At 35.7% G+C, this 68,407-nt stretch overlaps 1 protein-coding gene across 1 annotated transcript; it reads left to right on the top strand.

Annotated features, from left to right (window-relative positions):
• The first annotated feature begins 18,979 nt into the window (after positions 1-18,979).
• On the top strand, positions 18,980-33,412 carry LOC133328445 (uncharacterized). Its single transcript, XM_061537013.1, has 3 exons — positions 18,980-19,351; positions 19,416-19,697; positions 33,377-33,412. The coding sequence occupies exons 1-3, from the start codon at positions 18,980-18,982 to the stop codon at positions 33,410-33,412; spliced, it is 690 nt and encodes a 229-aa protein (XP_061392997.1).
• The last annotated feature ends 34,995 nt before the right edge of the window (positions 33,413-68,407 follow it).

Raw genomic sequence — 68,407 nt, 5'->3', positions numbered from 1 at the left:
ATTAAGGAACACTTAATACGGATTACGTATTACGGAACACTTAATCCCTTAATCCGGATTAAGTGTCCCATAATCCGGTTTAGGGTCCTTGACCCAGGATTAAGGCTTAATCCGGATTAAGTGTCCTTGACCCAGGATTAAGGCTACTCCGGCTTAAGGGTCCTTGAACCCGGATTGAGAGTCCTTGAACCCGGATTGAGAGTCCTTGACCCTGGATTAAGGCTTAATCCGGGTTAAGGGTCATTTTATCCCGTATTAAAGCTTTCTCCAAATTTATGGTCATTGACCCCGGATTAAGGCCGTCATTTAACCCTAATTAAAGGTCATTGACCCCGAATTAAGGGTAGACAAAGGGGAAGAGCCAGAATTCTGAACATTTGGATGTGGTTCACTGATGGAAAGTTAGGAGGATGTAGATGCTCCATTTTAGATTGAGATTGAATACTTAAAAATAGGAATTAGGATTACTGTTAAGTCCGCACTATAGGGACTTGGGTGGTTGGCAGGTACAGTGCAATCGAGGTTCTCCCAATAGAGCCAGTACGCCCAATGCGTACTCGCGAGCAATAAAGAAATAGAAATAATAACACAATAGTTTTATTAATATAAGGTTCGACCAATGCCGATATATATATTTATTGGTAAACAATATTACCTTTATTGTACAACAATATGTACGATGGCTTACTATTTAAGCGCAACGAGAGTTCAAGTAATAAAAATGTTTGTTTACACAAAGATGCCTAAAAGGTGGCGCAAAAGTGTAAACAAAAGTCCGTTGAAATCTGTCAGCCTCACACTATTACAAGGGTGTAATAAAAAGGAGTAGACAGATTTCAACGGCTACGGCCTTTCAAATTAAAGGCTAACTATTTAACCATTTTAAATAGCATTCTCGCTTAAACAATTACTATTAAATGTCCCTTAATCCGGATTAAGCCTTAATCCAGGATCAAAGACCCTCAATTTAGGGTCATTGACCCCGGATTAAAGGTCATCATTTAAACCGAATTAAAGGTCATTGACCCCGAATTAAGGGTAGACATAGGGTAAGAGCTAGAATTCTGAAATTTTGGATGTGGTTCACTGATGGAAAGTTAGAAGGATGTAGATGCTCCATTTTAGAAATTCGTACTTATGTGTATGAAAAGTACTAAATTTTGTACAATTTGCCTTTAGTTGAGCGTAAAGTGATTGAATACTTAAAAATAGGAATTAGGATTACTATTGGAGTACAGGATTGAGGTACTTATGTGTACTAAATGGCCATCATTTAACCCGAATTAAAGGTCATTGACCCCGAATTAAGGGTAGACAAAGGGGAAGAGCTAGAATTCTAAAATTCCGGATTAAAGGACACCTAATCCGGAGTAAGGGACATTTATTCCGGATTAAGGGTCACTTAATCCGGATTAAATGTCCCTTAATCCGGATAAAGCCTTAATCCTGGGTGAAGGACCCTTTATCCGGATTAAGGGCCACTTAAAATCCGGATTAAGTGGCCCTTACGCTGAACTTAATGCAAATAGTACCAATCCGATTAATCCTTAATCCGGATTAAGTGTCCCTTAATCCGGATTAAGCCGGGGTCAATGACCCTTAAATCGGATTAAGCCTTAATCCGGATTAAGCCTTAATCCTGGGTCCAGGAACGTTAATCCGGATTAAGTGGACCTTAAGGGTCCTTCACCCAGGATTAAGGCTTTATCCGGATTACGGGACATTTAATCCGGATTAAGTGCCCCTTCAATTAACCGTTCAATTAACCGAGGAACCAATTATCCGAACCCGCTTAATTGAATAGTTTGTTCAATTACAGTAATCGCGTATAATTGGAACTGCTAATGATTTAAAAAAAATCCAATGTCAAATACAAATTACGCTTTCTCGAAGTTTTTCATTAGCAATAAACATATGTTTTGAATTAGAAAAGATGCCACCTAGTCTTTTTCACAAATTATGTCAAATATGTATGTAAAAAAATTGCAGATTATTTTTCAATTATTATTGTGCAATTAACCGGTGAAAAGTAAAAGGAAATTTATTTTTGATGACATGAATTTTGAACCAATTAAGCAGGAAAATCAATTAACAGGGTTTAATTATCCGAGAAGATTTACATGTATTTTCCTACGAAATATTTTTTGCCCCATCATGTGGTTCAATTAAGCGTGGAAATCAATTAACCGTAGGGTCAATTAACCGAAAAATACTGTATATAATTTTGCGGACGCTGATAACGATTCTGCAGAAAAGTAAACAATTCAAAAATCTATATGTGAAAATCAAACAAAGCCAACTATGTGATACCCTTTACCACATTGGGTACATACAAAAGATGCTCATATTTACAATATCCTGTAGATAGAACAGACATAACATCTATGGGTGACCATAGATATTTTAATTAATTTAAAACAATCCATATACATACCATTCCATATATGAGCAGTACGCCGTCCAAAATTTATCTCAATCGGAGAAACGTTTATTATTTGGTGCACAATTTGCATGATATATATGAATATATTTTACAAAATTCATTGAAGATTATTCTAGGTTCCATGTGGTAGGTTGCGCACAAATGCGAACCAATCGGACAAATTTTTAGTTAGTTGGTGGTTATACCTATGGAAATTATATCTAAACCGTTTTCAATCCTCGATGCACCATTTGCAGAAAATCCGACGAAAATATATATGAGAGCAATTTCAACAAAACCTAACAAATGTCAGTCAAGACTAAATTCCATACCCGATTCCAAATTTCGTGTATACGGAACAACCGTATACATTTCAATACCCTCTGCCAAATTTTGTGTAAATCGAACAAACATAGGCTCTTTGGTGCACCGTTTACATCAAATCGGACGAAACTATATATGGGAGCCAGGGCCGCACGGAGTTTTTTGTTTCATTAAGTACATTTAGTTTTGCAACACAAAAGTTTAATTCCACTACAGTTCTCAAAATGTCTACCTACACAAGAGCAATGTAACAAAATCTCAGATAAAATCATTAAAAAAGTTGTCAAATTACATTAAAAGTGTAAAGAAGAGAATAGATTGTGCATAATATATTAAAAATGTCTTAATATTTTGAAGTGCAAAATTGTTTGAATTGTGTTGTTTTGCATTTTAATTACACTTGGCCCTGCCCTAGAGTTTCTTATATCGCATATTCAGATTAAGCAAAAGGTGCTTTTTGCGGAAAGGGGAATCACCAAGCTCCTAAAATCACTTTTGTCGCTCCCTTTTACAAATTTGGACGATGCTATTGCATGCTTACCACCCACGAAAAACAGAATACCACAAAACGCGTTGATGAGGACTCAGGATTTTATATCGAGAATGAAAGATGTTTCAAAACTTATGGAACATATTATGGACCAAAAAGCTTTACAAGGCATTGCCTTGAGGGAAAGTAAAGCCTCCTGAATATTGTCATTAGACGTAAACTTAGAAAATGTTTGAAGGGTACGCCCAAAAATACAACATACCTAAGCCCCAGAATGCAGAACGAGTTAATAGAACTAATTGGATAATACATCCAGAAGTCTATGTCGACGAAGTGAGACTATTTATATATTTATATACAGTGGTGGTAACGTAATAAAGTACATTTATTGTCGTAAACATTTTTTGATCAGCCGAGGGCTGATCAAAAAATTGTATTGTAGAAAATTTGTATTGTAGAAAATTTGTTAATTCAGAACACTCGTCAATATAGGCGTTGATCTCTGTTCGCTCTGTTGTGACTGATACATTTTTGATCAAATATATTCTGTACTACTCGAACAATCGATTTGATATAATAAATGCCAATATCAATCGATATTTTCTCACATACTGCAAAAATATACCGACCTTCTTCAATAAATACTATCGAAATTTAAACGTTCCTTTAAGTTAATTCCCATTTTTTGAGTTTTTATTTCAAATATATATTTTATATTTTGAGAATTATTTATTGTTTTCTAATTCAAGCAATTTCTGGTGCATTCGGGCCTTTGTTTTCCATAATAAGGGAGATTTTCTGTACTGTACAAATTGTTGGCAATTTTGAAAAGTTTTACAGATTTTTTTCAAAAAATTTTATCTGTAAATTATATTATACTAAATTAAAGAGCTTTTTTAAAAATATTTAAAAAATCAAACAATGTTTTAATTATGTGGCCACTTCAAAGTCGATGTTTTTTAATAAAAACCGCTATTTATGGAAAAATTTCATCTAATAATTTTCTATTTTCACACAAAATCTCTTAAGCGCAGTATATCGAAGTGTTCTGAATTGAAAAATTTCAAAAATACTTCAAAAGAATCGGGGGCTGATGATTTAATTACGTGACCACCACAGTATATATATATATATATATATAAGATTTTTGATAAGGTATCTAAAAGAGTCAAAAGCTGAGTCAAAAAATTAACAGGAAAAGTAATCAGTTTGAGTTCCGATCGATCGGCCAAATTTCTTGAGTAAAAAATTACATATGGGAGCTATATCTAAATCTGAACCGATTTCAACGAAATTTCCACACGTTACGTTACACAAACTTGAGTACGTTGTGCTTTGGTGGACCTTTTATTCAAAATCAGACGAAGCTATATATGGGAGCTTTAGGTAAATCTGAACAGATTTTTCCCAATTTCAATAGAGCAAATAAATGAAAATTTCATCCAATTCGGATCATAAATGCGACCTGTACTTGGTTTACAATTTAACCTGTGCATATTACAAACATGTGCATGTTACAAACATGTGCCCATAGACATAATACCCTGTAACACGGTGTGTTGAAGGGTATAATAAAGAAGATCTGCATCGTTTGGTTGATAAGATCTACTGAATAACATGTTAAAATTTTAAACCGATTGAATTGAAAATCGTGATTGCTAGTCGTAAAAAATAAAAAAAACAGTATTTTGATAAAAGTTCTCGTCGCCACCGTTCGCTTACGTTATAAATCGGTTAATTTTAATATTTTTTTGAAATGTTTAAAGACACTTTTTTATGTTCGAATTGAATAAAAACACTCAATTTTTTTAAAACCGAGAATACGAGGATGGGTACCATAAAGTACTCGACATTCTAGCATAGTAATGTCAATATATATATAAAACTATACACATGAAATCAATACTTTCTATAGTTTCATTCTCATAAAAGTTTATATATTGATCCCACTAAACCAGGAGCACTAATTTCCCCCCTCAACAACTTTATCATTTTGATAGCCACTAATATCGTCGATTAACGAGCCTTAAATCTAATCGCTCGACGTATTAATGTATCTGTGTGATTTATTTGGCAAATTTAAGAAGCCAAACAAAGTCAAACGCAACTACTTACCGATAAGAAAGCCAACGTAACCGGAGACCGGCGACTAGAATGTTAATAAAATCCTATCATCCCCCAAAAAAGGTTTATTGCCATAAGTATCCTCATGGATGTTAACTTAACACTTCTGTTGTTAGGCAATAAAATTCTACTTAACGAAGTGTTAACTACGACAGTAGCCAAAGTGGAAACTTGCTCGTTTTGTAACCAAGGCAATGGTGATAGACTTTCTTCGCAGTACAATAGAACTGCACATCTGCGTCGTATATTAGTGATATGGTTTTTAATGATATATTTTTGTTATTTCCACCATACATGGGATGGGTATATTCTGTTTATCAGTGTATTTGCAATTTTCCTTAATTTGAAATTTATGATTAGAAATCGAAACGAGGAACAGTCTAATGTGAAGGTCGATCTAACTTCGTATAACTTGAAAAAATTTAAAGACACTATTGATGAAGCTATAAAAATTTGAGAAAAATACGAAGAGGTGAACAAGTTTGTGTTAATTCGGCCTTGGCCGTAACGCGTAACAAGTATTATTAGACTTGTGTGACGTCCTTATATTCATAATATGCCTCTAAAGCTTACAACGTGGCTCTGTAATATTGTGTTCGAAAAAACTCGAGTGACTACTAACATATATTTGATCTCTAGAGTAACTTCGGGTAATGTGGACCACCATTTTCTTTTTTTGATATTGTGGGCGTAATAACGAAAAAAAAATAAAAACAATTTGTTTCACAACATTGTAGATTTGTTGGCTAAATATATTCCAGGTCAGACATTTTATATATTTGTCTATAAAAATGTTATTGCATTATATTTCAAAAAAAACTCTAAACTGCGAATAAAAATAACTTGATACATTTCAATTTAATGCACTCTTGGGTAACAATGGGATAGCCCCAATTTAAGGGTACCGCCCCATTTGCGGTATTTTGAAGGTCCTTGCTTTATTATCCAACCGAAGCACTTTTAACTTCGCATATAGAGTTTTCAGAGGATAGAATACCTCCTCGCATATTAAATGCGCCCATGTTTCGAACTCGTTCTCATGAAAAGTTCCACTTTTTTATAGTGGTCCACATTACCCGACATTGAATATTTTTATTTAAAAATAATTATTGGATTCAAAAATGAATAAAAATTAAAAATCACCGATTGTAATTACAGCGTATATTTTTGTTAAAGAAAACAAGAAAACCACATAACTTCTTTATATTTGAGAAAAACAAAGTGTTGGACTATTTTGCAAAAACGTTCGACTATAAAATTATAGCCTCTTCTGTCGGAAAATCGGCTTTCGTTAGAAAGCTATACCAAATTATTATAAAATATTTTTACTTAAGAACTACCTAAACTAATCTAACTTAGCTTAATATTATATTATTTTGCATAACGTATTGAATTGAGTATAGAATCAGTTCATTTTTATTTCATAGCTAAAAATCCAATCATTAAGCTCGACTAGAAATAAAACCAGTAAGGAAAGTAGTAAAGTCGGACGTGGCTGACTATATGATACCCTTCACCACTTTGGGTATATCCAACAGATGAATCCTAACAGACGTCGAATTTTTGAAGGACCTATATATATCGAAATCTAAACCGATTTCAACTAAACTTGCCAAACATTATGTTATAGTAATTTCAGTACGTAGTGCAAAATGTTGTACCGATTGGACCCACCTTGGTAAAGCATTTATATCCAACTTCTAGGTTATACTAACTCTAGTACGTTGTGCAAAAATTGTGTCAATTTTGTGTAAAATCGAACGAAAATATATATGTAGAAGCTATATCAAAATCTGAACCGATTTAAATGAGTCTTGCCAGAAACTAACTTATATTAACTACTAAAACGTTGGGTCTTTAGGCACAATTTACATAAAATCGGAAGAAACAAGTAAGGAAAGTAGTAAAGTCGGACTGGGCCGACTATAAGATACCCTTCATCACTTTGGGTACATATGTATCCGAAAAAACGTCGCCTTTTTGAAGGAATTTTGACATGAAATTTAACGAATTTAAATATGTGATTTTTATGTCTTTCTGGAACCTATGCTAAATTTCATTTCATTTGGGCAAGTTTAGAGTCGTTTGCGCACAGTGGGACAGATTTGTGTAAATCGATTCAGAGCAAACTTGGCACACGCTATTCGGTATGCTGCACTGTTTAAAATTTATTCGCAATAAATAAGTCGAAATTATATATAGAGCTACGAGATATCTATATATGAACCGATTTGAAGCAAACTTGCCAGAGATTAATTTATATTAATTTCAATACGTTGTGTCAATCGGCCTAACTGTGGATCTTTCGTGCACAATTTACTTAAAATCTGACGAAAATATATATAGGAGGTGTACACATCATTCCAGACATAATTCAATGCGCTATGCAAAAATTCGCGCAAATCGAATGATTTGTAGAGACTTTGGTGTACCATTTACCTAAAATCTGTCGAAACTATGTATGGAAGTTATATCTAAATATGAACCCATTTTCACGAAACTTAGAACACACCATTCCAGACTTAATTTAGTACGCTATACCAAAACTCATGACAATCAAAAGATTAGCAGGGACTTTGGTGCATCATTTACCAAAAATCGGGCGAAACTATATATGGAAGATTTTTTTACAGATTTTTACGAAACTTAGCACACATCATTCTAGACCTAATTCAGTAGGCTATACCAAATTTCGTGCAAATCGAAAGATATATAGGGAATTTGGTACACCATTTACTTTAAATCGGGCGAAAATATATATATGGGAGATATATCTAAATCTGAACCGATTTTCACGAAACTTAGCACACGTCATTCTAGACTTAATTCAATACGCTATGCCAAAATTCGTGTAAATCAAATGATTTTCAGGGACTTTAGTGCACCATTTACCTAAAATCGGGGAAACATATATATGGGAGCTATATCTAAATTTGAACCGATTTTCATGAAACTCGGCACACATCATTCTAGGCTTAATTCAGTACGCTGTGCCAAATTTCGTGCAAATCGAAAGATATTTAGGGACTTTGGTACCCCATTTACCTAAAATCGGACGAAAATATAGATGGGAGCTATATCTAAATCTGAACCGATTTTTCCCAATTCAGTAGGGTTCGTCCTTGGGCCAAACAAATGAGCTGTGCCAAATTTCATCCAATTCGGATAATAAATGCGACCTGTACTTTGTTTACAATTTAACATGGACAGACGTACAGACGGAAGGACGGCATGCATAAATCGACTCAGATAGTGATTCTATGCACATTCTCAAAAGGAACCATGAGTGTATCTCGATTTTATTTTTGCCTGTTACAATCATATGCACAAAGACATAATACCCTGTACCACAGTGTGTTGAAGGGTATAAAAATATATAAGAGCCATATCTAATTCTGAACCGATTTTCACGAAACTTAACACACATCATTCTAGACTTAATTCATTACGCTATGCCAAATTTCGTGCAAATCAAATGATATATAGGGACTTTGGTACACCATTTACATTAAATCGTCGAAAATATATATGGGAGCTAAATCTAAATTAATAGGGTTCGTCCTTGGGCCAAATATGCCTATGCCAAATTTCATCCAATTTGGATCATAAATGCGACCTGTACTTTGTTTACAATTTAAGATGGACAGACAGACGGACGGACATGCATAAATCGACATAAAAAGTGATTCTATGCATATTCTCAAAAGAAACCATGTGTCTGTCTCGTTTCCTTTTGCCTGTTACAAACATATGCACAAAGACATAATACCCTGTACCACAGACATAATACCCTGTACCACAGACATAATACCCTGTACCACAGGGTATAAAAAGTGACTTAAAATGGTCGCCTTAAATGGTGCATCAAAGAGCTTATGTTTTTTTCTATTTACACGGAATTTGGCAGAGGGAATTGAATGTAGTTTAGTGTAATGTGTATTAAGTTTTATAAAAATCGTCAGATTTTATTGTAATGATGCACCATAGATCCTGTTCGATTTGCACGATATTCGATTAAGCATTTCGAATTGAGAATAGAACGATGTGTGTTTAGATAAGTCTCCCATGCAAATTGTGCACCAAATAGTAAGCGTTTTTCCGATCGAGATAAATTTTGGACAGCGTACTGTGTTGCATTTGGACGTTGTTCAAATACGCACAGATTTAAATATAATTTTGCTGAATTTCATACAAATGGTACACCAAAAAACCCAAGTTGACATGCAATTTTTCCTAGTTTTCCGAATTGTATGTGTATAAGTTGTTTTAAATTAGTTGAAATATCTATCTAGTTCACACATTTAATTTCGTCCGATTCCATTCTATTTAATGGATATTTCACGTATGAGCATCTCTTATATGTACCCAAAGTGGTGAAGGATACCCGTCCCATGTTTGAACTTTCTTTAATGGTTCTGCATAAAAATGTTGGGAAATATGGTAAAAAAAACTTCAAAATACCAAATATGGAAGAACCGTGATATTGAAATCATATTGAAAAATTAATTATTCCATTTGCAATATTAAACATTCTTAGAGTAATAGCAATGTGTATGTAAGATTTCGAAACTCTATCATAACTATTACGGTGGGCATAGTTGACCCAATTAAAAGCAAACTTGACACACGTTATTCTAGACTCAATTCAGTACGCTATGCTCAATCAATCGGACAAACCTTAAGACTTTGGTTCATCATTAGCATGAAATCGCCGAACTTTTACATTTAATTGGGCTAAGTTGTCATAAAACCGGATAAGACAACTAAATATTACTTAAGGGACCCCCCCCCCTTCTCGGGGTCAAAATTTTTGTTGATATAATTCGATTCTACACTAATTAAAGAATGTCCCTACAACATTTCAAATGAAAATCCCAAGAAGTCTTGCAGATATAGCCGATGTATTGTGTCAGCATAAAGTGACGGCTGAAGGGCTTCTCGAACGTTAAACGCGTTTTTCTCTAAACATTTTTTTGCGAATGGCGGGCACGATAACTCAAAAACTAATAACCCAATCGACTTCAAATTTTTACACGTTTCTCTGTTAGTGTGTAGCTATCGTATGAACTAGGATAAAGCCAATCGGTGAAGATCTTCCATATTTTTTGACTTGGGTTTTGGTAAAAATTCGGCGATTTTCCAAAAATATTTTTTCAAAGGTCCACCATTTTGGTAATTTTAGAGCGAAGTCAATAATCCTAGTTCATACGAGAGCCAGACATGTACTCTTTCTAACACCGTTGGAATTTTCGGATTCCGATGTTCCAGTGAGGAGTTATCATGCCCGCCATCGAAAATAAGGGCTTTTCTTTAATTACAAAAAACAACAACAAAATTGTTTTTAAATTATTTTTCTTCCTTTTTAAATCTTCAATTACATATGTGCAAAGTTACAAACCTTAACAATCATTGGTATTGATTTACCAGCCCATTGAAAATCTTGAAAAATTAATATCGAGAATGGGTGGGGTTCCCTTAAAGTTTCTTAACCAATCTGATAAATATCTGGTGCTGTTAATTTTGAGAGAAATCAATTATTATATAGGGTTCCATAAATAAGTCTATTCCATATTAACCCCTACACAAGTTATTGACTAAAAATAAATATTGTGTGTTGGATGCATTCCTAGGCGCTAAATTCTAAAATAAATAGTTTCACATTTTTTAAGTTATTGAGAGGGGCACAATTATAGACGTATCGATGTTTGTATGTAGATCTGTGTATACTTTCCTTATTGTTAAGTAAGATTAGTTTTATTATTGTTTACCTCCTTCCTTCTAACACAATTTTCTAGTTTCGTAATTTTCCAATCGCCATTATATACCTTTTAGATGAAGTGTGGATGCCTGTGTGTGTGTTAGAGTGCGTTTTACTATTTATTCTTTATCCACTCCCATCCATTCGGAAATGCGTTCACTTTACACAGTTATCGCATGTGTCACTTGTGCGACACTCATGTTCACTCACCGTATAAAAAAGGTTAAAAATACCTCCATCAATTGGTTGCCTTAGATATTGGCAGTTGCCACAATCGACATCCACATCCTCTCTATTCGACTAGCCATTCACCATAGTTATCGCTTCAGTGGATATGAATGTGTATTTCATCGGATGGTATGTGGTGGCATATATGTTTGTGTGTAGAGATGATGGGGAGTGAACGAACGAAAGGTTGCCGTCCACACAGCCTTTCATTGTTCATGGAGGTCGATTGGTGTGCCTCAGTTTGCGAGTAAATATGGGCATAACAAATATGTTTTGTATGAATTGGAGTTTGCCGGTTGTTGATTCGTTGTATTCGGTACGGTATTTGTGAAAGCTAACAATCCTGCCTGCCAGTCTGCCGCATGCTTGCCAGCCGGATTGTTTGCCACCATCCACATCCACTGTGGCAGCGGTGGCAACCATGCAAGCCAGTATATTTTATCAGCACTTAACCACATTGATGCCTGTGTGCGTAAAGATTATGTGATTTACTTTAAATACGTTTGTGCGGTACGTTCGTACTCCTTGTCGGTATATATTTATGGCAAAACGTGTTTTCGAATACGACGCTACGGTGTACGTACACTACTGGAAAAAATAATAGTTGCAAAAAATATTTTTTATTATAGACTAAATGACATCTGTAAAAATTTCGTTAAGTTCTGCCGGCACTATGAACTTTTTAGACCCTTCATCGTAGGATGGATATTCAAAATACATAAAATAGAGCCGGACTTTAAAATTAATAAATGGCTTACATAATACCAAAGTACAGATACTCTGGTTGGGCAAGGATCTTGAACATACCGTAAATGACACGCGACGATTGAAAACACGTCTAAAATCCTCAAAATACCAAATCGTTATATGGGTGGCTATATTAAATGCGGGTCAATATTAATAATTTTAGCCCAAAATTTCGAATAATAATGCGCATTGTTACATGGGATCTTCCATGAAACATCGGCTAATATTAAATATTTTTGGTAGTGAGATAAATTGCAATCCAAAATATCAAACTAGTGCCAATTCGATTGAAAAACGTACCCAGCATTTGGCACAGAGTGAAAATATGATCAATGGTGGATTTGCCAGGCCTGAAGCAGCATTGGAATGATCCAATAATGTAATTGACCATTGGTTTCAGTCGTTCACACAATACGTTGGATAGCACTTTATATGCGTAGGAAGGAGACTTATTCCAATATATAAAACTTGATTTGAACGAAGTTAACGATGTTTCATTTTTCTATTTTTTACTTTTGTTTTACGTCCACTCTCTTGCATTGATCTGCAGACAGATTATTTTTCTATGTTGTGAGTTTAGCCAAATCTTTATTCTTTCATTACGATCTGCCTCGTCACACATCTATGCAGTAATATCGGTTGTACTTCAGTTTCTAACTCGAAATTAGAGTCCACGCCTTTCAATGAAGATTGGTTATAGATTTTACTTTACGTGTGGACCTTAAATAAGTTTTGCCTATTCACTTAAAATATATGTCGACAATATATGCTAAGTCTCTCACATCTGCAGGAGATTGTTGATCATGATTGTGGGTAAGGAATGAGGGTGATTTGAAAGCATATCAACGCCGGTACTAGGGTATTAAAGATCTGTACAGTAAGTTAATTTATCTTCAAATTTATGGCTTCAAATCTGGCCCTGTTACTTCCCATTTACCTGGTTATATTAGAAAAGTATCATCATATGCAATATGAAGATGCTCCCGGTTGTAAACTCATTATAGAGCATAGGCGGGAAAATTAAATTTGGTCTCAATCAGCAAACATCTTTAAAACTCCAATGGACTCGAAGGATGGCTCTTCTGAATGAAAGGAACAAAAGTATAAGAAGACATTACAACAACTTTGAAATTACACCACTTTTCGATTCGATAAAAATGCATATTCTTTCATTATTTGTAACAAATATCACAATATAATTCTAGAAGGAATTATTTTGTGATATTTCAGGATTCTTGAGCAAAATATATATTTTTGCATTTCTTGCTTCCATTGTACTTATCATAGTATCCCGCAGTGTATACGACATAAATTTTTGTCTATGCTTATCTCAAATGTATTTTTGTTTGTAGGCGTGCAGCAATAGTACATGTAGAAGTGGTTTATTTTCATTGAAGCTTAAATATTGCCGTATGTATCATTTATTGGTAAATTGCATATTATTTCAATGTATCGCCCCAAAAACCTATATTAAGTGCGTAATTTTATTAGTATGTGACTTTGAACACATAAAAAGGCACACATTCACAAGGCCGTATCAATATATATGTTGTTTATCTCATTTTTTTATCTTAGACGAGAAGCTATTTTCTTTATATGAATGTGACTTAAGGTAAATGCTGTACTATTAAAATGAACACGAATTGCCTCGAAACTGCAAATCTACTTACTAATGGCTTTAAATAAATTTTATAAAGCAACATTCAATACAATAAACATATTTGTCACAAAATAATTATTTATATGTTTCAAATTAAAAAATATATAAAACTAGCAGACCCGGCAAACGTTGTTTTGCCTTATCAGAATTGCATCAGTATGAGAAACTATTTACCAAAAATGTACGTCAAATTTCCACAATAAAATATTCATAATATTTTCCTCATGACGGTAAACCTTCATTTACTAATACTCTAGTATATTAAGTAATATTGTTATTGTTAAATATTAAATTACGTCAGTATGTGTGGTATTTCAGTTTATATTTAGGTGTAACTCCCACATCCGAACATTTAATTCAGTTTAGAAGGTCAAGTTTTGATCTAACTTCTCTTATCTCAAAGATAATTACTATTCCTATTTTGATCACATCAAAACTGGCATGCATAAGTTCTATAAAAGGTGTGTTGTGTTCAATTACTCCAATCTCTGAACTTTTTATGTTTTTCTCAAAAATTTCTTTGGTAAAACTCTTCTCACTGCATTTAGAAACAATCGAAGGAAAATTTGAGTCAAATTTGTGCAGTCGTTCTCAATGGAAACATTTTTCACATCATGAAAAATATACTTGAGGAACCATAAAGGCACATATAAGTCAGACACCTGAGCACCTTATGCGCAATTGTCTCCATGTAGGATTCAAATGTATATACATATATACTTCCCGAATATAATACAATTTTCAATAATACTTTCCATAGCTAGCTAAATTGTTAAGGTATTTGTAATGGACATTTTGGTATATCCTATGTATATGTATTGACATTTTTCACAAATAAAGCTATTAGTTCCTATTTAGAATACGTTCAAGTTTCAGCCAATGATTCAGATATAGTGTGGGATAGATGCCATGTGTTGGTTTTATAATGTATTATTGCACGTTTTTACGCCTTTTATATTTGGTCCATATTTTGGTATTGTACGATTTTATGTACTTTGAAAGTATATATTGCCTCTAATTCGGTATTTCATGCAGGATAAGGAAATTCTCCTTAAATTATCGGTATAGTATCACTTTATGGTATAATTGTAGGCAAGTTTTGCAAGATTTTCGCGTATTTTTCTAAAAATGTTCTTTCATAAAAGCCTTCCCACTTCAATTACAGACAACTGAAAGATTGATGAGTTACTATACATTTTACATCATTTTTTATAAATAGGTTTAAATTAATTTTAATTCAATTTGATAAGTTATTCTTTTTTCGTTTGACTCCCACGCGCTTTTCACAAAAACAGGTTATATTTTAGTCGGTGTCTGAATACTTAACGTCGGCACACGCCGATTAAGCACCCAATATTTAATCGGGCAAAACACAAATAAGCTATATATCGCGCCATCTGTCGGACGATCTTAAAATTAAACACAAAAACACTACTCACGCCTCATAGAGCATATACGTAAAGTTTGGTTAAATTTGGTGCAATAGTTCTTGAATTATGGTGAAAAAACACAAAAAACTAAATATTGCACCATCTGTCGGATGAACTTCAAACTACACAGAAACACTCCTCAGGCATCATAGAACATGTATATAAAATTTGGTCCCAATCGGTGCAGTAGTTTTTGAGTTTAGCGATCACGAACATACATGTAATTTTTATATATATAGAGATAGAGATATTAATTTCATTGTCAAATATAGAGGGATTGAGGGTTTCCGTTCTATAGGAGCTATAACTAAAAGTGCATCCATATTTTTGGAATTCGGTTTCAATGTCATAGCCATACACCCATGATCGTCACAAGTTATGAATTTTTTTAGGATATTTTTACAGTTATTGACGATTTTTAACAGCTCGATGTCACATTATTTATTAACGTCTCATTACTTATTTTTGGTATCGATATTTTGTATTCATCGAAAACACAAAATACTGGAAAAGAAAAATCATTGTTTAGTTCATCCGAAACGATTTTTTATATCCTTCACCATATGGAGTGTCTTCACAATTTCTTTAATCGTCCGGGCGGGACATGGAGACTATGACAAACCATGAATCTACATTTTAAAAATTTGAAATTCCAAATTACAGTCCTTTTCGGTTGCTTATCTCAACCATTATATGGAAGCTACATCAAAACTTGGACCGATGAATCCCATGCCAATACCATGCTAAATTTTAAAAACTCTAGGTGGGAAATGCGACTGAAACCTTCAGAATAAAGTATTTTCAATACTAAACATGTATGACAAAATTTATGCCTGACTGGTCATAGAATTTACCGATGTGATGGCAAACTTTTGCAACTAATTAATGTATTGGTCTAAATAAACACCAAGTTTTCATTTGGCATGTAGTGATACGCCACGTATCACTACATGCCATGCTATGTTAAAATCTACAGGATGTCACATCGAATGAATGTACTTTCTCTTAAAAACATCACTCTTGCTTTTTGCTTTTTTTCACTTCACTATCAACCTGAAAAGCCCATACAGACGATGTCCTATAAAAACCTGCAAATCAAATTAGCCCCATTTACTCGGCTAATGTGTGCAATGATAAATTACTGATTCTGGGCAATTTATCCGATATCAAAAACACTCACACTTGATATCCCTGGGAGTGGAGTGGACAAGTCCGAAAGGATACTTAATCCGAATTCGTTTGTATTGCACAGGCATACACATACACCCAGATAGACACAGATAACAGGACCAATATGTTTGAGCGACGATGACGACGACACATATACAAAATGAATGTCGGAAACATACGTTGAAAGATTAATTGGTAACGAAATTAAAATTTTCTGGCCACATTGGAAATGAATTGCAGATGCATGTGATGATACACACACACAAACATATCTATGTACATATGGCATAAAGGTGCAAGGATTGAAATGATTGCCATGAACGGACCAGCGGACATAAGGAACTATAGTAAGCCATAGTAATTTGAATTGAGTACACATACATTAACATTTTTTTTTAATTTGGTATTCAATGTCAGTGTGTTATAGATTCGGTGCTCTATAGCAAAATGTACATTTACTAAAGACTTATAAAATTTTAAAATGTAAAAAAAATTAAAATATGTTTATGTTTTTAGTATTGCGAACAAACTTTTCTCTTGCTGATTGATCAAAATACCATTTGGGTCAACCCAATAAATATATGATAATGATCGCATTTAAATTGTATTTAATTACATGCCAAAACTTACAAATGCCTGTAATAGACCTACATAATTTGAAACTATATAATATCGGTTACCATTATTGTGTAGATGGCTTAAAAATGAAAATGTGAATATTTATCTTCAAAACTGTTTTATTGTTTTCCAAAGTTCACAATATTGCTATGTTGTAGAAGCACTTATTCCACTCCGATTGGGATATCTCTAAAACATGCATTTTTGGAGTCAGACTGCGGGAACAAAATTAAGTCATTGGGTGGGGTGATTGCTATACTGTAGATGACCCATCAGAAGACGTCCTGCAGGCAAATTGTGGTGTACCAATGCGTTGTTCAAGCAAAACAGTCGCCACATGTCCACTTTTGGTGATGAAACGATCGACTATTTGCTTCAAAGAGTTTATCTCAGTGACAACATTCTTCAAAGACTCGTTGGATCGTTTTGTTTCAGGTCTGTCAAAATCGCGATAGAGCTCGCAATATTGAAGAAAAAGCTTTGACAATTTTCGCATACATTGGTACTAGCCCCAAGATGGTATTAAAATATGGGTCCTTGTTGTAACGTGACCGTTTCATACATTATGCACTACCCAAGTTAATGTCAATCCACCTTAATATCTCGTAATAAGAAACGTCTCAAAGTAAACCTAAGCCGGCATAATTACCTGTTTTGTTCATACTCAATGCATTAATCGACAGACACTTTTCTTGAAGTACACAATAATTCTCATTCACTTCGTAGTACCATACGGATATATGTTCCACTTTTCCATGCCGAAGGGGTCGATCTCGGACGTAAACGAACTCCGAGTGACGAAGATGTGTGGCTCGTCCACAGACTCGTGTACTGGTAAATGCCAAAAAGGTTTCGGCCTCGCTTTGCCAGCTCCTCGCTCATAGCCAGCTCCCCGCTCATTGCCAGCTCCCCGCTCATATCCAGCTCCCCGCTCTTTGCCAGCTCCTCGCTCATAGCCAGATCCACGCTCTTTGCCAGCTCCCTGGTCGTTGAAAGCTTCTCGCTCATAGCCAGCTCCCCGCTCATAGCTAGCTCCCCAGACGTAGCCACCAGGGCTGCCAGATTTGACGATTTATCGTCATTTTGACGATTTTTTAGTCAAAAATTGAAAAATGACGATTTGACGATTTTTGCCCAGAAAATGACGATTTTTGGTCATTTTACTAATATGGCAATATTTGGGTTCTTTTTGTTATGGCAACAACAAAAATGTATAAAGCGAAAGAAAAAAGTAAAAAGAAGATGAATATTTGGCATATGTGTGTTTGCGTGTGAGGTATACTTTTTATTGTCACAAAGCCAACAACAGTTTATGTTTGGATGAAAATACCAATCAGCTGTGCTGTTCTCTGGATAGACAGCAACAAAACAAACGAAAGTTAACGGTTTTTGTTTTATGACACGGGCAAATGAAATAAAATTGGTGAACGGAAAAGTTGAGTACAAAGTTATTACAAGTTCTTAATAATTGCTGGTTTTAAAGGAATTATGGACAAATTTTTAAACAGAGACGGTGGTAAGTGTCGGCTTTGGCAGATATCAGGAGAAATATTATATGGTTTTATAAAACATTTCAGCAAGAAACTCTGACCCTGGTGATGAAGATGTTGGTACATCGAATAGTTCGACATTGGTAAAATTTAATAAATGCATTTATGAAAACAAAGCATTCAAATCCTAATATTTACTTTAGGATTGCAGAAAAAGGCGCAAGTTAAAGAATGATTGGATGGAACATCCAGACATTAAAAATTGGGCGCAGAAAAAAAACAACCATATTTTTTGTGGATTCTGTAATTGTGACCTTAAAGTTTCATCTGGAATAGCTGACCTTTTAGCTCATTCGCACACAAAAAAACATCAAGCTGCGGCCAGTTCTATTACACTAAATCAGAAAAAAATAGATGAAGTGTTTGTTCCCAATCAAAACGTTGGTATCAAGAAGGCAGAAATACGATTGTGCCTCTTTATTGTGGAGCACAACCTTCCATTTCTAGTTGCTGACCACATGACCAACGTTTGTCAAAGCTCATTTACGGACTCCGATATAGCTAAAAATATGACACTTGGTCGGACCAAAGCTACTTCGATTATAAAAAACGTAACTGGTAAGAAACAACATGCGATTGTTTGTGAGCTTTTAAAGAACAACACATTTTCCTTGTGCGTGGACGAGTCCACGGATCTTTCAAATATGAAATCGTTATGTTTGGTTGTTCGAGTTTTTGTTGATTATCAAATACATGATCTTTTCTTTGGATTACTTAATGTTGATCAGTGTGATGCTAAAAGTTTATATAATTTAGTAGTTGATCAATTTAATAGAAATAGTATAGATTACAAAAGAAACATGATTGGATTTGCCGCCGATGGAGCATCTGTAATGACTGGCAAAAATCATTCAGTTGCGACGCTTTTGAAGAATTATATTCCTCACTTGATTGTATATGTATAAATGTATATGTCATTCTTTGGCTTTATGCTCTTCATATGCATGTCTGCAACTACCTTCAGCAGTTGAGACATTGGCAAGGAATATTTTTAATTACATTTCTAACAGTCCTAAAAGATGCAACCTATATAAAGAAATCCAAAAACTGTTGGACATTCGTCCAAAAAAAATGTTGCATCCAAGTCAAACAAGGTGGTTGTCTTTAGAATCGGTTGTTATCCGGATTTTGGAACTTTATGAACCCTTAAAAATTTACTTTCCATTTGCGGCCAATGTCGACAAAATTGATACTGCTAATATTATATTTGAAAACTTAAATGATACTAATGAAATTTACTTGTCATTTTTAAAATATATTCTAGCAATTATTACTAATATAAACAAAATGTTTCAAAGTGAAACAACGGAAATACATAATCTATATTCTCAAATGGAAATACTTTTCAAGACTGTTATAAGTAATTTTGTAAAACATGAATTTTTAAAGACTGATCAGATATATTTAGTTGATTTTAATAATAGAAACAATTTCTTAGACAATGATCACATATATTTGGGCATACATGCAAAGGAATTGTTAACAAAAAAAAACTTAATTCAAGTGAAACGAGTAAAATATATAATAACTGTATAAATTTTTATATTGAACTTTGTACACAAATTTTAAAAAGATTCGATTTTGAAAGCATTTTTAAAAGTTTATCTATGATAAGTCCCACGTATATTAGAAATGAAAAAAAAAATTCATTTTTCGATATCCTTAAAGAATTTCCACATTTTGTAAACGAAGATGAAAAACAAAAATTGGATTCAGAATTTCGCGAACTAAGGTTGTTTGATTTTAATAACATTTGTGAAAATAATGAAACGGATTTATTTCGCTTTTAGAATGCAATATTTGATTTGAAACGTGGCGATGGTTCATATGTTTTTCCTATAATAACTAAATTTGTTCGGAAGATAATGGTATTACCCCATTCCTCAACAAATGTTGAGCGTGTTTTCAGTCAAGTAAACCTTAATAAAACGAAAAGTCGAAATTCCCTCAATAAGGATTCAATGGAGGGTATACTTTATACCAAAGATTATTTGAAAATTAACAAAACAAATTGTTATGATACATTAATTAAAACCGACATGTTGAAAATGATTAACTCAAATATTTATTTACAAAATGAATGACTTCATAAAAGTCGAAATGCCTATTCAAATATTTATTTATAAAATAAATTAATTTCTTGATTAGCTTTAAGTACAAACGTGTTTAATAAATTGAATACCTATTTTATGTTCCTTTTAATAAAAAGAATATATTTAAATATATCTAAATGTTAATTTAGAAAAATTTCAATTTTTGACGATTTTATAAAATGGGTTTGACGATTTGTGCTCAAAAAATCGTCATTTTGACGATTTTCCAAAAAACAAATCTGGCAGCCCTGGTAGCCACACTAACACCCACTAACTACTAACCGAGTCCTGACCAATCCGAACCAGCCGACCAACAATCAGTTAGCCGAGTAGCCAGTCGATCACTAACGAGCCGAGTATCTTCGAGCCGACTGTAGCCAGCCGGCTATTAACGAGCCACCCAGCCACCAATACCACGATTAAAAGATTTCAACCATCAACACATAAATGTTTACCTCAAATCCAAACTATTATTCATATTGTAAACACCAGAGTATTATAATAAATATTGAAATTGTAATCACTGGTGTTTTTGTGGATCGTTAGGTACACCCTGACAGCGACTGAGCTTACTTCAGCCTTAGTTAAAACCACTCGATATAATGTTTTAGTAATGATCCCATACAACGGTAGCTCTCACCGATATTCGATATTTCGGCAATGTTTTTCAACCTAGTTAGCTGCAAATTAGTTTTTAGCTTCTCTAATTATTCCCTCCACCATAAGGATGGCATTCAAAATATCTCCTAGGAGAAAACTAATGTTATGATAGGACCTTGAACATGCCGAACAATACGTGAGAAAAACTATTAATTCTCAAACATTAATTAATTAATTCTCAAAGCATCTAATAGTGAGGCTGTCGTGATATGGAGCTACAATAAAACAGATGCCCATATTTATAATATGGGATATGGGGACTTCCCTGAAACTTGGATCATTATTAATAATTTTTTGTACGGAGATATGTTACACAATGGGAACCGAAAATACGAAATTACAGCTAAATTAATTGAAAACGCGTGCAAAATCCCCAAAATGCCGAATATTGGAGGGTACAGTTATATGGCGGCTACCCCAAAACGTGGACCGATATACCCCATTTGTAATACCAAACATTCTAGGAGTAATAGCAATGTATGTGAAAAATTTCAGAGTTCTATCTTAAATATTGCGACTTTGTGCTGGTCGTTGCTTTAATTATACCCTACACAACTATGTTGTCAGGGTATTATAGCTTTGTGCAGCCCCAAGAGTTTGTCCGTCCGTCTGTCAATTATATTTTGTAAACACGATACAGGCCACAGTTATTAACCAATCTTCACGAAATTTTGCATGTAGAATGGGTTCTGGCCAATGAAGACCCCTATTTGGTAAAGATCGGTTAATATTTAGGGGATGAAATGGACCAAATACTTAATTTTTATCGGTTTTTCTGGTCGCTCTAGAGACCGCAATTATGACCCAAACATCGCGAATTTTTACATAGAGAAGGGAATCGGGCCACAGAATAAGCTTGCCTGTTTTGATAAGGATCGGTCAATATTTAGCGGGTCAAATGGACCCTGACTTTTGTGTGAAAAAATGCAAAATTTGTATTCTATAGCGTATAGATTTACCCCTGAAGGACATAGACCCGAAAAGTTGTTGGTATATTCAAGGGCAGTGGTTGACCTTTAAATTAATACCAATTATATGTACTCAGATGTGGGAGTTACATTTAAACATTTACAGGTGCTTATGTATTCAGATATTATTTAGTAACCCTTTACCACACTAGAGGGCGGAAATATAGCGCTGATCGCTTTAAAATGTTCCATGAAGTTCCAATTATGGGCAAGGATAACGCCTAAAATTTTCGGTGATTTCAGATTTGGATATAGCTCCCAAATATATATATATATATATATATATATTCCAAATGGTGCACCAAAGTCCATATATATCTTTCGATTTGCACGAAATTTTGCATAACGTACTGAATTCAGCCAAAAGTGATGTCTGCCAAGTTTAGTGAAAATCGGTTTAGGTATAGCTCCCATATAGTTTGGCCGGTTTTATGTAAATGGTGCACCAAAGTCCCTATATATCTTTAAATTTAAACGAAATAAGGCATAGCGTACTAAATAAAGTCTATAGTGATGTGTATTAAATTTCGTGAAGATCGGTTCAGATTTAGATATAGTTCCCATATAAACTTTCGTCCGATTTTAGGTAAGTAGTGCACCAAAGTCCTTATATATCATTTGATTTGCTCAAAATTTGGCATAGCCTACTGAATTGAATCTGAAGTGATGGTGGTAAGTTTCGGGAAAATCGGTTCAGATTTCTATATAGCTTCCATATATATTTTCGTCCGATATTATGTAAATGGTGCACCAAAGTCTCTATATATATTTCTATTTGCACGAAATTTGACATAGCGTAATGAATTGGGTCTAGAATGATGTGTGGAAAATCGGTTCAGATTTCGATATATCTCCAACATATGCTTATTTATTCGTTCGATTTTACATAATTGATGCACCAAACTCCTAATGTTTGTTCAATTAACAGGAAATTTTGCACAACGTATGACGTTACTGCGTTTTGTTGAAATTGGTGCAGATGCAGCCATAGCTTCCATATGTATTTCGAATGAAATTATATTTTTTGACAGTGCGGCGTATCGAATATATTTTTTTTTTTTTGAAGGACCATTAACATGAAATTGGATGAACCAAAATATGTTGTCTTTATCTAAATATGAACTGACTTAGATCAATCCATTTCAAGCAAAAATCAACCGGACATCCGTTGAGCTATGTGTGTTCTTCTACAAAATGCACCTACGGCATTCTATGCCTAATTTTGTACGTGTTGCAAAATTGCATGTCAATCTGACAAACAGGAGGAGTTTGGTGCACCATTTGCTTATAATATATGCAAGCTATATCCAGATATGAATCGATTTCAAAGAAACTTGTCACAGAATAGGTTATACTAATTTTAGTATATTTTGCTGCTATCGATCATATTTTGGGTCCGAGGTGCATCTTTTGCATAAAATCGGACGATAATATATATGGGAGCTATATCCAAATCTGAACAGATTTCAAGAAGACTTTACACACGCTATGTTATAGTAACTTGAGTACGTTGTGCAAAATTTTGTCCTAATCGGCCTTACTTTGGGTCTTTGGTGGGCTGTATACAAAAAATCTGACGAAACTCTATATGAGAGCTATATCTAAATCTGAACCGATTTTCTCCATTTTCAATTGGGTTCGTCCTAAGGCCAAATAAATGAGCTTTGCCTAATTTTATATAATTCGGATCATAAATGCGACTTGTACTTTGTTTACAATTTAACATGGGCAGACAGACGGACGGGCATACAAAAATCGACTAAGAAAGTGATTATATGCATATTCTCAAAAGGAAACGTGTCTATCTCATTTCTTTTTGCCTGTAACAAAGACATAATACCCTGTACCACAGTGCTATAGATTGCAACAAACGATTGGTAGAATTTTCGTTATAGGTCCATATTTTGATATGTTCCCCATATTTTCATTTCACGTAACTGTCAGTATTCCTATGGTGGAGGGTATCCTCCATAAGTTCGGCCGGGCCGAACTTAAAGCTTTTTCACTTGTTTTTATTAATTTTTGTTGAGTGCTTAAAAACAAAATTCAAATATTAATATGTCAATATCAAACTGCAACAATTTTGTTTGTTGTTGTGACCTTCTACTATTTACCAAATTTCCTCGTATTTAATTTTCATTAAAAATATGACAACATTTTTTTGCTCACTTCTACCACAACACACATGGTTTCCGAAAAATAACAAATTTGGTTTTCGTTTTTTCTGTTTTTTGTCTGAACACCAACAAATAGCACAAAATATGAATGGCAATAATAATTTCAAAGAATTCAAAAAGTAAAGTTAGTAAGTAATTTATATTGTGGTTGAACTATGTGAGGTTAACCACATACACACACATGCTCATTTCAAATGAATTTACCATGTTGGAATCAGGGGAAGCAAAGGATGCAAATGTAAGGGGCCTTTAATTGCGGTAGTGTCTTCGTTAATATTCCTATGTAGAAATTATTCGAATTTATGAATGCATCCAGATTGCAATAACCAAATAGTAAGGAAAGCTCAAAAAGTGAGGGATCTGTATCTAAATTTAGGTTGAGCAATAGAACAAACGTTGGATATAAAGTGCATAATTTAATGAAATCGTACCAGAATAATAACAAATTCGTTTGATAAATGTGTCCAAAATCCTGAAAATGTAGTAGACAGTTATAGCCTATAATTGAAATTAAACGGATTGCAGACAAAATTTTATAAAGGCCTTCGCAATTTGCTTAAAAAAATTAAATCAATACGAAAATACTCGCATGAATATTAAAAAAAAAACCAGTAAGGAAAGTAATAAAGTCGGACGGGGCGGACTATATGATACCCTTCACCACTATGGGTATATTAAACAGCATTATTAACATGAAATTGGATGAAACAAAAGATATGATATTTATCTAAATGTAAATCGGCCTAGATCTATCCATAAACATGTCATTAGTTTGGGACAAAAGTATGAAAATCGACTTCAAACAAATATCAATAGGTCATCCGTTGGACTATGTCTGTACTTCTAGATAACGCAACTACGTTATTCTAGGCTCAATTTTGTACGTTGTGCAAAATTTGATGTCAATCTAAGAAACATGAGGAGTTGGAAGTACAATTTACTTAAAATCGGACTAAAATATATATGAAAGCTATACCCAAATATGAAACGATTTCAACGAAACTTGTCACAGGTTAAGTTATACTAAGTACGGTACGTCTAGTTCCTATCAGCCATATATTGGTTTTTTGGTGCGTCAATTACTTCATATCAGCTATATCTAAATCTCAACCGATGTCACACAAAATTCTGGACTAAATTCAGTACGCTATGCAACATAAGAACTTTGGCACATTATTTAAATTAAATCGGACGAAAAAATATATATCTAGATCTGAACCGATTTTCACGAAACTTGGCAGACATCGCTCTAGGCTCAATTCAATACGTCATTACAAATTTCGTGCAAATGGAAAGATATATAGGGACTTTGGTGCACCATTTACATGAAATCGGACGATTTTCACGAAACTTGGCAGACATCATTCTAGACTTAATTAAGTTCGCTGTGCCAAATTTAATGCAAATCGAAAGAAATAGGGGAACATTGGTGCCCCATTTACCTTAAATCGGACGAAACTATATATGGGAGCTATATCTAAATCTGAACCGATTTTCTCGAAACTTGGCCCACATCATTCTGGACCTAATTCAGTACCCTGTGCCAAATTTCATGCAAATCGAAAGATATAGAGGGACTTTGGTGCCCCAATTACCTTAAATCGGGCAAAAATATATATGGGAGCTATATCTAAATCTGAACCGATTTTTTCCCAATTTCAATAGGGTTCGTCCTTGGGCCAAATAAGTGACTTGTGCCAAATTTCATCCAAATCGGGTTATAAATGCGACCAGTACTTTGTTTACAATTTAACATAGACAGGCAGACGGACGGGCGGACATGCATAAATCGACTCAGAAAGTGATTCCATGCATATTCTCAAAAGGAACCATGTGTCTATCTCGCTTCCTTTTGCCTGTTACAAACATATGCACAAAGAGATAATACCCTGTACCACAGTGTGGTGTAGGGTATAAAAACCACACTGAACACAGATGCAATTGTTCACATACACAGGCATATACATTCGAGCATGTACAATATGAGAATAATTTACATTTAAATAAAATTTCAAAAATATTTTAAGTGGCAACGTTTTATTACTGACAAAAGCAACAACAACAAAATGTCCCTATTTATAACCTCCGAACCTTTTTGGAAATCTAAAGAAAGAAAAAAACACAAACAATGCAGGCCAACAGCACAAGAAAGAACAACAAAACAAATTACAATTTTACGGCACGTGAATTAAAAAAAAAAATCATATAATAACAAAATAGAAACTAAAGCCACTGAGTGGAATACAAAACCATTCCTATCACATGGGACACAAATTGGGAAATTTTACCCCAAAAAATCCCTTAATGGAAAATAAGAAATAGGTTTTGTCTTTCAATGCGGTAAAAAAAAGCATACATGTATGCATGTTTTTTTTTACATACTTACGACAATGCGTATAAAAGTAAGTCTTTTTATTGGCTTTTGTCACGTAGCAGTGTTTCGGGGGCGTATCATAGCATAAAATCAAATTAGCATGTGTATTGGTGTAGAACACGCATCCTTATATGCATATATCCCCCTGTCATATTTATTTTTATTTTGAAACTTTTAGTTATATATCTATCCATGTCAATGGGTCAATTACGCTGAAGACACTAACAGATTTCCAAACCTACCGTCGCACAGTGGGAAAACAAACAGATATAGCGCGCAGAAAACAAAAGTAGATGTTTTACTGTATGTTTATCGATATTTTGGATAAGAATAGATTTAGATGGACAACGCCGAATTTTTTTTAGAAAAAACCTAAATTTTTAGGTGAAAATTACTATTTTGAAGCTTTTTAAAGATTTTTTAATAAGCAACATTTTTCGTTATAAATAATAGTACTCCTAAAATGGGAGCTTCTTTTAAGAATTCCGAAACATTTGGAGGGTAAAAAGGGGGTTTAAGCCAAACACTATTGTTATTATATGTATCTCTATTATTGTTAATATTATATATCGAAAACATTAAACTATATATAAAATTTAGGCATTACTTATTAAATACTAATCACATTCAGAATCCGAGTTTTGATCTGAATTAGTTGGTAGCATTGGATCTACCAATAGTTTAAGGACTTCTTCAGATGGTGGCTCACTATATCGATGGTTAAGAGATGTACTACGAGACAAACTTGATATTTTTGGATCAGAAGAAAATAGCAACCTATTGAAAAGATCCCTCATTGTTTCCTCACGACTCATTTTTCTGGTGTACAGTTCCCTGTAGTTCCGAAAGTCCTTATTTCTGGATTCCATGGCTTCTTCAGACAACATTCCTATGTGCGAAGCTGCACATTTAATTATATCAGCTCCATGCACTAATATTTTGTGTATGCTTGAAGGCATATAGAACCAAGGATATAATTCCACGAAAAGAATAAATGTTTCCGCAGTAAGGCCATGGTTGAAAGGAAAATTTTTAATTAATTTTTCATCAACACCAGTTATCGACTATGCCAAGCCAGGTTGGCTAAAAAAACGCTAAAATTCATTTCTTCATTCAAATTTCTTCGAAAGTGGCCAATCGGAGCTATTATTTTTCCTTGCCGTCTATCATTGTTAAATGTAAGATGTGTTTCACCTCTATGTCTGGATCGTCTGTTTTTGTATTTAGAATATTTCCGATTTGTTCCTTTAAAAGATTCACTTCTGTTTGGATTAAGGACGTGGTCTCCTTTTTTAAACAGAGTTTAATTGGACGACGAAAACGAGTAGATGAAGGCAGCGGATTTTACCAAGCTATTATGCTATCCACTTTTTTTATCACACCCATTTCTCTGAAACCTTAAGACGGGCATTTTGAACTTGTTTTTTCTTTCTTATCTGTTATGCTGTGATCTATTCCAAGTCATATCTATTCCAAGTCATATCACAAAATTCACAAATTTTTAATTTTAATTTTTTTTTGAAAAAATTGCACATAAATCCGAGAGACGCAGAAAGTCGCAGGAAAAAATTTAGTATGATGTTCTAGACAGACACACAAAAAAATAAAAAAATCAACGCTGAACTCGACTGCACTCCTACGAAACAGCTATTTTAATTGAAGGAATTTAAAAAAACGGACCTTACATATATTTAGCCCGAAACACCTAAATTAAAATAACTTATGGGTTATATAACTATTCCATTTAATTAAATTCCAATACTATATATCAAAAATGGACAAAATTCTACAATAATATGTTCACAGAATGTAACATTGGAAAAACTATCTATTTTATGTGTACCGTTATTCCGTTCTAAGTTATTAATTCGGATTATTTTATACACACTTAAGTACACTCAATACTCTACTTTAAAACTGCTTTAATGTTTTAAAGTTTCCTTCAAGTTATTTTTTTTATTTTCTGGACACTAGATCGGTATTTTTCCCCCACCTCATATCGGTGCGTATGATTAATAATAAAATCAAAAGTCGGACTGTGCCGACCTTTACTACTTTTTGTACAAACAGAGATGCTCCTACGTACAATGTGTTGCCGATATAACAGACATGGCATCCTTGAAGGATCATTGCCATGAAATGGAATATATGTGATTCTGAAATCTATACAGAATATCATACCAATAGGACAGACGTTATTATTGGTATAAAATTGAGCAAAATTATGTAAGAGCTGTATGTAAATCTAGACCGCTTTGAAGCAAACTTGAAGCTGAAGCACATATCGGTGTCCCAACTTAATCTCAAACGTTTAGTATTTAGTGCACAATTCCACGAAATCAGACGAAAACATAAGAAATCAGATATATACGTGATATATCTAAAACTGAACCGATGCGCAAAATTGCATCGCAATCAGACAAACCTTGGGAGTTTGGGTCCAAATTTAAATAAAATCGGATAACAATATATATGGGAGTATTTCGAATAGGACACAAATATGAGTTATATATAAATGTGAGTCTATTTCTAAATTTCTCTTTTAATCAGACAAAGATTGGATGTTTAGGACAGTATTTACCTAAAACCGGACGAGCTATATTGAAATCAGAACCGATTTCAACAACCCTTTGCGCACATAGTTAAGGGTGCAAATTTATACGCTATGCACAATTTCGTGTAAATATATTTTTTTATATACTCCACCATATATATATATATATTAATATATATATATATATATTAATTTTGTCATTCCGTTTGTAACACGTCGAAATATTCATTTCCGACCCTATAAAGTATATATATTCTTGATAAGGGTAAAATTCTAAGACGATCTAGCCATGTCCGTCCGTCTGTCCGTCTGTTGTAATCACGCTATCTTCTGAGGGAATTGAAAGCGGGCGCTGAAATTTTGCATAGGTTTGTCTTTTGTCTGCAGGCAGGTCAAGTTCGAAGATGGGATATATCGGTCCACGTTTAGGCATAGCTCCCATATAACGCTAACCCCAATTTTCGGTATTTTGGGGTTCTTGAGCGCGTTTTTCAACCGAATTCGCTGAATTTTGGTACTTTGGTTTTCTATTGGGTACTTAATGTATCCACAAAAAATTATGAATATAGGTCCACTCTTTCTGGTAGCCCCCATATAACGGTACCTCCTAATTTTCTGTATTTTTGGGGGGTTTTGATCGTATTTTTCCACCGAATTGGCTGTAATTTAGTACTTTGAGTTCTTAATAGGTACCAAATCTCTCCATAAAAAAAACTATGAATATAGGGTCATATAAGGGTACCTCCAATTTTCGGTATCTTGCGGTTCTTGAGCGTGTTTTTCTACTTTTTTGGGGTAGTCCCCATAAAACCCCATTTTTTATATTAATATATTTACCTAACTTGTTCCGCGTTTAGGGTTTAGTTCTAAGACTCTGTTGTAATCATTACACCTGCGGAGGATAGAACGTAAGGTTCGATAATGTACTATATATGAACCCGGATTTAGGCCTAGGCCTAGCCCCTGTGTGGGACGTACCAGAAGGATTGGATCGATATTTCCCAACAAAGTTTAGAATAAATAATTATAGGCAAAGTTTGGATGAAATCAAAATTTCACATTTTCAATGTACCAAAGTGTATACACCCTCATTAGCCATAAGGCTGAGGGTATAAATATTCATTAAAAATTGCTGAAATTATCGTTTACATAATCAGTTTGTAGAAAGGTCATTTTTTGGTATGTTCCCTTTAATTTCATTTCATGTACCTGACAATATATCTATGATGGAGGGTATCCAAAGTTCGGCCCGGCCGAACTTAACGCTTTTTCACTTGTTTTATTTTTTTCTTCTACCAATCTTTTAAAAACATTATATTTTTTATTATTTGTAAAAGAATATACATTGTAATTAACTACTTTTTAATTTAGATATAGATCTAGATATAGCTCCCATATATATTTTCGTCCATTTTAATGTAAATGGTCTACCAAAGTCCGTATATATCTTCCAACTTGCACGAAATTTGGTATAGCCTATAGAATTAGGTCTATAATGATGTGTTTTTGTGAAAATCGGTTTAGATTTAGATATAGCTCCCATATATAGTTTCGCCCGATTTTAGATAAATGGTGCACCAAAGTCCCTGAAAATAATTTGATTTGCCTGAATTGTGGCATAGCGTATTAAATAAGGTTTAAAATGATGTCTACACCTTATATATATATATATATATATATATATTCGTCTGATTTCAAGTAAATATACCCAAAGTGGTGAAATGTATCACCGTCCGACTTTACTACTTTCCTTACTGATTTTTTATTCGATGATGAGAGCTTCTTATCGAAAACACGAGCTTCTTACCGAAAAAATTAAACTAAGCGGAGCAGTCAAGTCGGACGGGAATGATCATATTATACCCTACTATATCTGAAAAACTAAATCTCAAGCCTGTTAAATGTGTGAGATCATTGAAACTCTTGTGTGATAATGGTTATATTAAACAACATTACAATAAGTGGGCCACAGGAAAAAATTTAGTATATCTTCCTATCAATTTCATTTATATACATCCCTATTTCATACACTTGTAACTGTTCCATATCATATGTTCCCGGGACTTTCCCGAATGGAGGCAAAATAAAACTGTAAATATTGTAATATTTTAAGAGTATTATCAGTGGTAATATAATTATGAGCCTGAGAGATATAAGCTAAAAAGAGCGTTCAGTCATGCGACTTTAAATATTAAGTTGGGGAAAAAGAAATCCATTATTTTTATATTTTATTATTTTTAGCTCCTGGGCGATGTTACGACTGCCGGTCAACGTCGATCATTTCTCCGATTTTATCGACATTTTCGACGACCGGCCTATCAGTGCGAGGTGCATCTTTAACATCAAAAATTCCTGAACGGCTGTTACAAAATCGGAGCCATAAACACCATTCACAATTTTAGCCGATTGGCTTGGATTTTCGCCCTTGTCAAAGAAAAACTGTCAAATGTGCCAAATTTTCTTTTTGTTCATTTTAATTTTTAACACCCTGTAACTCACAACTGAATGCACCAAACAAAAACACCAATATATTTATAGCAAATAATTTGTTTATTGCGAAATGTAACCCTTCCAACGAGCATAAATCTGAAATTGTTTGATCGATACTTTACGAGAAATCTATCAGTACAGCAATCTGCCGAAAAAATAATGGATTTCTTTTTCCCCAACCTAATATATATGGGAAAACTGAAATTGTGTCAACAATTTTAACTATATATATTATTTATATAAATAAGAAATATCAAGCGTTATTATTGTATTTCCTAAACATTAAAATGTGATCTGACCATTTTTTTAAAATGACACGAATTACAAATCTGTTCTTTTTTTGTACTTTTTGTGGTAAGTTTACAAATCTAACAAGAAATAAAGGAAAAATTGTCGATTTTGATTTACATTTTCCCAGAAAACCAAATATGGACCAGTTATATATGAACCTTTTGGTCCGCTAAATATTTACGTATCCTCATCCGGTTTTTAGTCAATTTCATAACCTAAATATTAAATTTTCGTGACGATTGGCGAACTACAATGGACAGACATTACAATGGCATCAGAAACTCTTAGGACCACACAAAGGGTATACCTATGCATGTTTTTTGTCCCCAAAATCATACGTGTGAACTCAATAAATCAAAGAGTAATTACCAATTTATATATCACATATCTAAATCACTACTTGTATGTGTTATTTTAGTATGTAGCAATAGCAGTGCACTTTCGGTTCAAATCCCAAATGAAATTTTCATTCATATTCAAACATTGTTTTCGTTTCCGTTAGTGATTGTCCTCATCTGCACCCAAATACCACAAAGACTGGTAGCCACAAACAAATAAAATTTTCATTCCAAAAAATTCACAGACATTCTTGCACCACGACCAGCGCACACACATACACACACCCTCAACAAATTGTCAAGGCTATGTGTGGTTTTGGTCGATTCTGTTTTCCTTGTGTGAAAATAAAGCGTAAAAAATATATTTTTGTTTTACAGAAAAATTATTATGAAACATTTAATGAAATTAAGAGCTTCGAAATTTTTGGTGTCTTAAAGAAGTTGATGTATAATCGGCCAGCAATTAATATTAGACAATAAAGTTTGTTATATTGCCATTGATAGTTTGACCGGTTCATTTTTAGAAGAATAATTATATACTGTTCATTCTACCAGTGCAATCTTCTATAAACTCCAAGATACGAGTATTTTCTACAACTTGATGATGTATTGAATTGGAATTCATAATTTGAAATTTGAAATAATATCCTAAATTACCAGTTCTAGGAAAATATTCTATTATCTTCTATATACTGCATCGCATAGAAAAGCCTAATAATTTTCTCATTTTAATGTTATGTTTTCCATAGAATTATTACGAGCGTAATTTCAAATCGATGAGGTCTTCCCACTTTTTGATTTTTTATTCGCAAATTGAAATATAATATTCTGTATAACAATCTGCCGATGTTAAACATAATTTATAAAAATCAATACTAACTTGTTAACTTAAATTTTTTAATTTCTAAAGAATTTCATTTACTACTATGAATACCCAGCTTTTTAATTGTTTGTTCAAATTAATTCTGAACATGTTTCATAACATGCATGTTGCAATATTTGTAATATTATATGTTTGTTAAACAGAACTGAATGCTTTATATGGAAAATACTTTTCCGAAGCATTTATTTATTGTACATATTTTTGTAAAAAAAAAATTTTTGACATTTATTTCTTTACATAGAAAAAGCAGAGAAAATTACAGAGAAAAAGCAGTGAGGGAGCAGTATAGTCGGACGGGGCCGATACGATACCCTACACAACTACCACGAACTCTAACTTTCTGAGGATGTTTATTCCGAGTCTGAGTAATATTTCGTGATATTCGCCCCCTTATGCCCGTTTAGAGGTCAACAACACCTCTTCCTTACTTTTTCGAATATTCAGTACAGTCCTTCTTATTGCTTGTCCATATTACCTTCACGGTGGGTTGTGTTGTGATTTCGGATTATACTTGACTCGAAAACACACAAAAAATTAGGTTTTCGGTCCCTTTCATCCCAAAATTTTAATCTGATCATCACCGAAAATTGTAGGCGTTGTTCTTGACCATAACTGGAACTTCATGAAAAATTTTAAAGCCATCAGCGCGATATTTCCCCATCTATAGTGTGTAATGGGTTACTAAATAATATCTGAAAACGTAAGCACCTGTAAATATTTGATGTAACTCCCACATCTGAGTAGATACATCACTATATTTGGTATCAATTTAAAGGCCAACCACTCATCTTGGATATGCTATGAACTCCTCGGGTCTACATCCTCCAGGAGTAAATATATATGCCATAGAATACAAAATTTTGTAATTTTTCACACAAAAGTCAGGGTCCTTTTGACCGGCTAAATATTGACCGATCTTTATCAAAACATGCATGCTTATTCTCTGGCCCGATTCCCTTCTCCATGCAAAAATTCGGTGTATTTTAGGATAACTTTTTCGGGTATTTTAGGATAACTTTTAAACAAATTAAAAATTTTATCGATGCCTTTGTCAAAGCTAACTATGATTATTTTTTTAAATTCAATATATTTTGACAAAAAATGTAGATATCAGCCTTACTGGTTGACCTAATATATAGACCTTGACTGCAATGTTAAAAATGAATAAAAAAACAGCAAGGAAAGCCCAAAAGTCGGACGGGGCCGACTATATGATACCCATCACCACTTTCGGTACATACAAGAGATGTTAATATCTACAATATCCTGTAGATAGAACAGACATAGAATCTTTGGAGGACTAGATAGATATTTGAACCAAATGAAAAATCCCCATACACATTGCATTCTGACATCAATGAAAAATTACATGTCAAACGGGCAGACTTGGATTCTTTGGTATACCATTTGTATGAAGTGGAGTAAAATTATGTATGGGAGCTATATATAAACCCATGAGCAACCATTTGATTTTTGTTATCACTCTATATTCAATTTACTACCCTTCGGTGCATCATTTACATAAAATCGAATGAAAATATGTATAAGACCTATATTAAAAACTGAACCGATTTCAACAAACCTTATCACACATCATTATACCCTTCACCACACTATGGTACAGGGTATTATGTCTTTGTGCATATGTTTGTAACAAGCAAAAGGAATCAAGATAGACCCATGGTTCCTTTTGAGAATATGCATATAATCACTTTTTAAGTCGATTTATGCATGTCCGTCCGACCGTCTGTCTGGATGAAATTTGGCATACGTCACTTATTTGGCCCAAGGACGAACCCTATTGAAATTGGGAAAAATCGGTTCAGATTTAGATATAGCTCCCATATATATTTTCGTCCGATTTAAGGTAAATGGTGCACCAAAGTCCCTATATATATTTCGATTTGCACGAAATTTGGCACAGCGTACTTAATTAAGCCTAGAATGGTGTGTGCTAAGTTTCATAAAAATCGGTTCAGATTTATATATACCTCCCATATAAATTTTCGTCCGATTTAAGGTAAATGGTGCACCAATGTCCCTATATATCTTTCGATTTGCACGAAATTTGGCACAGCGTACTGAATTAAGCCTAGGATGATGTGTGCTAAGTTTCGTGAAAATCGTCCGATTTAAGGAAAATGGTGTACCAAAGTCTCTGTATACCTTTCGATTTCCACGAAATTTGATACAACATTTTACATAGGGAACTGAATTAGGTCCAGATTGATGTATGCGAAGTTTTGTTAAAATCGGTTCAGATTTAGAGTCAGAGCCAAAGAGTCAAATTTAGGACGATTGGCATAAAATTTTGCACAGCGTACTGAATTATATCCAGATTTATGTATCCGAAGGTTTGTTGGAAGCGGTTTAGATTTATATATAGCTCCCATATATAGTATCGTCCGATTTTATGTAAATGAAGCACCATACTGCCAATTTTTTTCCATTTGAGACTACATTTTAGACAGCGTTCAGAATTAGGTCTGGATTGATATATGCGAAGTTTTGTTGTAATCGGTTCGAATTTAGATATAGCTCCCATATATAGTTTCTTCCGATTTTACGTAAATGGTGCAGTTTACTGTCAATGTATATAGCTCCCTCATAAATTTTCATCCTATTTCATCAAAATGATGCACCAAATAAGTAAGGTTTGTCCGTTTAGGACGAATTAGTGCACAATGTACAAAATAGAACCTATAATAACGTGTATTGGATGTGGCGTCGAGATAAGTTTTGGATAGCAAATTGTTGCAGCATACCAAATGCTTGATGCCACGGTGGCTCAAATACTTCCATTTATATATAGATCTTTTTAATAAATTTTAGATTGGTATGTGTATGGGTTGTTTTAATTTAGTTCAAATATCTATGTACTTCACGCAGTTAATTTCGTATGATTCCCTTTCAATTATCCTCTAAAGATGCTATGCCTATTCTATCTAAAGGATATTGAAGGAGCATCTCTTGTATGTACCCAAAGTAGTGAAGGTTAGCATATAGTCGATCCTGACTTTTAAACTTTACGATATATACTTTTGTCCGATTTTATTTTAATGGTGCTAAATATATTAAGTGAGCTAAATATATCTGTCATATTGACGTTTTGTTGATATGAGAAAAAAAGTTTCAACCAAAATATTTGGAGTGATTTAGATCTGTATACATATATATGTTCGAATCATAGGAACATCTCTTCTTCTCTGCAACAACAACTAATACAAAAATACCTTTTTGGCATTTTCTTAAATCTCGCAATTATTGTAGTTTCACAAACAAATCTTTACCCATTTCAAGAGATAGTATACGAGATGTCATACATCAAATTCCACAATTGCAATAACCTATAGCACATCTTTAAAAATAATACAATTATGGGAAGATCTAACTACCAAAATGTTTTCCTGCATATCTAAGGATTTCAAAAAAGGTTTGTTGTTTGTTTTTGCTCCACATCAAGATTACATACATATTTCATTGTAACTGACATTCGGACATTTAAACAAATTAACAAGCATGTTCACTCCTACACCCGCATATGCCTGTACATAATATGTATGTCGTTAGTTCACCTTTTTTTTTTTTTTTTTGTTTTTCAGGATACCAGTTACTAGCCCATATTGTAAACTAGGCCACTCACTATAAGGGTGTTAACAAATCCTATGGTCGAAAAGTTAAATACAAAAAACGTCTATTCGTAAAAAATGTAAAAGGGAACAACGACCAACAAGCAAACATTCAAATAGGAATATGTGAAAGACTCCTTATATGGTATTCATACAGACCGAGCGAGAGTGAGTTATACGCCAGAGCAAATGAAAATTGTTAAATAAATGGCAACAAAGTTTTTTACTTTCCATTAACCCCATGCTGATGCAAGCTAAAAAAATCGACTATGATAAAAACATTCTGTTTACTGGCAGGTAAGGGCTGTGGATGTAACGACATTTGGAATTTATTCAAACCTGTATAGAAAACGGATACCATGTGCGAGGTTATGAAAAAAGTGTAGAACATACATTTTAAATTGAAGAGACTAGTTCATATAATATTAATAGCCCAACGTGACAAACCATTACGAAACTGGAAGGATGCTTCAGTTCAAAGTAGAGAAATTCAGAGCAGTTGTTTACTGATTTTTTTTTTCAAATAATTTTATCAGTAGTTCTTCTTCAATCAGGAAAAAATCATGTTGTAAAATACGCGGAAAGTATACAGCGACCCATATAAAGGTCCTGCCAATATTCGGAGTTCAAATGTTCAAAATAGGTCGATGTATTGGCGTACCCCACGTACCATTTCCGGAATTTTAAAGATTTTACCATTTTCCAGCCGAGGGGACTGTGATGTAATATTCACGGTTTTTGAAGCATATTTGCATGTAGTATTCATGGAGGAAAACATGTTTGTAGAAAATTTTGGAAATCATATATAGGTTGTTCCGATTTTTGGTATTTTTATGGATTTGTCGCATCTTCTTCTAAAACTCTATAAATCCTGGAATAAGTCAAATCATTTAAAATGTATTCCATATCCGATAACCCTCCACATCAACTCTACCAAAAAAATGGACATTCATTTAGCCTTTAGGCTATGAAACCCGCTCTGTTTGAAACATTGAATAGAAAAAATATATGAATACTCACATGCCATCAAAAGACCAAAATGTGAAATACCAAAAGTTTATTCTCGTTATTGCAAAACATGCACTACACTGGCCAAATGGTAAAATAAAATGTACGTGAAAACCAACAACAACCACCAAACAGGAACCTACACATAGTTAACAATTTGAACGCCTAACTATTCAAATAAATTATCAAAAAATGTTTTAATAAAATCCATAGAAAAGATTCTTTAGCTCAGATGTTATTTTATAAAAAAAAAAGTTAACTTTAAAAATGTTTAAATAACAATATTCAAAAATCAATAAAATAACCTAAGAACTTAATAAAGTTTGCGATTAGAATCCCCTCCTTTCAAGTACTGTAAGGACACTTTTGCCGCCGTTGGCTGAGGTAAGCTCGCGGTGGCCAAGGGTCCGTCACAGAAATTTATAAATTGCGTGACCGGAGTAAAGAAAATATGTGTTTTAGGTTTGTGGCTAGTTTTGTTTATTAGTATCGGTAGACAAGACGGGAAGACTAGTGGTACAGAGGGATTTTAGTTGGAAAATCCGATGGGGATCTTTGGCTGACTCTCACAGTCCAGGCTCGTAAGCGGCGTTGGCAACACGCTTAGCGTCCACAGTTGGCAATCTCCGCAGCGGCGTAGGGAAACTCGCTGTCCGTCCTGCTACTCGCTAGCTGGTCAGCGGCGTTAATGCGCTTATGCGGCTTTGGCAACACGCTTAGCGTCGGCTGTTGGTCGGGAGCGGCGTAGGCAACACGCTCGGCGTCGGATGTTGATCGGAAGCGGCGTAGGCAACACGCTGATTCACAAACGCTTGGTCGAAGAGCGATAAACGGCGTACGAAACACGCTTATTCACGAGCGATTTGTCGAAGCACAATAAGCGGCGTACGAAACACGCTTATTCACGAGCGTTTTGTCGAAGCACAATAAGCGGCGTACGAAACACGCTTATTCACGAGCGTTTTGTCGAAGCACAATAAGCGGCGTACGAAACACGCTTATTCACGAGCGTTTTGTCGAAGCACAATAAGCGGCGTACGAAACACGCTTATTCGCGAGCGTTTAGTCGAAGCACAATAAGCGGCGTACGAAACACGCTTATTCACGAGCGTTTTGTCGAAGCACAATAAGCGGCGTACGAAACACGCTTATTCACGAGCGTTTTGTCGAAGCACAATAAGCGGCGTACGAAACACGCTTATTCACGACCGTTTTGTCGAAGCACAATAAGCGGCGTGCGAAACACGCTTATTCACGAGCGTTTTGTCGAAGCACAATAAGCGGCGTACGAAACACGCTTATAAATGTCCACGAATTTCCCGGGTTATAAGCGGCCTACGAAACACGCTTATAAATTTCACTCTGTTCACGCACTATACTCACCGGTTCTCCTTGAATAGTTCCCGGGCACTTGTGTTTTCGTTGTTCACTTGTAACTCACTGATCCCCTTCTCATCGTTACAACTTCCTTTTATAGTCGAGGTCCCCACGTAGGGCCACTGTCGATAGCCAAAGTCCTGTTATTCCTTGTTGTTCCAATTTGCATTGCCTCGAATTACCATACGCATGTTGTTGCTGCTTGTTTACCAAAAATTGCATACCACTGCCAGTTCTTTTTTCTATTCCCCATTACCTACGTTCATTCTCCTACGCATGTTGTTGCTACTTGTTTACGTATCCAACACCCTTGCCTATGCTTGTTGTTGTACCTATTACCTGCGCAAAGGGCTGGCTGCATCGTCGTAACGGTATGTTGTTTTGATGATATTTTTAAGTAAACAAGAACGAGGGCAACTATAACAGGCGGGAACAAAACCTACGAGGCTGGTATAATAATGTGGGTACAAAGAAGGGTTAAATAAATTCAACATGTATTTCAATAAAAACAATTCAGGTAACCATGGGATATAATTATAATGTATAAAAAAAATGATTCCACCTCATCCCTCGATCCGATAGTGTGGGTGGAAACGAGATGGCGACTTCCACCGTCACACTACTCCCCCTCCTCGGCGGCTGGCTTTTATTGTGGCATGACGATAGCCTGCCCTTGTCGGTTAATCAGCAACCGGTACCGACGGTCACACACCTCTACGATCCTTTTGTACTGCTTCTGGGGGATTCGTAGTTCTAGCCCCATTCGGATGTGTCTCTGCAATCCCTGTCGCACCTCTTCTGACAATTCGTCTCGGCACAAGAATTCACACTCGGATGGCCGGCCCTCAGGAACTACCACGACACTACGCATCCTTGCAGGCCCATTGCATTGTTCCTCTCGAGTGGCGATAAGGCGTGGGTTTGCTCGGGACAGACCTTCGTCTGCCTCCGACTCCGTGGATTCGACATACCGAGGCGACGTATTTACCCTGGGAGGACTACTAATCACCCCCAAGGTCTCTTCCAGCGAACTATCCTCGTCCATGGTGATAATGACCGTGGGTGAGTCAGGCTCCTGCGCTCGTTCGACTGTGGTCTCCGCCGGTGTTCCATCCATCGATTCGTCGTCGATTACTATCAGCGCAGGGAGCGGCGACACCACTGGCGGTGGCGTTGGCGGATGGGAAGCTGCCCGTCTTGCACGTGGGGGTGTACGCACTTCATCGTCCGAGATTTCAATAACCTCGCTGACCTGGTTAGTGGGGTTCCGCACGGGTTGCACTACTGCCACCGGCTTAGGTGTGGGTTTCAGCACCAACCGCTCGAGTCTCACGTAGCAAGGGGGCAACTCGATGCGCTTGGATTTCGGCTTCTTGCTCGACCTATGACGCCGTCTCTCCGAATGGTGCTTTCGAGGCCTGGTTGCCGCCTTCGCGGTTTCGGCGTCTTGCTGGTCTTGCCACTGTTGTTTATAGTAGGCCTTCGTTTTCAGTGTTGGTTGCTGTTCCATATTGTTGCTGGCGTTTAAATCTATGATGGAAAGAAGCGAAACATTAGTGGGTTTGTCATCAGTAATTACACTAGTAGTTAACATTTGGTCGGCGGGTTCTCGCGGACTATCTTCCGACGGATTATACGGTTTTAACTGGCCGAGATGTGCCGTCCTTACGTCACCTCGAGCGATTCCACGAACGCGCACTATCACGGGAGATGCAAAGTCTAAAACTTCGTACGGTCCGTCGAATTTTGGAGCCAACTTCGCGGCAAAGCTGTCTATTGCCTTCGACAAGGGATGTTGGCGGACCCACACCCAGTTCCCGATAGAAGGTTTCCATTCCCTGCGTCGCAAGTTGTAGTGTCGCCGTTGGTCCTCTCCAGCTCGTGCAAGGTGGTGCCGTACCAACTTGAACACATCCTGCAATCCCTCCACCCTTTCCTTGGGGGTTCTTTGCACTGTTCCGGTACCCGTCGTCACCTCGTCATATAGGGTTCCCGGAAGCCTTGGTTCCCGACATTGCACTAAATAGGCAGGACTATGACCAGTAGTATCCGAAACGCTTGTGTTTACCGCAAGATTTATTTCCGGAAGGTACTCATCCCACTTGTTGTGATGGTTCTGGCAAACTTGTGCTAACATTGTTTTAACGGTGCGGTTCGCCCTTTCCGTGGGATTCTCCTGGGGACAGTATGGAGCCGTAAATTGATGTCTCACCCCGATCATCTCCAAGTACCTCGCTAGTTCACGGCTCGTGAATTGACTCCCGTTGTCCGTGAGCAAAACCTTGGGTACACCGAACCTCGCCAGGATGTGCTCTCTAAAGGCTTTAATCACTCCACTCGCCGTTGCCTTTCGTAGTGCCACTAGTTCCACCCATTTGGAAAACCTATCGAAGAAGACAAGCAGCATGGTATTCCCGTGCTTCGAACGTGGCAAAGGTCCAACGAAGTCTGCACAAACGGTGGCCCACGGCTCCTCTGGAATGGTGATGAGCATTTCCCCAGCTGGGGCCCTCTGACTTGGCTTATATTGCTGACAGGAGGCACAACCACGCACATACTTCGCAATGTCGCGCATCATTCCGGGCCAATAGTACCGTTCGCAAATACGTTTCCCGGTTTTCCGGATACCTAAATGTCCAGCCGCGGGTTGATTGTGACATTCCTGTAAAACGCGCTCGCGTAAATTTCCTGGAACACATAGCTTCCACCGTGTCTCGTCCACTTCGTCCGAATGCCGTGGAATGTGACGGTACAGTTGATTCCCAACGATCGTATAATCCGGATACTTCTTCGGATTGGTCCGTATCTCCTCCATCTTCGATCGTAACCACATGCACTCGACTGTTGACTGCGCTACGGCTCGTTGTAACGATTCGACAGGCTGGCGTGATAATGCGTCCGCCACTACGTTAAGCCCACCTTTCCGATACTTGATCGTGTAGCGATACTGCTGGAGCTCCAAAGCCCATCTAGCCAACCTTCCAGTGGGATTGTCGATGGAGTTCAGCCATTTTAGCGCCAAATGGTCGGTGAGCACCTGGAACTCATATCCTTCTAGGTAGGGTCGCATCTTTCGGATTCCCCAGACAATCGCCAAACACTCTTTCTCTGTGGCCGAATAATTTTTCTCTGCCCCATTAAGCGTACGGCTAGCGTAAGCGATTACGCGCTCTCCTTCCTCGAATTCCTGCGTGAGTACCGCGCCTAGACCGCAATCACTGGCATCTGTTTGTAACAGAAACGTACGTCCAAAATCAGGGCATGCCAGTACTGGTGCTTGGGTCAACCTCGCCTTCATTAACTCAAAAACGGTCTGTTGGTCCTCGGTCCAACGCCAATGTTTCCCCTTCTTCAACAGCGACGTCAGCGGGTGGGCTAGGGTTGCAAATTCCGGTATGAAACGCCGGTACCAGGAAACTACGCCCAAAAACCGCCTTAATTCCTTCAGATTCTCCGGGGGTTTCATCTCTTGAATAGCGGCGACTTTGTCCGGATCGGTTTGAATTCCATCGCCACTCACCACATGTCCCAAATATTTGGCTTCTCGTTGGAAGAAGTGACACTTTTCCGAGTTGATCCGCAAGTTCGCTTTCCGTAATCTACGAAACACCTCCCGGAGGTTAGCTAGGTGTTCCTCTAAGTTCCTTCCTATGACAATAATGTCATCCAAGTACGCGAAAGCAAATGGTTCGAGTTCCGGCCCTATGACTCCATCTAGGGCTCTCTGGAACGTAGCTGGCGCCGAGTGCAGGCCGAAAGGCATAACCCGCCACTGAAAGAGCCCCCTTCCAGCCACAGTGAAGGCGGTGTACTTCCGACTTCCTTCTTCCAGGGGGATCTGCCAGTACCCATCCTTGAGGTCTATACTGCTAACATATCTGGCCTCCCGGAGTCTATCAAGAATCGACTGAATACGAGGCAGCGGGTACGCGTCGGGATCCGATTTGCTATTCAGGTGGCGGAAATCCATACAGAGACGCCAGGACCCGTTTTTCTTTTGTGCCAACGTGATGGGTGAGCTATAAGGACTAGACGATCGTTCGATGAACCCATTGGACAATAGCTCGTTGATCTTAGCATCAATTACCGCTTGCATGGCTGGATTACGGGCCGCGTAACGTAGCTTGAAAGGCCGATCATCGGTCATCACAATTCGATGGCTCGCAGCGGTGGAAGGCCCGTGAATATCTTTGAACTTTTGGAGCTCCTCGTCTAAAAACTGTTGAATTCGTTTTTGTTCCGTTACCGCGTGTGCACTTACCGGTAAAGGTCCCTCGGGTTTATTTTGCGCCTCCGTAGTCCGACGACACTGTAGTTGCACGGCCTCACATTCGCAAGTGGTACTGATGTAACGATGCCGTTCCATGGCCCCCGTCTCACACCGAGCCATAGAGAAGAAACAGGAGAGACCGGCCATCGTCAGCCGGGCGCCGATTTTGACCAGAAAATCCAATCCTAAAATCATGTCTTCTGTGGCATCGGGCATAACCAACAGTCGTGTTGGAACTTGTTGATTGCCAAGATCAATCGTGACCTCTACGGCCCGCTGTACCTGTCGCTGGGAACCGTCTGCCAATGTTACATTTGCCGTGAACGGGATCGGGGTTACGATATTTCCAAGGGTGGTCACAACGGCTTCGCTGATGAAAGTGCTGGTGGCTCAAGTATCGACGGTGGCAGCGATGCGATGTTTTCCTATGCCAACCATGGCCACCAGACGGGTGGGTTCTAGGCGCCTGGCAACATCTGCGGACCGGTCTCCCCTCGTACAGGACCGGCCCGATTCATGTTTCCCAAGTTTCTCCGACAGCATTCAATGGTCCGTATCTCTCTCCGGCCACACTCCCAACAAAACAATATGGGTTCGCTTCGGCAGCTTGCAGCGAAATTCCCTTCTCGTCCACATCGCCTGCAAGCTGTTCTAGGATTAATCGGCGGCAGCTGGGAATTGTCTAGGAAACTGTCGGCAGGGTCTATGCGGCGATGCTGTTCTCGGGATACAGGTGCTATGGCCGGCAGACTTTCCAGGTCGTCCGCCATCTGCAACAAATCGTGCAGGGAGTTGAAATCTCGTCGTCGGATATACCACAGATATTCCGGCCGCGCGTTCTTGAAGATTCTCTCCAGTTTCTGCTCCTCGGTGTAGTTGCTGTGTCGCATTAAGTTTTGCATGCTGAGGGAATAGTCCCGGAACGTCTCTTTGGCCCGTTGACTTCGCTTGCGAATTTCATCCTCCAGATGTTCAAAGTATCGGGATGGAAGGAAGAACTGCTGGAAGTCTCCACGAAAGTCGGTCCAGGACTGCCAATGTCGGTTATTATTACGGAACCACACCAAAACCTTTCCTCTCATAACTGCTGGCATCATTTTCGGAAGCATGTCCAACTTGACCGCGTACATAGCAGCCAGTTCTTCTACCCTTTCTAGAAATTCCAGGGGGTCAGGTCCTCCGTCAAAGCTAATATTCCACTTACGTACTTGATCGGCAATGGCTCGGATATCAGTAAGGGGAGGTAACGTAGTTCGTTCACCCGTCGTGGCCGTAGGGGTGGCTGGTCGCGATCGGCTGGGCTCTAATGCAGCGGTGACTCCGCTGGGATCTGTGATGGCAAGGGTAGGCCCTCGCTTGGGTGAAACTCCCGCCTTACTGTCTGGTCTCGGGGTCTGTTGCTCGTGCAGTTCCTGCAACTGCAATAGCCGTTGTAAATCCTCAGGCTCGTGGTCTTCTCCTAAGAATTGTCCGAAGCGTCTTCGGAGTTCATCGACGGTTCCGCTGATATCGAGGCCGAACTCATTGAGGTAATTTCCTAACTCCTCTTTCCGCAGACTGTATGCCCATGATGTACGCAAAGTCATCCTGCCTGTCGGAACTAGCCACTTACCTTCTTTGTTGTAACTGTTTAATCTTTACTCCTTTGGTCCCTGCTCGGGCGCCACTGTAAGGACACTTTTGCCTCCGTTGGCTGAGGTAAGCTCGCGGTGGCCAAGGGTCCGTCACAGAAATTTATAAATTGCGTGACCGGAGTAAAGAAAAGATGTGTTTTAGGTTTGTGGCTAGTTTTGTTTATTAGTATCTGTAGACAAGACGGGAAGACTAGTGGTACAGAGGGATTTTAGTTGGAAAATCCGATGGGGATCTTTGGCTGACTCTCACAGTCCAGGCTCGTAAGCGGCGTTGGCAACACGCTTAGCGTCCACAGTTGGCAATCTCCGCAGCGGCGTAGGGAAACTCGCTGTCCGTCCTGCTACTCGCTAGCTGGTCAGCGGCGTTAATGCGCTTATGCGGCTTTGGCAACACGCTTAGCGTCGGCTGTTGGTCGGGAGCGGCGTAGGCAACACGCTCGGCGTCGGCTGTTGATCGGAAGCGGCGTAGGCAACACGCTTGTAAAGATGACCCGCTAGTTGATCGCTCTCAAGCTGCGGAAAATCCCACGCTGCGTCTTAGTACAGTAAGCGGCGTACGAAACACGCTGATTCACAAACGCTTGGTCGAAGAGCGATAAGCGGCGTACGAAACACGCTTATTCACGAGCGATTTGTCGAAGCACAATAAGCGGCGTACGAAACACGCTTATTCGCGAGCGTTTAGTCGAAGCACAATAAGCGGCGTACGAAACACGCTTATTCACGAGCGTTTTGTCGAAGCACAATAAGCGGCGTACGAAACACGCTTATTCACGAGCGTTTTGTCGAAGCACAATAAGCGGCGTACGAAACACGCTTATTCGCGAGCGTTTAGTCGAAGCACAATAAGCGGCGTACGAAACACGCTTATTCACGAGCGTTTTGTCGAAGCACAATAAGCGGCGTACGAAACACGCTTATTCACGAGCGTTTAGTCGAAGCACAATAAGGGGCGTACGAAACACGCTTATAAATTTCCACGACTTTCCCGAGTTATAAGCGGCCTACGAAACACGCTTATAAATTTCACACTGTTCACGCACTATACTCACCGGATCTCCTTGAATAGTTCCTGGGCACTTGTATTCTCGTTGTTCACTTGTAACTCACTGATCCCCTTCTCATCGTTACAACTTCCTTTTAGTCGATGTCCCCACGTAGGGCCACTGTCGAAAGCCAAAGTTCTGTTATTCCTGGTTGTTCCAATTCGCATTGCCTCGAATTACCATACGCATGTTGTTGCTGCTTGTTTACCAAAAATTGCATACCACTGCCTGTTCTTTTTTTATTCCCCATTACCTACGTTCATTCTCCTACACATGTTGTTGCTACTTGTTTACGTATCCAACACCCTTGCCTGTGCTTGTTGTTGTACCTATTACCTGCGCAAAGGGCTGGCTGCATCGTCGTAACGGTATGTTGTTTTGATGATATTTTTAAGTAAACAAGAACGAGGGCAACTATAACAGGCGGGAACAAAACCTACGAGGCTGGTATAATAATGTGGGTACAAAGAAGGGTTAAATAAATTCAACATGTATTTCAATAAAAACAATTCAGGTAACCATGGCATATAATTATAACGTATAAAAAAAATGATTCCACTTCATCCATCGATCCGACAGTGTGGGTGGAAACGAGATGGCGACTTCCACCGTCACAGTACTTTTTGTCACCACTTTATTGTAATTTGTAATAGTAAAAGCTATATACAAAGTTCCTGATTTCTATCTCTATCGGTTAATAATAATATTCATAACTTTTTAGTACCATTTTAGTACTAATTTCCAAAAAATATGTTTGCCCATCATTCTATTTGCAATAGCTTAAGTTAAATTAATTGTAATATAATATTTAGTACTTTTTAGTACCGTAAGTACTAATTTCCAAAATCTGTTCACACATTACCCTTGATACCCTTCGCTATCATTGACAAACCTACATACCAACTTTCAGAGTGTTAGTACTTTTTAGTACCATTTTAGTACTAATTTCCAAAAGATATTTTTGCACAACATGTTATTCGTAATAGCTTAAACTACATATCAATTTTCAGATAAGAATACCTACTGGTTCCATTCAAAAATTATATTTAGTACTTTTTAGTACCTCTTAGCACTAAATTCGAATTTTTTCACACAAATTCCATTTATTGACAAAGCTGTATAACAGATTTCAAAGTTCTACTTCCAACCGTTCCGGCGTTATACAATTTTAGTACTTTTTAGTACCATTTTAGTATTAGTTTCCAACAAATATTTCTGCACGTCGCTCTTGTTTTAATAGCTTAAGCTACATACAAAGTTTCAGATATGTATCTCTACCGATTCCATTAAAATATAATATTTAGTACTTTTTAGTACCTTCTAGTACTAAGTTCCAAAAATTTTTCACATATACCACTTTCAGAGTTCTACATCTGACCGTTCCCGCTTAATACAGTTTTTAGTACCTTTTAGTACGAATTTCCAAAAACCCCGCCTTATCACACGCCTACTCACCAAACCCCACCTACATGCCAAATTTCAAGTTTCTAGCTTTAGCCGTTTCGTCTGGGCGTAAATGATTTTTTTTCCACTTCTTCTTCGTGTTATGTAGCACTGACCAAAATCAAACAACCCGGCTGTTTACATTTTCATTTATCGAAATGTTGTTCAACTTATTTACAGACACTTATCCAATTTAGCTGCTATCTAAATGTAGACATTTTGGTGAATAAACAATTCAACTATGCCTGTTCGGTCAATTGTATATCCGTCTAGAAACGATTCAATGGCATTGCCAAAATTTCGTGTTAGCTGGTCTCTTGGCTTCCTTCTCTTCTTTCACTTCCCGGATCATGTGGCACGTCTTTAAGGTTTTCGTTTTGTCCAGCGGATGTGCTACTTCTTTTATCCCAACCAATTGTATTAAACGTTAGCTAATACAGGAAATAGGCGTATCCGTTTGATATCAGGTTAAGTGCTGTTGTTAGCATGGTAAACTTTAATATTACATGAAAATTGTTTTGGAACACGTAATTTTAATTTTAGGAAAATTGGCTGTGGGAAATCGATTATATAATGTTTCAAATAAATGCAAATAGTACATACATAAATATCTTATAGAGAAAATTTCATAGATGAATTCTAGCAGGGAGTCTTTAAAGATATGCTGAAGATGGGAGTCTTAATAGACGAACTGATGAATGAAACCTATATAGACGAGCTGAAGAAAGGAGTCTTTCTAGACAAGGTGAAGCGGTAAGTCTGCATTGACGATCTGAACCGAAAGGTATTTATAGACCAGCTGAACCACAGCTGGCGTTACAAGTGCTGCTTGGCGCCATGCCGCCTGATCTTGAGCTAAGATGTATGCCTATCAAATATAAGCTTACGCTTGTAGTTGGAGGAAGATGATTGGCTCAGGCCTTCTGATCTGTTGGGTATATCAATTGGAGGGGCGCGGTAATTTTAGTAGGATTCTTGAAGACGATAGGTCCTTTAGTTGTTTATTTAGTTTTGCTCGTGAATCATTTTCAACTTTTGGTCTATAAGCTGAGCTTAAAAAAGATTTCCCGCCACGTCGGTCCAATACCAGGTTTCGAAATGTTGTCCTTCACTTGACCTTTCCATAGAATTCGTGGCCTTCCCCTTATGCGGGAAACATTAGTTGGCTAGCTTTTATATGCCTTTTGAGCTAGATTTTCGGAGTATTTTTCTCTAAAACACTCCCGCCCATACTTCAGATCAATACACTAGCAGGGTAGTATCAGCGTCTTGTAGAGTGTGAGTTTGGTCTGGCGAGAGGTGGCCTTGTTCTTGAATTGCATACTCAGACCATGGTAGCATCTGTTGGCCAAGAATATTCTTCTCCGAATTTCAAAACGGATGTAATTAGTTTTATATATGGCGGTATCGACGTGTATAAAATCCTTGACTACATCAAAGTTGTAGTTTTTAAGTTCCACAGTTCGTCCGAGTTTACTGGACGTTTTGCGCTATGGTACGATCAGATTGGTCTTCTCGCCATTTACTGTCAATTCCACTTTGTCTCACTCCTTCTCAATTCCTTCAAAGGTTGCTGTTATCGCTCGCAATGTTCGACCCATTATGCATATGTCGGCGAATGCGAGTATCATGTGCTATTTGGTGTACAGAGTGGCAATCTGTTCACCTTTGCATCTCGTATGACCTTTTCCAGCAGGATGTCAAAAAGGTAATATGACAAATTGTCACCTTGTCTGAATCTTCGTTCGGTATTGAAGGGCTCCGAGAGGTCCTTTCCGACTTTAATTGTTGACCTTGTGCCAGTTAAAGTTATCCTGCATAACCATATTAATTTTGGAGGAGTATCGAACGCAGACATGGCTTTAAACAATACTGAGCGGATTGCGCTGTCGAATGCGTTTTTAAAGTCGACGAATAGATGGTATGTGTCGATGTGTTTTTCGTGGATTTGGCGTGTGCAAATCTGGTCTATAGTGGATTTGTCGGGTCTGAAGCCGTATTGATAAGAATGTCATTGACCATTGGCTTCTGCCGTTCACACATTATATGCAATGGGAAAGAGACTAATTCCTCTTTAGTTGGCACATATCATCTTGTCCCCTATTTTGTGCACTGGCCACATGATGCTGAGGATCCAATTATTGGGCATGCATTCCTCTTGCCAAGTTGTATATATCAGTTAGTCCACTACTACCTTGATGCTCTTTACAGATCCTCAACTAGGTCCAATATTTTGCAGCGTTACAAACTCTTGGGGCCACACAGACTTATAATACTTTCCATTTTTGTTTTTGCAAATTGATTCTTTATGTCAATGTAAACAGCATAAGTAACATTTTTCAATTAGGTAGAAATTTGTCTAGGCCAAAAATATTATTGTAGCTCTCGTATTGTATCAAAATAAATTTGAATTTTGTTGCCACTTAAATTCGGAAAAAGCCGTCCAACCTTATTCATAGACAAAATGTTGTTATTTATTAAAATGTTGTATTTCCCATGTCTTTTTCCAAAAACTAATTGTAAATCTTATATACATACACTCTTTAAACATATTTTCCATTAATTCAATTTACCCAGCCACATGTGCTATCGTTGATTTTTTTTATTTCAACCTTAATGTTTGCTCACCAATTAATATAAATCGATTGCATGCTTATAAATACGTTAAGCTCCATAATGACGAGAGCAAGAGGCACCTCAACACCAACAACACAAACATCGTCATCATAATCACGAAACCAATCAATAACCGCCTCAACATGCACGATCATTGGCACTGTTCTCATTGATAATAATTACAACTACAAACTATGACAGCTTAATTACAAACATTAAAAATTAAATTAGTCCATCATTACCGAAATCGATACGCACACACATGCATACTTACATCCTGAACAGAGTTATAAGTGTATTAGTAACCATTAATTATGTAGGTATGTATGTATGAAGTATAGTGCATACAATATAGACAGGGTCGTTGAGTTGGTATACTTAGTTGGAGCATTTGTGTGCTATGAGCAAAAGGCATAGATAATAAATATTGATGTATGTATGTGATGTGTACGATGTACCCACACATATGAATTTGTATGTATGAGACTTATGAGTTGCATACTTTGAAGCATTATTTAACGTGCATTTATGGGGAATACATTTGTATGGATAAGTTAATATATATTTAAATATTAGGTTACCATATAAAGAAGAAAAATATTTTTCTTTTTCCCAAAAAAAGAATTTTCGCTTAATTTCCTCAAGCATTCACTAAGTATTCCGTGGCTATTTAATACTATGTATTACGATTTTTCACACTGTAATATTTTGGCGTCATAACCTACTTTAATTCCGATTTAATTCTGTTGCAGTGTAGTTCATGTTTGCATTCGTTGTTGCAATATTTTCCGTGATAATAAACACAGATGAATTTCATGCTCCAGCTCTAATAATGCAATAATGCTAATTAGACCTTGAAGGGAAAATGGGAAAAATAATATTCTTTACGATAAATGATGTACGATTGGACGAGTTCATTTTTTGGGCTGTATAAAAACAAGCAGTAGGAAAAGCAAACACACAGATTAATGTAATAACCCTCACCGTGTTCTAGTGTCACCATTGCAGCTGCTTAATTGTTTACTTTTTAAGTTTAATTTAAATCAAGACAATTGTTGGGTACCTTATACTTTGTGGGTGAATCATAAACATGTGAACGTACACATGTTGACTACACAATAAATTGCTGCTAGCCAATTGGCATGTTAATATATTCCACAAACCAATCTGGCATAATTTGAAATTACCAATTAGTATTACCCAGCTGCATGAAATCAATTATTAATTACCAATTAATTGTTTCGATTAGAATCATATGATGGTGATTTTGGAGATGTGGCTAAATCTCCGATGTGGGTATTCAAAAGATATTAATGTATGTGTGTTTGAAGGTATTGCAGTGGAAAATATATATGCATATATTATGACTATCACTTTTAAGTGGGACATGTATATGCGCTTCACCGCAGTCACTCGCACTTTCAGGCGCAAAACAAATTTTAAATGTTAATTATAATTCGTCCTTAAGGTGGCGGGCATGATAACTCCTCACTGGAACATCGGAATCCGAAAATTCCAACGGTGTTAGAAAGAGTACATGTCTGGCTCTCGTACTAGGATTATTGATTTCGCTCTAAAATTAACAAAATGGCGGACCTTTGAAAAAATATTTTTGGAAAATCGCCGATTTTTTACCAAAAACCAAGTTAAAAAATAAGGAAGATCTTCACCGATTGGCTTTATCCTAGTTCATACGAGAGCTATACACTCCTAAAGAAACGTGTCAAAATTTGGAATCGATTGGGTTATTAGATTTTGAGTTATCGTGCCCGCCATTCGCAAAAGAGAAAAACGCGTTTAAAGTTTGAGAAGCCCTTTAGCCGTCACTTGATGCTGACACAATAAATCGGCTATATCTTCAAGAGTTCTTGAGATTTTCACCTGAAATTTTGTAGAGACTTTCTTTAATCAGTGTAGATTCGAATTATATCGACAAAAATTTTGACTTCTCTGGTCTATTTCCTTCTGTTGTAATTATATACGCCATTGAATACAAAATTTTGTAATCTTTCACACACTAGTCTGGGTCTATTTGACATTTTAAATATTGACCGACCTTCATCAAAATAGTCATGCATATTCTGCGGTCAGACCCATTTCTCCTTGTAAAATTTCGTAATATTTTGGTCATAATTGTGGCCATTAGAGCGACCGGAAAAACAGACAATAATAAAGTTTTTGATCCTTTTCATCCCCTAAATATTAACGAATCATTATCAAACACTATGGGGCCTTCTTTGGCCAGAACCCGCGTAACATGCATATCCTAGTCGAGACACTCAGGTTTAAAAATTTGGGTAGGAACTTCAACATATTGACGTAAATGACATACATTACGTACGACAGAATCGTCGGAAACCAATGCAAAACTATTAGGTTTTTGACAAAAAATCCATTAGTGACTATGGAAATTTCCCGAAAGGTACACCAAAGTCGAAGAATTTGTTCATTAGTTGTGCTTAACACTAGAACGCCGAAGGCAGTCATTTTGACCGCTTTCCAATTTCAAGTACAAAAGCAACTGTGCATTTAATGACACTTTTTTTCAAATTTGGTGACTTTTTGTACCTCATAGAATTACGTTTATTATAAAAAATTCACCAAATTTTAAAAAAATGTGTCATTAAATGCACAGTTGCTTTTATAATTGAAATTGGAAAGCGGTCAAAATGACCGCCTTCGGCGTTCTAGTGTTAAATACAAACACTCCAAAGCCACTGATAGTACTCTTAAAGTGCTACAAAAAGGTATTGTGCACAACTTAATTGTGTTTGATTTATTTGATATTTAAAATTTAATTTTGCCTCCGAAAGTCGTGTAAGTGATCGCGGAAGTGTCCATATGCTTTAATTAAATCAATATCAAATTCAAAAATTTTATTTTCAAAAAAGTTTAGAATTTTGGTCAGTACTAGTAGGGAATAATCAGAAAAAAATTAAAAGATTACATATTCTTGAAAACATCTGCATATTATGAAAATATTCAAATAAATTACGTTTACTACATTTTACAAGTAAATAAGGTTTTTTTCAAATTTGACAGTCGAAAACCTAAAATTTCTTCACACGGACCATCCCTGGTATGTGGTCTTAAAAACGTTAACATATATTGCATACGTTTTTTATTCGCCAGGAATCTGTTATGCCAGATTATAGCCACTTCAACGTTTAATAAAGTGTAAGTGTTGTAGATTATATTAATGTTTTAATCTCACCTAATAAAATATTTCATCTATTCCTTTTTGTGTGCAGCTAATAATTTCAAAAACTGTTTTCGTAAATATTTCATATTACTCACGCTACTTCCTCTGCTTAAATTAATCTCCTAGCAACTAAACAAAAAGTAGCAGCATCTATGCTTGAATTATTGAAAGGCACTAAATTTACCGACTAAAAAAAAAAGAACAAAACTAACTGAGCACGAGTATATTTTGCTTAGAGGCTTTTGATGCAAAACTAGAAAATAAAATTGTTTCTATTAGGATTTAGTTCATTGCTTGCATCCGCACAGAGGAATATAAAGCTTCACTGAAAAGGATATTAAACAAGGAAAATTTCCGTTTTTGTAAAGTTTGATATACTCTCTCACGCATGCAGACACAAACGTGGAAGCTACAATGGAGCTCAGATTCACATGTGTTCCGTGGCCACATTGCAAAATGTTACAGAAAAAGGGGAATTGCATGATTCCTTTGCATAGAAAAAATAACAACAGCAACGAGTACAGCTATCCACACCGCTAAAACTGCATCCACAACCCCGACGACGTAACAAAAGAAGGAATTCCTGTACCCGTTTCGGTTTATCGTTTGAAAAACTCAATCATTTCATTGCTGTTTTGCTGTTAACGGTAACATTTCTGCCGCTGCAATTTTTATACCCTCCACCATAGTATGGAGGGTATATTAGTTTTGTTTTTCCGTTTGTAACACTCGAAATAATCATTTCCGACCCTATAAAGTATATATATTCTTGATCAGCGTAAAATTCTATGATGATATAGCCATGTCCGTCTGTCTGTTGTAATCACTCTAGCGTCTAAACGAATGGAGATAGATTGCCAAAATTTTGTATAGAGTCGTCTTTTATCTGCAGGCAGGTCAAGTTCGAAGATGGGCTTTATCGGTCCACGTTTAGGCATAGCTCCCATATAAGGGTACCCCCAAATTTTCGGTATTTTGGGGTTCTTGAGCGCGTTTTTCAACCGAATTCGCTGAACTTTGCTACATTGGGTTCTTATTGGGTACTTAATATCACCACAAAAATTTATAAATATAGGTCCACTTTTTCTGGTAGCCCCCATATAACGGTACCTCCTAATTCGCAGTATTTTGGGGGGTTTGATAGTATTTTTCCGCCGAATTAGCTGTAATTTAGTATTTTTAGTTCTTAATAGGTACAAAATATCTCCACAAAAAATTATGAATATAGGTCCATATTTTCGGATAGCCCCCATATAAGGGTACCCCCCAATTTTCGGTATTTTGGGGTTCTTGAGCGCGTTTTTCAACCGAATTCGCTGCAATTTGGTATTTTGTAGTCGTATATGGTAACAAATCTCCCTAGCAAAAATTATTAATATTCGCCCCCATTTTGGGGTAGTCCCCATATAACCCCCTTTTTTATATTAAAATAGTTATCTGATTTGTTCCGCGATTTGAATTTGGTTCTAAGACTCTGTTGTAATCATTTCACCTGCGGAGGATAGCTAGATTAAAAATTAGAACGTAAGGTTCGATAATGAACTATAGCCGCATTTAGATCTAGCCCCTGTGTGGAGGTTCCAGAAGGAGTGAACCGATATTCCCCATCTTCGAATTTGAACTAGGTTTGGAAGAAATAATAAGACGGGCAAAGTTTGGATGAAATCTAAATTTTCTGAAACGGATGGGGTTTAAAACCAATATTTCGAAAAGGCACATTTTTACCGTGTTAATGTGTATACACCCTCATTAGCCAAAGGCTGAGGGTATATTTATCCATTAAAATTTTCTGAAATTTGTATTATGGTTTACATAATCCACTTTTTGGTATGTTCCCTATATTTTCATTTCTAGTACCTGTCAGTATATCTATGGTGGAGGGTATCCAAAGTTCGGCCCGGCTGAACTTAACGCTTTTTCACTTGTTTTTGTTGTTTTTGGTAACTATGGTACTCGTAAAGTGAAATACTTGCACAAATAAAAAGCTTTGTAAGCTAAACGCACTTGTAACAAACTAAATCAATTGCTCCTCAAATTGTTTACCATTTTGAAGTTTTTTTTTTTGCATTATTTCGTCGAAGACTTTAAGGCAAAAACTACAAGAGGAAATTTAACATATGCTATTCAATTCCCATTAAATAATGATTTTTTTAACAGAGGTAGATTTGGTAAAAAATCTCAATTTAATGTTTACTCCGGAAATTTGAATTTAGTAGATATTTCGGAGCATAAACTACCAATTGACAGAATTTGAAGATGTTTAGTCAACTTTTATTGATTCAATTTAAGCAGGATGTTTATATATGGACCGGAAAAATTGCAAAATTATGAAAAAGGGATATTGGCCTTGAATTGATATTAATTATACTGATATTAATTTGTATTAATTATACTGATACTAAATATATGTCTTACAGATATTAATGTTTAACATGGAAACTATCTTATTTCACAATAATCCAACCACTATTAGCAAATCCCTTGCTCTTTCCTATTTGTTGAAATAAATGCTTTCTGTCATGTTCTCCATTTCGTTAACATCCGAAATTGTTGAATAATCACTTGCATTTCTATAAAATCACGCGCATGTTTGGTATTTGAGTTTAGCAGTTTCAAACATGGGAATTATGCAAATACGTGCATGGAATACTAATAATAATAATAATTTGATACGGAACACGCAATCAAAATGATAGCATCAAATTTATTTTTGTGAATGCAGTTAATTCGTTGATTATGCATCATGGAAAATTTGGATTAAGTTTTTCTGTATAAATGCACAAATATCACAATTTATTTTTAATTAAGTGACACAAAGATTAATTTTTAATAAAAAAAATATTTCCCATATTGAAACCAGTAAGGAAAGTTCAAAAGTCGGACGGGTCTGACTATATGATACCCTTCACCACTTTGGGTACATACAAGATTTGCTCATATGATAGAATAGACATATCATCATTGGAGGACCATTGATATGGAATCATACGAAATTAACTGAATAAAGTTCATAAATATTTGAACTAAATTAAAACAGCCCATACACATACCAATCTGAAATTTATGAAAAATTTAATGTCAATCATCGAGCACAATATGTATAAGATCTTAATATAAATGGACGTATTGGAGCAACTGTGGCATCCACCATGTGCTATGCTGCAACACAGTACCCTATCCAAAATTTATCTCGGCACAAAATCTAATACACCTTATTATAGGTTCCATTTGGTACGTTGTGCACTAATTCGACCTATGCGGACAAATTTTAGTTATTTGGTACACCATTTAGATGAAATTTGATGAAAATATATATGGAAACTATACCTAACCTGAAACGTCTTTAATCCAATACGCTATGCAATATTTCATGCCAAGCGAGCAGACATAGGCTCCTCCATTTGCAACATTTGCATAAAATCGGCCAAAAATATATCAGGGAGCTATATCTATATCTGAACAGATTTCAACAACAAAATATCGTGCAGTATCTATGGTTCACGATTTACATAAAATGGGACTAAAGTATATATGGGCAATATTGCCAATTTTTTAACATAGCTGAAGCGGAGGTTCACCCCTTTATAACTCGGGAATTACTTAAGTATATGAAAAAAGTGAATAGTTTTGGGTTAATTATTCAGTCGTTGCAAACTGTTCATGATATTGACCTCCAAATTTTATTTTGGTGGAAGCTGTGTCTACTTTAATGTAAAATTACATTTTGAAGCTCGATTTTGAGTGTTTTTTTAATTTTACTTCAAGCTTTAATACGCAAACAGGAATTTCTAAAAATCGATTATAAGATTATTGTTGTCGCGGATCTGCGTAATTTGATATGTATTTTGAGTATGTAGTATGCACAGCTTCAGAGTAATACTCACCCGAAGTTGAGAATTTTGTGCGATCAAATTTCTAAAAAACCTATTTTTCGGGCCAAATTTGTAGATCTGCCAACTGAATGATATGAGTACCCGCGATCAATAAAGTTTGTTACGTTTCGGATGATATAAAATCTTCTTAGTGAAAATCCATCTACTAGAACGGCGGGAACTGGCCTTCCAAAAACACGAAATTTGGCAAAAAAATGTTTTTGAAAATATGGCGGATTTATTTGCGTTTTCTGTGGATCATTTCCGCTTCAAAAATAACCTCATACGGATTTTGGTATTTTTCGAAAAGAGAACTTTAAAACTTTAGCCAAAAGAGAGATGTACCCAATTTATCTCAAAAATAGTGTGAGCTGGCATATCCATGGTTCTTAATGGACCACATTGAAATCGGTATAGATCGATGTATTTTTTTTAGGGTGCACTCCGAAATCGGAAGCGCGTTAATGGCATATGGAGTTTTCGGAAATTATTCGTTTTCTACGAGTTTTTGGGTACTTCAATGCAACATGTGGCACATCTTAGCCGTCAAATGAAAATTCGCAAAATATTCATGGATTGGAAGATAAACTTCAGTACTTCCTTGAAACCGTATGCACATCAAATGATTTTGATAATTACGCGATTTAGACGCAATTTAAAATGTATATATCATAATATAGTTTTATTTTAAGATTTATTTCTACTTACAGAACCACAAGATTTATCGGAAGGGTCTTCGTACAATCCGCAAGGTGTATACTTATACCCATGAAGTGATTATCTCATATATGGCAATTTTTCGGCGAAATTCGGGTAAAATAGCAGAATAGCCCCAACTTTTTTTTTCTGAAATTTCTTGTATACAATTAAAAAAATAAATATGATGACATTATTTCTTCGAACCAAAAACAAATATTTTTCTTCAATATCTTGTTTTGTTGTCGGTGTAATTTACAAACCGCTACACGGACTTGTGTGATTTTGATATCATTTGATCATCATGGTGATTAGATTATGTAGATATTTTAAAATTATTTTTTATTTCGCGAAGATGTGCAGCTTTATCGCGATTATTATAATATCTTCATATTCCTATTTTACAGAGGAAGATCTATATCAAGGTTTTTGGTCAATATAATAAACGGCATAATTTTAAGATTTTTTTCTTATGCCCAAAATTAAAACCTCGATAACTTTTGCGCGCATCAACCAAAAATTTGATCGCGAACGGTTTCGGAGTCAGAACATTTTTCTCTATATGTGTACCAAAAATCATTTATGTGCGAGCTACAGAACAGTTTTGATTTCCCTTGGGATTATTGATAGCGTCAACGATGATGTTGTCAATGTAATACCTGGACGACCTCATGGACATGATCTCCACAGCCAGGTATTAATCAAGAGGCCTATCACACGAAAGGTACGACCCAGGTTATTGACCAATACCACGTGAATGCGGACAAATTAGAGTAGTTTTATCCCAATTATGATCACGATACCATAGATAAAAATTAAAAAAAATTAATTAATATCCAATCTTAATAAATATATTTTTAAACCAGTAAGGAAAGTAGTAAAGTCGGGCCGACTATATGATACCATTCACCACTATGGGTATATTAAACAGGACTATTAAAAATTGGATGAAATAAAATAGGTGATATTTATCTAAATGTGAATCTACGTAGATCTATCCATATAGTATGTAAATCGACTTCAAACAAATATGAATGGGTCATCCGTTGGGCTATGTCTGTACTTCTAGAAAACGCAACTACATAATTCTATGCTCAATTTTGTACGTTGTGCAAAATTTGATGTCAAACTGACTAACATGAGAAGTTTGATGCCCAATTTACTTGAAATCGGGCGAAAATATATATGTCTATCCAAATATTAAGCGATTTCAAACAAACTTGTCACAGGTTAGGTTATACTAATTTCAGAACGTTTTGTCCCTATTGGTTCCTTGGTGCGTCAATTACTTAAAATCAATCTATAATAAAAGGGAGATATATCTAAATCTGAACCGATTTTCACGAAACTTGGCAGACATCATTCTAGGCTCATTTAAGTAGGTTATGCCAACTTTCGTGCAAATCGAAGGATATATAGGGACTTTGGTGCACCATTTACATGAAATCGGACGAAACTATATATGGGAGCTATATCCAAATCTAGACCGATTTTCACGAAACTTGGCAGACATCATTCTAGGCTCAATTAACTACGTTATGCCAAATTTCGTGCAAATCGAAGGATATATAGGGAGTTTGGGGCACCATTTACATGAAATCGGACGAAACTATATATGGGAGCTATATCCAAATCTGGACCGATTTTCACGAAACTTGGCAGACATCATTCTAGACTCAATTAGCTACGTTATGCCAAATTTCGTGCAAATCGAAGGATATATAGGGAGTTTGGTGCACCAATTACATGAAATCGGACGAAACTATATATGGGAGCTATATCTAAATCTGGACCGATTTTCACGAAACTTGGCAGACATCATTCTAGGCTCAATTCAGTACGTTATACCAAATTTCGTGCAAATCGAAAGATACATAGGGACTTTAGGGCACCATTTACATGAAATCGGACGAAACTATATATGGGAGCTATATCTAAATCTGGACCGATTTTCTCGAAACTTGACCAAATTTCATGCAAATCGAAAGATATATAGGGACCGTTTACATTAAATCGGTTAAATATATATATGGGAGCTATATCTATCTGAACCGATTTTTCCCAATTTCAATAGGGTTCGTCCTTGGGCCGAATAAGTGACCTGTGCCAAATTTCATCCAATTCGGATCATAAATGCGACCTGTACTTTGTTTACAATTTAACATGGACAGACAGACAGACAGACAGACGGACGGACATGCATAAATCGACCTGTACCACTGTGTGGTGAAGGGTATAAAAATAGCAATAGAAACTCATAAACATTGTTCGTAGTTCTGATAGAACACCATAGACAGAGGCAATGTTTGTGTAAAAAAACCTCACATACACATTCATAGGGTTTTGAGTTTTAAGCTAATAGAAAGACGCCTTGAAATATTTTTTAAACATATTTATAAACGCCACATAGTCGAATTTTACATAGTTTTCATTTATACAGTTCTCACCTTTAGCATGGTAGAAAAAGTTCAACCCGACCGGATTTAACACCGTTTCACTTCTTATTTTGTCATTCACTTATATTTTAAAAATTTATTGTTACACCCAGAATTGGATTCAATTATAAACGAAAGTTTAACGAATTCTGTACTTTTTCCGGTGCTGTTGTTTTGTTTTTTTTTTTTTTTGTTGTCCTCTACCCAACATTCTGCATTCTCGAAGTTATTACTCTTCGTTTGCGTACAGAATGTAGAATTTTCAATAAACAATTCAGTGACATTTGGTTATGCATACGGTGATGCACTCACTCACACACACACGTGCTCGCATGCACTCTCATACCTATGTACAAAATACATATAAATGGCAAAATTGTCCATACATGTAGCTAAAAAAGTCTGTAAATAGTTAAAATTCCATTACATGTCCGTAACAGTGGGTAACATACCTTCCTAGCCTTCGCTTCCCCTCTCAACTCGATGCGCTACATGTTCCGTACGTGTCAATGTGGCCGTTCGCAACTCTGAATAGCTGAGTAAAATTTATTTCACATTCGAATATGAAATGAATCTCGAATCGAGAAGAGATGCATACTCTCCACAGCAACGGAATGTCGATATAGGGAAATGTGTAATGGCTACGGTTGGAGGCAAAAAATGAAAAATAAAAAACCCTGTCATTCCGGAATGTTGGTCAGGAGTAATGTGTATTTATAAAATGTATTCAAATTGTTGAAATCACTTTGAGGCATTGACACTTAAGTGACGTTGTTGCAATTCAAATGGTGCCAATTGCAAATAAAATACTCCAACAATAGTTTCGATAGATACTTTCCAATGGATGTTGCATTCAGCTGACATCCATGTGTAGGGAGGAAAACAGCTTGTGTAACAAATCTCTTGAAACGTTTTTCTCACACATGAATTCGTTGTCAACGAATGTATTTAATCAAATTAAAATAAATAGAAATATTCACAGAGGGTTCATGTCATGCACCACTACATTTAATATCATGAAACGAACTGAATACCCATATATTAAGTTATAGGGACGCAATTCATGATATAGCAAATAATAATGACTCTGAAAACATGTAATAACAAGTTTATGTCCGATCTGACCGAATAGGAGGGAAATATTGACGTTAACTGGATTGAAAGGCACTGCGACCACAACAACAAAAATTTAACAGATTCCAATATTGATTTTAAAAAATCATGATTCTTTGTAATGCTCATTTATTTAATCCAAGGGCGAGTCCTATTGAAATTGGTTCCGACTTAGTTTGTCCGAGAAGAAGTTTAGTAGCATAGAGATTGTCGTGTGTCAATCAGGGTATCGATTGAATATAAATGGAACATCAAAGTCCCTAATTCTGGCTTCGAAAAGATTGCAAGATGACATGTCTATGGATTGTTTGAAGTCTGTTCATATACTTATCAGTTTTTCAAAATCTCTTCAGAAATCTATACTAATAAAATAGTAAAGTAATTTACTAACTGACTTAAAAATACACCGAAGTGCAAACGAAACGACTGAAGCTTGAAATTTTGAGTGAGCGTCACTCTTAGTCTAAAGTTGTCAGATAAGGTTGGATTTTTGAAAATTCGATCTAGAACAAAACGAAAAGGACTAAATGTGGTACCATTTGTACTTGGCGAACTGATAGAGCTAGAACTCTTCTAATTTGAAATGAGGGTCACTGAAGTAAGGTCGATATAAGGAGGTGGTTTTGGAAGTGGAAGTCATGTATACGAAAAGTACTAAATTTGGTACATACAATTTGAATTTGGAGGTGGAATTTTGAAATTATCGGAGTATAGTATAGCAATATGTACGTAGTTTTGATATATTTTGGTAGTAAGAAATGACAGCTAATGAGAATACAAAATACCAAATTACAGCCAATTCGGTTGATAGCGGTTTCGGTTGATTCTCAAAATAGCGACTTGGGTCAATATAAATAATTTTTAGTGCGGATATGTGGTGATACCGTTATGAGAACTCAAAATACAAAATTACAGCCAATTCTATTGAAAGCGTGTCTGAAATCCCCTTATTGAGGGGTACGGGTATTGTAAACGTGCAATACAATGAGAACACAAAATTATAGCCAAGTTGGTTGGAAAAAATGTCCAAAATACCGATTAAGGGGTTACTATTATATTGAAACCTGGATCAATATTAAAAATTTTTGGTACAGATATGTTTTATTTAGGAAACCCAAAATACCAAATTACAGCCAATTCGGTTGGAAACCCTAAAATCCCCAACGTACGGAGTATGGGGGTGTGCCGTTATATGGGGGCTATTCCGAAACTTGGGTCCATATTAGTTATTTTGTCATACGGAGATGTGCTATACCATGAGAACCAAAAATGCCAAAATGACAGCTATTTCCAAGGATCGCAAAATACTAATGGAGGTACCGTTTTATGAGGACCACTTCGAAACATAGACCATTATTGTTTACATTTAGTATATATATTAGTATAGTTTTTTCTACATAATGAGAATCTAAGATATTAAAATAGACCCAATTTGGTTAAAACATGTGACTAATTTCACAAAAATACCGAATAATGGGTCAGTATTGAAACTTTTTCGAAATGAGATTTCCTACAATAGTATAATCTAACATATCAAATTAGAGTCAGCGTAGAGTGGACAGCGTATATAAACTCTCCTTAATAGGAAATGTGGGTAGTGCCGTACGGTGGCTACCCTAAAAAGTGGACCAATGGTGAAAATTTGTAGTAGGGAGATTTTGAACCCAGAACCCAAAATATCAAATTACCGCTAATTAGATTGAAAACGTGCCCAAAAGCTTCAAAATATCGAATATTTGGAAGCTACAGTTATATGGGGACTACCCTAAAAACTGAACCGATATATCCCATTTTTAATATCTACTATCTTCAAATCTACGAACTCTATTGTGATTTCAACAGATAGACAAACATGGCAAAATCGACATAGAACCTTTATCTACTTTATGGGGTCTAATATGAATATTTCTAGGTATTCCGAATGGAAATAAAAATTTAATATACACTCCACCTTGTATAAATTTTCTACAAAAAATATTCTCATGAGATCCATTTGAAGAAATGTTATCGCAAGTATAAATTGCGAAATGTGTGAATATATATAGAGAATTATAGGATCATCAATAAAAACTGCTTTACAGCATAACCCAAAATGTTTACCTAGGGCGAGTTGGACTTTTTGGTCTTCTTTGGTATTTAATGTGCTCACCAATGGTTTTTATCTCTAAAAGAATTTCCCAACACTAAAAATGATGCTGTGCAGTTTAATAATGGATTTTTATTGCTAATAATTTAATGTAATGTAGTCGAATCAATTGGATTCTAAAATACTCACTGATAGATATTTTAATATAACACATTCTATTACAAACAAAGCCTTTCAAATGTCGCATACATTCTAACACACAAATATATATATATAATTTTAAATTTCAATATTCCTTTTGTCATGACACTACACGAGTGCATAGCAATCATTGAGGGTATTAACAAAATGGATTACTCTTAATTTCATATAAATTCATTTTAAATCCATTTATTACTAAAAGCTCATCGAACAGAAGCTCATCCATAAGCCAATGAATGACTCTTTTTTCCTTTATATTGTAATTGAAATAAACAAAAAAAATTATTTTCATTTAAATTTATTTTACCCAAAATTGAAATGGCAGCAAAAAAGGCAGTTAATTTTTTATTCCACTTTTAAAACGAAATGTGCGAATAAAAGACATCCAGCTATAAAAGTGAATTTTTGGTGTGTGAGTGTGTGTGTGTACCTTGCCGAACACTTATGCACGCTAAAGTTTATCCGTAAAGATACATCCTTGAAATCATGCTAGTTCAAGATTTTCTTCATATCCTGCCCAAGAAAATCTTCATTTACCTTCTGAGCGTTGAGTTTTCCGTTTTTTGTTTTGTCTGTGCTCCGATGAAGGTGTGAAATGGAAATTAAATTTATGCTCCAACCTTTTTTGCTCAGACAAAAGTTGCAGAAAAAGTAATTCCCAGGAAGTTATTTTATTTGCTGTTGTTGTTTTCTTAGTACAATGCAATTTTTGCATACGAAGATGGAGATTAAGGCAAATGGAGGCATTACATTGGAAGTGGATGATCTTTACGTTTAAAGTAGATAAATGAGAAAATGTGAAAGTATTTATAATGTATCCATCGAATTAATTGCCCTCTACATTTGTTAAATTTAAAATAAATTGTATATCATAAGAACACAACGGATCTGCGAAAATTCATTAGGGTCATTATGAGAGATGGAGATATTTAATATGGTTCAATATATTCAATAGTACTAAAAGTTGGAGTGTATATTACATTTGTTATTCCATTTCAAACACCTCGAATGACTACCGAAGACTCCATAACGGATATATATTCTTGTTTAAAATAAAATTCTATGTCGATGCTTGTAATTGGTATTGGATGTTTGGTATTACAAATGAAGTATATCGGTCCACGTTTTGGTATAGGCCCCATATAACGGTAGACCCAATATTCGGTATTTTGGGGATGTTGAGCACGTTTTGTCAACCGAATTGGCTGCAGTTTGGAAGTTTGGATTCTTAATGTAAAGGAAGCCTTCCTACTAAAAATTATTAATTTTAGCCAACATTCCGGAGTATTTTGGGGTGGTGGAAACGTTTTTTAATAGAATTGGATGTTAGTATATATTTTGGATTCTTATTGGGTGCCAAATTTTAGAACCAAACATCATCAAAATCGCTCCCTGTCCATCTCATTGCGGAGGGTATGCAACTTAACTACATATTCACGTATTTCTTGTTGTGACGAAAATTTGCATACAATAATATCTTCCCTAGTATAAAACTGTTATTGTGCAAACATCGGAAACATATCCATTTCTTGGTTACAGAAGTAAACGTAAATGGCAAGTTGATATCGCCACGACGAGAAATTACGCGGCCAGGAAATGTTTCGAGTTATGTGCCCTAGAGTCACATTCGCCTACATACAACAATACCTCTTCCTTAATATCTTAACTCTAATTATCTAAACATTTCTCTTAGATCTTGAATTCCTCTCTTTTAATAAAACGTTCTCTCGCTCTCACTCTTTCTTATTTAATAATCATTCTCTCACTCTACAATATTCTCCAACTCACTCCCACTTTATTTTTGTTGTTGTTATTTGCTTTCCTCTCAATGAGATTAATAATTACATTATCTAATTTTAATATAATGAGATGTATTTTGTTTTAAGTTTTAATCATCAATCAAGATTAGTTGAGTTAGTATCATTGACATTCATCCGTAACCTTGAAAATTGTGTGTAATTTAAAAAATAAAAAAAATTGAATTAAAATTTATCTTTTCAAAAAGTGTTTTATTTAATAATAAATAATTAAATGTTTTACAAAAAATCTAAAACATAACTGGCGCAGTCGGTTTACGAACCAAATAAATGGAAAATATCAAATCTTTTCCATCAACATAAAAACAGTGAAAATCGTATAAAAATAATTTTGATAAAGTAAACATTGTGAAAAATATTCCATTTAAAATAAAAAAAAATCAAATCAAATTTTATGTTACATAAAATCGTAATGTATGCGAAAAGCTATTATTTTAGATATTAACATATTTGTGAAAAGACTAAATCGAAATATCAAAATATTCATGTACAAATTACAACTAAAAATTTCATACGAAACTGTACCTTCTATGAACTCCAGTTTTAAAACACTTTGGTTACAACAAATAACACCACATCATCAACGAATTAACACAAAAAAACAACAACAATTTTGAAGACATAACAAAACTTAAAAAATAGACGTTGCACAATTTCATGCGTACGTGACCAAAGACCACCCATCATCACACCAAAAAAGTTTACCCACCCCACGAATTTAAACATCAATGCAGAATCACAAAAATTGCAATCATAACAACAACAACAATTAGCCAACAACAATACAAACATAATCAACAACCAGAATATTAAACCAAACCGCCATTCCCCCTCCCCAATTTGAAGAAAATAGAAAGAAAATAAATTAAAGGAAGATCACAACATTCATCATGGCAGCGTACAATGTTTTTGAATTTCTTAAGAGCGTTCCTGATTTCGATGGCAAAGCTGAAGAACTCCCACTCTTTATAACATCAATCGAAGAGATAAGGCAATACGTCGAAGGTACACATATAGCATTGTTCGATTTAAAAATCCGACATAAGATTGTTAATAGTGCTAATATTGCTCTTATAAATAATAGTAGTCCAACAACTTGGGACGAAATTAAGAGAGTTTTAAAAGCTAATTTTTGTATCAATGAGAGTATTGAGAGCATTATTAACAAAATTAAAATGTTGGAGATGGGAGAGAGTATTAATAATTTATATGAGCAATTAATAACATTGTTAACCAGATTAAATTTAAGAGCTACATCAGATAGCAATGATCAATGGTACACATGCACCAATAACGAAAAGATGGTTTTAAGAATTTTTATTAATAAACTACCTGCTGAGGCAAAACTAATATTAAATGCTAGGAATCCAGATAGCCTTTTAAAAGCGAAAGAAATATTAATCGAAACTGAATATTTTTATAAAAAGGTAAACAATAGTACAAAATACAATTCTCATATGCAACCTTTTTCATATAAATATGACCAAAATTATTCTAATAATAATAGACAAAACAATAATTATAAATATAACAATAATTTAAATTATCAACAAAATAGTAATCACAATAGATATTATAACAACAATAATTCTTCATCACAAAATACTGCAGTACAAAAACACGATAATTCTGGTCAATATATAAATCATCAAATTCGAAATTTTAACAATCAAAGTAATATTTCCAATAATTTTCATAACGGCAATAAACAAGTTCAACCGTATCATAATCAAAATATAAACTACCCCCCACAACAGTATTCAAATCAAATTCGAAATTTTAACAATCAAAGTAATGTTTCTAATAATTTTCACAACGGCAATAAACAAGTTCAACCATACCATAATCAAAATATAAACTACCCCCCAAATCAAATATATAGAAACAATAATAATGTTAATAATGATAGTCCGATTCCTATGGAAGTAGGAGTTGTTGGACATTCAAATTTTCAATCACCAGCCAACGATCGCTACCCTATTTAATTATAAGGACTAGTTCGATCCCAATAAAATTTTTAGTAGATACAGGCGCAGCGACGTCACTAATAAATAAAGGATTGTATCATCAATCATTTCGCACAGAATTAGAAAAACCTATAATACTAAATACTATTAACTCAAAATCAATTTCTACAACTAAAATCAGAATACCATTTTTTAAAGAATTTAATATACCAGAAGCAACGATAGAGTTGTTAGAATGTGACATAAGTGGCGACTATGATGGTATATTAGGTTGTAATGTATTAAGGCCATTACAAATTAAGATTGACTTGGAAAAAAATAAGTTAATAACACATCATACTGAATTGCCATTGTTATTCGACATAGGTAATAATAAACAATTAGATGTAAATGATATATATTTTGATGTAATAGATATTAATTTTCATAAACCGGACATAGGCAATTTAATAGATAGATTACAAATTGACCATTTAAATGAAGAAGAAATATCTAAGTTATTGAAAATTATTAAAGAATTTAATAAAACATTTTACATTGAAGGAGACAATTTAACAGCTGTATGTAAATATAAACATAGAATAAACACTACAAATGATATACCTGTATATTCAAGAACATATCGTTTCCCAGAAATCCATAAAAC

This window comes from Musca vetustissima, unplaced genomic scaffold (genome assembly GCF_032173495.1).
Source record: "Musca vetustissima isolate MV318-11 ecotype Yass unplaced genomic scaffold, APGP_CSIRO_Mvet_v1 utg15531, whole genome shotgun sequence".
Lineage (NCBI taxonomy): Eukaryota > Metazoa > Arthropoda > Insecta > Diptera > Muscidae > Musca > Musca vetustissima.
The sequence above is the reverse complement of the archived record's forward strand: the minus strand, read 5'-3'. Positions and strand labels throughout refer to the sequence as shown.

Bases quoted from the DNA above. Each gene is read 5' to 3' on its own strand.
- LOC133328445 (XM_061537013.1), top strand. From the start codon at position 18,980: ATGACCAACGTTTGTCAAAGCTCATTTACGGACTCCGATATAGCTAAA. The intron at 19,352-19,415 runs GTAATGACTGGC...CTCACTTGATTG, and splicing joins TTGCCGCCGATGGAGCATCT to TATATGTATAAATGTATATG. The intron at 19,698-33,376 runs GTCGACAAAATT...TAATTTCTAAAG, and splicing joins ACTTTCCATTTGCGGCCAAT to AATTTCATTTACTACTATGA.